This window comes from Nicotiana attenuata, unplaced genomic scaffold, assembly GCF_001879085.1.
Source record: "Nicotiana attenuata strain UT unplaced genomic scaffold, NIATTr2, whole genome shotgun sequence".
NCBI classification, from domain to species: Eukaryota; Viridiplantae; Streptophyta; class Magnoliopsida; order Solanales; family Solanaceae; genus Nicotiana; species Nicotiana attenuata.
The window spans coordinates 449,539-521,627 of NW_017670572.1; the positions used below are offsets into that span (position 1 = coordinate 449,539).

The following is a 72,089-nucleotide window of genomic DNA, read 5'->3' on the forward strand; positions in this document are numbered from 1 at the left end:
ATCCCTTGTCTTGTATAGATAACTTGTTTGATCAGTTACAAGGAGTCATTGATGTTTAGTCTGGTTATCATCAGCTTAGAATAAGAAAGGAAGATATTTCGATGCTTGACTCTAGTACTCGGTACAAACATTATGAGTTACTTGTGATGTCCTTTATTATGGACAATGCTCCAACTGCATTGATGTATATAATGGATATAGTGTTTAAAGTTATTTTTGGAAGAAAAAAAATTTCATAGTTTTTACTTACTATATTCTGATATATTCTCGTACCCGAGAAGAGCACGAGAGTTACTTGAAAAGTATGTTAAAGACTTGCAGGAAAAATCAACTTTTTACCAAGTTCTTTAATTGTGAATTTTAGTAGATTCGATAGTATTCATAGGACACATGGTATCTAATAATGAAAAGATTGTAGATTCTAAGAAGATAGAAGCAATTCATAAATGGCCGAGACCCATTTATCCTACAGAGATTGCTTTTGGCTTCATATTTTACTCTTGGCATTTGAGTAGGATTTCTCTAGAATAGCACCACCACTCAGCAAGTTGACATAGAAAATTGCCAAATTTCAATGGATAGAGGAATGTACAACGAGATTCCAGAAGCCTGAGGCATGTTTGACAATCACACCAATGTTAGCCTTATTCTAATAGGCTCTAGAGGATTCACGATGTTATGTGATACTTCGAGGATATGATTAGGATATTTTCTCAAGCAAAATGGCCGTGTGATAGCCCATGCTTCAAGGAAATTAAAGAAGCTCAAGTTGTATTATGCCACTCATGATTTGGAGATGGTCATAGTGGTATTTCCTTTTAAGATTTAAAGACACTATTTATACGAAGAAACCTATGAGATGTATACCTACCACAAGAGCCTGAAGTACATTTAGAACCAACAGATATATATATATATATATATATATATATATATATATATATGAATTTTGGCAATGCTGATTGAGGGAACTACTGAGGATATTATTGTACTATTTTATACTGTTCGGGAAAGATAAATATTATGGATTATGCAAGAAAAAAACTATGGATAATTTGGCGCATATAGCTCCTGTAAAGATACTTCTGGACAAAGATATGCATAAACTAGAGGGTACACGTATTATATACAATGTGGAAAAAAAATTCGAAGATATTATTGGCTATTGGTCAAGCTTGATGTAAAGTGCATAAAGGCTAGTCAATACGTGAATGAGCAATTGTTTAAGTACCGAAACTAGTTTCGAACTGGTAAAAGCAATGATATGATTGTTGATAGTGATGGTATTCTTTGACTAGGTAATTAGCTATGTGTAGCGAGCATTATGGGTTGAGAAAGGCTACTCGTGATGGAGCTCACAACTCTAGATAGAATGTATATCTCAGGTCTATAAGATGCACCATGACTAGAAAAAAAAATTTGATTGGTTGGAAAAGGAAGAAGAAAAAAAATTCATTAACTTTGTTTCTAACTATTTGACATATCAGCATGTCAAGGCAAGCACTTGCGACTCACAGGCCCACTACAACAACTCAATATTCTGAAGTGGAAATACAATAGGATTACAATACATTATATGACTAAATTACCCAAACCACTAGGGGTATGATTATATGTGGGAAAAGTCGTAAATTGGCTTACAAATTAGGCACGTTTCTTGTTAGTCAAAACCTCTTATAGTGAGGCAAAATATGCACAGATATACATGAACAGAAAATTATCTGACTCAATAGAGCTCTATTGTCCATCTTCTCTGATAGAGGATCACAATTCACTTCATGATTTGAAAATATTTTCAAGAAACATTGGGTACACGAGTAGATCTTAGTACTAAGTTTTATCGCACGCAAACGCAAAGTCCGAGCGTACTATATAGATCTTGGAGGATATGTTGAGAGATTGTATTCTTGAGTTTCGAGGTAGTTAGGACGCCTATCTACCTTTAGCTGAATTTGCTTACAATAATAACTTCCAGTTCAGTATTCAGATGGCACCATATGAAGCATTGTATGGTAGAAGAAGTCGTTCTCCTATCGGTTGGTCTGAGTTGGTGAGAATAACTTATTGTGACCCAACTTAGTACAAGAAGATGTTGACAAGGTCCAGATGATCAGGCAGAGATTGCTCACAACTCAAAGCAGACAAAGGTCTTATGGAAGAAGAGATCTAGTGTTTACAATTGGGAACAGAGTGTTCCTATGAGTCTCTCCTATGAAGGGCGTGATGCAATTTGGAAAAAAAGAGGTAAGTTGACCTCGAATTTGTAGGTCCGTATGAGATACTTGACCGAGAGGGAGCTGTGATCGTTTGGCACTTCTTCCTAATTTATCTTTTATTTTGTCCAATGTTTCATGTCTCTATGCTTAGAAAATATACATCAGACTCCTCTCAAGTGCTTGAAGCACCGACTATACCGCCGGATGAGAAGTCATCTTAAAGGAGGTGCCTATGGCTATTATTGATTGACAACTAAGAAAGCTAAGGTCACAAGAAATTGTGTTCGTTAAAGTCTTGTGGAGAAATCATACCGTTGAAGAAGCTACATAGAAAGGGGAAAATGCTATGAGAGTCAAATATCCTTATTTATTTTAATCTGCATACGTACCTGAGCTAAATTCGGGGACCGAATTTCATAAGGTGGGGAGAATGTAATACTTCATATTCAAGTTGGGGTATTTTGGTCTTTTAATATTACTTAAAAAAATAAAAAAAGGGAAAAACCTAACCAATTAAATGGGAAAATCCCACTGTAAAGTGTACGGCAAAACAGAAGGGTTTAGGGCGTGAGAAACGAAGCCAAGAGCTTCTGGTGGAAACAAAAGCAATTACCAAGTTGTAAACACTCTCTCAAATACACCAACTAAAATATTGACAATGAAAAGAAAGAGGGAATAACATTGGGTCTGCAAATTTGCAGCGCGAAATAGAAAGGAAAAACACACACACACACACAAATTTAAAGTTGTAGCAAGTCTCTTTTGGCTCGAGCACTGTAAGTTCTTCTCTACAGGTTTGCTGCCCTCGTTCTTTGGTTTGTGAAATTTCTATTGGGTACTGAATTTTCTATAATAAAAACTATTATAGGCGGAGGTTCTATTTAGTATAGACTTATGCACCTATAAGATATCATGTACTATTGTTACAAACTGGATGAATATATTATATAAAAGGTTGAAATTGATAGATTATGGATCAATTTGAGTGAAAGATTGGTGAAAGAAAGCTACATCCGTAAGGACATAGTGTAGTTATTAGCTTAAACGAGCCTTAGAAATTGTAAAAGTAATCTGGAATCATATGCCTTCTACAGTAACCTTGCCTTGGGCTAAGAAATTTATATATGACTTAAGGAACTTGATTAAGGTGTAGAAGTGTTCTCGGATAGAGTAGGAAAATCCTATTAACAAGAAATCGGAAGGGCTGGTTATTGTGAATTGGTATGTTGACGGTTCATAAAATTGATACATAGATTGATTTTAATACAATTTAGGTGATTGAAGAAGTCGAATGGACTGCTTGTGGTGACACATTCGCTATTCCGGCACGAGTACTATGAGTAGTAATCTTACCACAATTTGTGTTTTCATAACCTGTATGGTTTATACCTTATTTTGAAAATAAAATGTGTTACAGAATGTTTGAAATTGCATGTGGGACAAGTCCTTTACTTGATATGGTATTGAATAGTTTACTTGAGATGATTGTCGTTATTAACAATATTCTCACTATTACTAGACATGTTTTACTGTTATTTGAGATATGATTACCGTTACCGAAATTGAATTACATGATTTGATAAGAATTGAAATGCCCTATACTATTTTAAAAATGCTTCCATGTGAATAATTACTGTTTACAAAGAAAAGTATAAATGGGAGGAGACTTTAAAGGATCCCGTAGCTAACGGCGGGTTCGTTAGATCTGGTGCACCTTGTATTTACAGATTACCGATTACAGTTATAGCCCTCGCTAGTGGGAAGGTAGAACTAGCATACAGTTACAGTTTTCCCTCGAGTAGGGACCTACAGTTATATTTGACTCCTTTTACGAAGGGGTCCACACAGTGATACGGATTACACGATTCTTTATTGGAAACCTCCCAAACATAAAGATTTTCTATGAGATAGTGCTTGCCGAGTTTATTACCGAATTGTTCAATTGATTTTGTTACCCGAAACACAAGATGAGACTGATTATTGTTTATTGTTTCTGAAAGGGCATTCTTATGATATTTTCTGTATAATATACTAGCATGTTTTCTGACTTGTCCCCAATTAAAAACGGTTGTGGTTAAGTGTTATTACTCACTGAGCTAGCGACTCACTCCCCACTATTTTTCTTACAGAGACAGCAGTTTACGCGACGAGGATTTCGTTAATTAAAGTATACGAGTTGATAGTTCCTGGTGAGCCCCGCACTTGTTCGCGTGGGTGAAGAGTTTATTTATTTGTTATCGTCTTTCTTATTTACTCATAGAGTCGCTCCATGGTCATTCTTTTAGTGTCATGAGTATTCTTTCGTTATTATAGACCTGTGATGAGTATTGCACTTTCTTATCGAATTTGGAGATAAATTAGTATTTATGGCTGTTAGTGGGTGGATTATAATGGTTGAGACTTGTTTTGGTTAACTGATAAAGTTATTGTTGGTTGGATTGATATTAGGATGTTTGGTTGTTGAGTTTACGACAGGAAGTTTTTTGGATAGTCCAAAAATAGGGGAAACTCTGTCCTTTTTTATGTAAAATATCAATGAGGCTTACTTAGGGGCACTTGCTCTAAGCGCCGGTCATGATCCTAAATTGGATCGTGACACTTACAAACCCAAGTAAAATTAAATCTAGATTAGTCGGTGCATTAATGCAAGTATAAAACACTGAGTGGAATTTTTTTTTTAAAAAAAAAAACTTTGAAGCTAAATTAATTTATTTTAAAATAAAAATTTCAAAAGATACAATAAAAAGGATTTTTCTCATATCACAATGGAGGAATAATGTATTTGTAAAATATAAGTAATAGTTAACTTAATTTGAATATCTGAAAAATAAAACGTGGCAACATTTGGAACAGAGAACTACATATCGGATATAATATGCTTTCAAAAAATTGAATATTCTACTGGAAAATTTCTTAATATGATAATTTTTCCCATTTTTCCTGGCGCTAGGTGTCCGCCTTTCAGATATAACATATTCAACGGTGAAACTAATATTACCCATACATTTTTATAAAAATGAGAAAGACAAAATAATGTAGATCCAAAATACAACTTTATAAAATGAATATTTCATTATATCACGTTCCTTGTCAAATGAATGACCTGTAGATTTGCCAGCTGTTATTAATTATTATACTATAAAATAAATGAACTTATTCAATTATGATATTTTCCGAAACAACTAAACTAAGTTAGTTATAAAGTTTATTTTATTCAATAACGGACAGCTAATGGTCAAACCATATCGTCGGTAGGCTAACTTAAAGGAAAAGGGAAAGATAGAAAATTAACGAAAACGGAAAATATTAGAGTTCCCAAATGATCTTTTGCCTCGCATATAGTTACTTATTTTAGAAAAAACAGTGGTGGATGCACATTATTAATAAAAATTACTTTAATTCAAATTATATATACCGTTACAAACTTTTACAGAAATGTATAATCATACTAGTTTACAATACACACTGTTGCAATGAATTAGTCGGTACAGAGATATTCTATGACATGACCGACTTAAAATCTTAGATTTGCATTGTGAAGGGAATACAATTTGGTAAACGCCATCATTTGCTACCTGATATTCATGTCGTTTTAAGGCGGCCTTTTGTTTTTGTGTTTTCAAAAAAATGAGATGTTTGCATTTAGCATTTCATTGCCAACATCTGGTTGTGAACTGTTATATTGTGCAAACTGGATGTATGAGTTGCAAAAATTATTGAATAATTAATTTAAATAGTTGCTCGCATAAAATAGCAAGCAGATGTATAATATAATTCAGAGAGACCACCCCAAAAAGTCAGCTATTAAGGTGAGGAGCCTAAAGTTTTATAAACATTAGATCGGCACACTGTCTCAGATCCCATACTTTGTAATGGATCATAACAATAACTATATATAATATAATCGTGTATAATTAATATATAATTTATGTATAACGATTAGGACTTATAAATATTTTTGAATGGGGTGGTGAAGGGAGAGCTCCAATTTGTAGGAAAAACTCCCCACTCCCATTTTGCGTATTACTGCGTTTATCCGAGTAATTCACAAAAGGCTAAAATCTTTCTTTTTGCTATCTGGAGCATCTTCGGGATTAGGTATTGTTCCCCAATGATTTGTTAGGACCGAAAAAGTCAGGTGTCATGCTGAAGCTAGTAAAGTAACACTTGAACGATGATAAATCAGACAACAAAAGAGAAATATACCAAAATAGACACATATATTTAACGTGGTTCGGTCAATTGACCTATGTCCACGGCGGAGATGAGCAATCCACTATATAAAAGAGAGTACAAAATATCGAGAGAACAACCTCACGAAGAGGCAAACACAAGTGACACACTAACACTTGTTCTGTAAATTTCTCCCCCTAAACACGACTATCAAGCCCCTTATGACTACATTATGGATGCTACTGAATGAGAAGGACGGATCTTCAATTTACAGAACTCCAAATATTTTCCTACAAGAAAAGGGACTACCAAATATGGAAAAATTATATTTTCCTTCTAGGAAAAGAAAAACCCAATTATGGTAAATATGTTGTTCTTTCCTTCATTGGATAGAAAAATCAATTATGGTAAGAAAATCTGGACAAACACCTACAATTCTCCCCCTTGGCCTAAATTTTCTGACAAAATAAACTTGATCCACCTTCTTCATATAGCCTTCAACAGGTCGCATCTCTAAATCTCCACCACAAAGTTTGTCTCAACTTGCGTACCACACCGATCAAATTTCTCAGACAAAAATCACGATTATCGTCAAATATGTTGCGGCTAGAACTGAACTCTTCAAGATGAACCTGTCTTGAACCTCGCTCTTATACCACTTGTTAGGACCGAAAAAATCAGGTGTCATGTGGAATTTAATAAAGCGACACTTGAACGACGATAAATCAGACAACAGAAGAGAAATCTACCAAAAGAGACACAAACATTTAACGTGGTTCGGTCAATTGACCTACGTCCACGGCGGAGATGAGCAATCCACTATATAAAAAAGAGTACACAATATCGAGAGAAAACCCTCACGAATAGGCAAACACAAGTGATACACTAAGGCTTGTCCCGTAAAGTTCTCCCCCGTAACACGACTCTCAAGCCCTTATGGCGATGCTACTGAATGAGAAGGACGGGTCTTCAATTTATAGAACTCCAAACATTTTCTTACAAGACAAGGGACTAGCCAAATATGAAAGAATAATATTTTCCTTCTAGGAAAAGAAAAACACAATTATAATAAATATATTGTCCTTTCCTTCATGGGATAGAAAAACCAGTTATGGTAAGAAATCTGGACAAACACCTAATATGATCTACTACCAAGTACTTCCTGGCGTAGCGAAATTCCTTGTAGGGTAAATTCGATCTAATCTGAAAGAAAGACTTTTATGAATGTTATACTCATAACTCTTAATTCTTTGATAACAGAGACCCCTTTGATAGTTCAACCGTTATTCCCCATCTAACTCAACTTCTCTTAATAGATCTCTTCTTGTTCCTCAATCCTCAAAGAATACGATGTTGTATTCTATGACTACCATTCTACTATATGTTTAATCAAAAAATAGGAATTTCGGTCAAAGCTTGCTATTATAAGAACTCGGGTTACTGATAATCAAATAAAAATAAGAATAATTGATATAAACGATAGCTGGATAGAAAGCAAAGTAAATCAGTGTATTCCAATAGTATTTCGTGTCCTTACAAAATTTATTCCTCACCTTTTATAGCTATTTCTAAGTAATACGTTTCTTTTCTCCCATAATGGAGTTATTACGGGCAATTAATGACATTTAATGTAACGTTATAATTGGCAATCGTAACTGTTCAGTACAGATTCTATAACGTTTCCCGTAATTAATGCTCATTAACTACCAATAATACATATCTATACTTTTTTTGATATCTAGGTTCATTCCTCCTATGCTTCTTTACATTATCAAGAGGTTCGAGCACCCATTCCTTCTAGTTTTCTTAGATCTTTGCCCGTGTCTGTAAAAGCTCATGCCTCTCAACTATTCTCTGCCAACTGTTATTCTTTTACTGACCCACGTGTCATGACATATCATCACATAATTAATTCAATATACTAACTCGATTTTTCCCAATACAGATAGTCCCACCCACTTGCCATTTATTCAACAATAGAATATTTGGGAAGTGGATCTCATTAAAGCAGGAATTTTTGCCGCCATTATACCTTTTCCAGAACTGACGCTTCATATGTCACTTTCATTTAATGCTCGTGACACGTGGCATCTTCTGATTGGATATGCAATTCTTTAGCGTCTTTTAGGGCTTTATTGCGGCTTCATCAATTACGAAGTGACAGTTTCCATCATGACGTTTCCATCATTACACCTTTTTCTTGACGGTTGCTTCTGAGTATAAATATAGCTTTTGTTTTTGTCTTTCTCATAAAAAGTTACCTATCTTAGAATATTCATTCTTGTTTTCTTCCTCGTACAGCCATGTCTTCTTCAAACCCTAATCCCCGAAGAGTCCCTATTGTTGATGAACTTTCTCTTGCTCCTGTTAGAAGCAGAAGAGGGGGAAGATTGCATAGTTTAGGGTCTTCATCTATACGAGGTGTTTCTTTACCTCCAGCGAGTTCCACCCCTCCTTCTAGAACTAGGGGTTCTCTTTCACATAGATCTTCTTCTAGGAATAAAGACTCTAGTGAACCAGTTCGTGAACCTTTAGTAGATGAAATTGTCCCTTCTGAACTATCTTTTTTACTCTGATAGAGAATCGATTAGGAATCAAGTTTCTTCTATGTCTTCTTTGGATCGTGCTGATGTTTACCCTTCTCAGATTACCGAAGGTTTAATCTTTGTTGTCCGTAGGGATTACCATTGGAGAGCTGACTTCCCTATCATAATTCCTAATGCAAACCAAAGAATTACATCTTACATGACCGGATTTTCTTTTGTGTATACATATCCCTATACACTGAAGTTTAAACCCCCCATTGATCCTGTTATCATTGAGTTCTACCGTTTATTCAACGTTTGTCTAGGACAAATTGGCCCCATTGTGTGGAGGGTTGTTGCTTGTCTAAGGCACTTAGCAAGGTTGACTAATTTGCCTTTTACTTTCTTTCATTTGATCCACCTCTACTCCCCTAAGCTTTTCCGACATAGGATCTTTACTTTAGTGGCGAGGAGTAGGAGAGTGCTAGTTAGCCCTGAGGATGACAAGGACCGTGGCTGGTATGCCAGATTTGTTGCTGCTCCTATTGTAGGTTTAGTAGGTGAAGAAAATGTACCATTCCCTGAAAAGTGGAATTTTTCACATAGTTTTACTTTTGCAACTTTCTTTCTTTTTTCCTTTTTCCTTTTGAAGGGGTTTGTTTTCCCGCTACTGTTTAACTTTCTCTTTTGTCAGCAACCATGTGAACTGTTGACGAGATTCCTAATTTCTGTGGTTGGGTAGAGAAATATTTATTGACTGTTGCGCCGATGGAAGGAAGATCTTGGAAAAATCTTTCACACAGGTTTGGTTGGAAGGTTAAACTCATAGTAAATACTTTACCCCCTTTCTTTTTATATTTTTGTTCATCTTTTCTTTAGAAATTATTTGACCCTTCTTTTTACCAGGGTTCCCCATACGTGGTGTAAGTGTTGATGCAATCGCGGCTTCCAGAGCTGTCACACCTCCTTTTTTACACACCTACCCCGAAGGATAAATGTATAAGGGAGTTTTTCCATTTAAAGTGACATTATTCGAAATGGGATTATTTATTTATTTTTAGAGTCGCCACTTGGGATAGGATTGGCTTTTGGTGTCCCAAGTCACCGTTTTAGCTTAAATCCCATATCGAGGAAAATGGTCGACTTCCCAATTGGAGTCTGCGAACCAGAAATTCTGAATAAGGAATTCTGTTGACCCGAGGGAAGGTGTTAGGCACCCCCGGATTCCGTGGTTCTAGCACGGTCGCTTAAATTATTATAAATGGCTAAAATCTGAATTTTCTTACATATTCCAACCTATAATACAATCTGAAGATTGTTTACCGCTTTTGGTAAATTTTTAAGAAAGTGAACGTCGTTTAAAAACGTGTTTTTGGATCACGTCACATGAAATGCACCCGGATCCTCGACACATTCTTATTCAACGTTTTTGGATTTGAATTTGGGTTGTATGAAATGCACACCCGTATTTAAGAAGGTAAAATTATTAAAAAGCGCGCCTAAAACGACTAACGGGTTATTATCTTTGCGGGGGGGCGTGAAATTCGCTAAACGGCACGCCCCAAATTCTAAGTATTTTAATTGCATTTAATGAGGGCCTCGCAATTTATGCATTTTTGTTTGGCGAGGCTCATCTCATTGTTTTATTTAAAGGCTAACCTAAAGAAAACTACGATTTTCTAATTTTTTTTGTCTCTAAAAAAGGCCTAATTAATTTGCATTTATAAATTCGGGCCTCGAGTTCAAGTCCGAATTCAAACAAAAGGGAGGAACCTCTTAATTTTAATCTGCTGCCTAACTCGAAAACCTAAATTTATATTGCAAATTAATCCCCCGTATTCCTAATGTAATTTTAATGAATTTTTAGCTTCCAGCGGTTTTGGGCCTTGGAAGATTGGCCCAGGAAGAAGGAAAATACAACTTATGTTGAAACTTGCCCAGCTTTTGGGCTTTTTATCATGACACTAGGCCCAGATTTGTTCATAAAAGGGCTGGATAGTTTAGGCCTGTGATGAGCCCACAAGCATTTGGATCGATGCACTCTGATTTATGCATTAAACAACTGACTTTGTGACAAGTTAGACTCAAGGACCTATTGATATCCAAAATAAACTGGATTATGCAAGGATGTAATTACTGATGTTCGAATGAAACCTATTGGACTGCTGAATTAGACCGAATTACAATCTCCAGTTCAATTACGATGCTTCAAATGACAACCTTTAACCAAGTATGATGCAGTTGTTAAGTATCAAAGCTAACGATGACTATAAGAGCAATCCAATTTTATCTCAATTTTATCTGTCCAATCTATGTTATTGACCCTACTAAACTAAACTGAACTTCCATTTGATGATAGATCTGCTAATTTTACCAAGCTACTGGTCATTTGATTCTGCCTAATGCTCGTAGACTTCAAGGAGTTAACACCAGAACAATTAACAACTATGTTGAGGCCTTAAGCTTAACTAAATTACTGAGGAACGTTTATCAGGCCTGGACCAAACATGAATAAGAGCCTATATGCTGATGTTTACAACCAGTTTCAGTTTTAGTAAATAATTATCATAGGAAATCAAACTACACTACACTGAGGATACTACTCCAGAATGAATAAATTCAAATTCAAAGTTAACAGTCCAATATCGTCCAAAGTCCAGGTTATTACAAATCAAACCTGCATTACATCAGACAACGTACACACTAACTAACATATATCTAACTATCAACATACAACACATATCGTGAAGCAGAGAATATGAACATGCTGATCTCATTTCTGTTTCAACAGCTACATCAAGGTAGTTTTGAGATGTGTACCTGAAGTATGAAATAACAAGAGAGAAGAGAGAGAGGTCAGCAACAGCAAACGTAACAGCAGTAGCAAGTTAGACTCAAATCAGCAGGGATCGACTTGTAGGCAACAGGAGGATTTAATATGGAAAACCAAGGCAATTTCAGACCCAAAATGACACCACAAGCCCAAAAATCAAGCCAGCAATTAACACTTCCAGCAAATAACCAATCAACCAACTCGAATCAACCAAATTCAACTCGAAGGAACTAAAGAGCTTCTGAACTTCGATCACTGAACAAATAAGAACAAATCTGCTGTTTTGGATTCAAACGAGCTAGAACAAAGAGATTTTAATGGTAATTAGGTTTTTTTTTGTAGTTTTCTACTGTCTTTTTTTTTTTGTGGGGTTTTTTTTTTTTTGAATTCTGAATTTCAAACTTCAGATCTATCAGGCTTGGAGAACATTTTTGGGGGAATTTTTTGAGCTCCAATCTTGGGGAATTTTTCAGATCTGTCCAAACTTGTGAATGAAGGCAGAGTGCGCGCCCTTTATAGGCAAACTTGAGGGTTCTCTCTTATTTTCAACTTTACACCCCTAGTCCCTCTTTTATTTTTCAGTTTTAACCAAATAATCCTTTATTTTCTGACTTCTTTCTCAAGTTACTACATTAGGTTTCTTGAAATTCTACTTTTAACCCCATCTAGAAGACTCTAGGAGTTTCCAAATCAGTTATTATAAGATTCCTTGACTTAATTTACCTATATTGCCCCTGCATTGATCCTAATATTACTAACTATGTTAAACTAAACCCAACCCCTTTTACCCTGGTCAAAATTAACTAAGGAGTTAGAATGATCAGCTATAACCAAACCAATTCGAGCAGCACTTAGAAATTAATTCTAATTTACCAGGCTAAATTTGTCATTAAACTAACAAGACAATAAACTAACAACTAATCATCAAATAGAACTGAAATTACACTATCCAAATGTAAAATATTAGCAAACAGGGCATCCTAGGGTTAAAATTAAATAGGCAATTAAATCAGATAACAGGAACGAAATTACACTGTAATCGAACAAATCAGAACCCCAAATCAATCCTAAAACAAAACGAAAGAAATATTGAGGATGAATCGGAAGGAAAACAAGGCAGAAAACTACACATTAAAGAAAAAAAAATCTACAAATAATGAAGGAAAAACGGTTTAAGAACAAACTCACTGATTAAACTTGCAACTCTGCTTGATGTTCTGATTCACGTGAAATTGATGCTAATCGCTTATTCTCCATTAAAAACGAACGAACAGCATCAACTTGTAATTAACTTCTAATCTCGAAGAACAAAGTCTTGAGTCGACTGATTTGAACCGTTAAAACTTGAACCTGGATCCAAAACTTGAGTAATTTTGGACAAGTTCGAAGGAAATCAGTGACATATTAGGCGTGAGGGAGGCACAGGGGTCATGAGGTGTTATTTTGAAGTGGTTTGGAAGGTGGCGCCGCCGTACACGGCGGAGGTGTCCGTGGCGGCGCTAGGGTTTGGGGTTTTTGGGGAATTCCAGCACAATTTGAACGAAATTGAGGGTAGTATGGGCATGGGGAAGGTGAGAGGGGTCTCTGGTGAAATTTTGGGAGTGATTGTCCAATCGCCGCCGGCGGAGGCGATTTCCGGCCGGCGGCAGACGGTGGCATGCGGCGGAACTAGGGTTTCCGGTGAGGGGTTTGAGAGATGAGAGGGTAGGGGGGTCCTGAGGGGGGTAGGATCGTTTGGACATATATATAGTTTTTGATCTAGGCTTCTCGTCCGTTGGATTAAGAAACCTAGACTCCTAGGATCGATTAGGGCCTAAACTACGTCGTTTTGGGGTTATGGGGACCTGGACCGGGTTGTGACGCGGGTCTTGGGCTGGGTTAACGGATTTGAGGGGTTCCTGGTTGAGGGATTTTGATTTGGGCTTGAATCACATTTGGCCCAAAACGTGGGTCTTTAATAAGACCTCTATTTTTGCATTTTTCTTTTTCTTATTATTATTATTTTGTACTTTATTATTATTATTCTTTTTTTGTTAAATGAAAAAATTAAAAATAACAAAGACCTAATTTAACTCTAGAATTAAACTAATTAATTTTCTAAAATTAACTAAATCCTAAGCAAAAATGCAAAAGAACTATTTTTGCTATTTTCTCTTATTTTTGCAATGTCAATTAACTAGTGAAACTAAAAATATAAAATCGAATTCTAAATGCAAATGCACTATTTTTTGTATTTTTTTAGGAATTATGGCAACTAAAATGCACATAAAAATGCAAACAAGGCACAAAATTATGCAATTAATTCAAATAATAAAGAAAAATCCTAATTCTTAGGAATTTATATGAGTAATTTAAGCGTGGCAAAATTCACGTGCTCACAAGAGTTTCTTTGGAAAGAGCTCAAGAAATAATCTTGAGTTCTTCATTGAAAAGGAAGGCTGATGCGACCCAAGATTCTGAGGAGGAAGAGGAACAGGATGGAAGTTCCTTGGTTAAAAGGCCGGAGGCCAGAAGACGCGCATTTTCAGACGATGAAGCGGCTACTTCCCGTTCTGTTCCCGTGACCGAGCCTGTTGAAGCCACCTTGGTGAGTTCTGACGATGATACTTCTGCCGCAACTCATGACTTTGATGAACAGCTTTTTTCTCGTGGGTTTGATAGTGAGAATTTGGATTAGGTTTCTGATGAAGTACCCCTTGCCTCTTTTACCATGTCTGTCCCTGTTGTGCGTTCTTTGCCAGTTGTTACTGCTACTGTTTCTGCTCCGCCCCAAGCTGTTATGACTTCTTCTACAGTCCCCACTACTATCATTCCTCGTACTGAGGTTGGTTCTTCAAGTGGAAGTGGAGGGATGAAGCAGATTACCATTGAGGTTCCTACCGATGGTAATCTTTTAAAAAAGTCAGGTCGGGCAGAAGTATGGTTGAAACCCTTGATTGGTCCAGTCGAAAAGACCAAGCTAGAAAGTCATAGTTCTTTGACTTGGATGAATGATATAGTGCAATCGTCACTGAAGGTATTCGCTTCCTTTTACGCTTTATTCAATTCTCCTTTTACTGAGGTTCTTACTCCTTTCTTCTTTGTTAGATTAATCTCATTGGTACAAAGATGATGAAGAGGGTTCCTCATACGGAGCAGTTAATGCATGACTATCAAATTGAAGCAGACAATTGGAAAGAACAATATGAAAGTCTTCAGCTGGAGATGGAAGTGTTAGAAGAAAACAAGTGTACCTTAGAGCAACAGTTGAAGGTCTTGATTTCAGAGTTAGTGGTTGAAAAAGCTTCTACCAATCAGGCTGGCAAGGATAAAAATCTCCTTGAGGCATCATTTTCTGAGCAACTCTCCAAAGCCAGTGAAGAGATTAGAGGATTGAAGACCTTGCTGAACGAAAAAGAAGTTTAGGCAGGTGAACTTGTTCAAACACTCACCCAGACCCAAGAAGATCTTCGTGTGTCTTCTGATAAGGTCAGATTTTTGGAAAGTTCACTTGCCCCTTTGTGATCTTCTTATGATGCTGCGTTGGCCGAGAAGGAAGAGCTCAAGAATGAAGTTGACGAATGGGAAATAGATTATGAGGCTCTTGAGGACAAAACTGCTATTGAAGTGAGTTGGGCTATTTTAAACACACGCTATGATACCCTTGTGGAGGCTAGCCAAGACGGTTTTAATTTGAATGCTGAGTTAGCTAAGATAAAGGAAACCATTGAGATTACTCAGCAAGGCCAAAGTTTTCCTTCTCCCATGGCTGATGCTCCTGAGTATGTTGAAGCTAATATAGATGCGGTGGATATCCCAACTCCTTCAAATCAAATCGAGCCTTCTGTTGCTGATGATGCTGCTTTAGACTTTTCTTCCGCTCCACAGTGAAAGTTTATGAAGTTTGACTCCTTTTTTTCTTGGTGGAATTTGTGGTTTTACCCCTAGTCCCGTTTGGGGGTTAAGCTTTTGGTAATGACAAGTCCCCAGGTCTTTTCGGGGCATTTTGTAAAAAATGACAATCAGTTTATGTCTAAGTTCATACTTAGTCTAAACTTAAAATTATAAAGTTTTCGTTTCAACTTAATTATTTTGAGCTTCTGTTTTACTCTTTTTGCCTTGTTTTTTCTTATATATAAGTCCAAGGTCTTGCCTTTTAATTCGTGGGTTTCTGTCTTACCCTTTTTGCATTTTTTTAACGCTTTATTAACTTCATGGATCTTTGAATCAAACATGAATTTATAAAAGAGGGCCCTTTTATATGCGACACTTAATGAAGAAGACGTCTCAACTTCATAATGGTGTAAATATACGAAAAAAGAAATAGGAACACACATGTTTCTTTAAATAACTTTGATAAAGTTTTCATTTGAACTTTGTCAAGTTCAAATAACATCTTACATGTATTTAAATATCTTCTATTACTTTTCCGTAACTGTTTTCTTTACAACATATTTGCAAATAAGAAAATCCAAGGGTTTCTTTATGACCCATGGCTAAATACTGCCTTTAACCTAAACATCGTACAATTTTGAAATCTATATGAAGGTTTTTTGGTTGGCTTGTGTTATTAGCTCGTGACTTTGCTCTGAACTTGATAATTGATGAGTCGACTTTTAGGCTTGACTTGAACTTTAGTTGTTTTCAGTCTTCTTCGCCTTCTTTATACATATATCATATGTATATTATATAGTCCCAAGTGTTTGAGCGTTGAAGTATGAAATCTCGAGCACCTGATTATTCCTTCCATGCGATCCTTTTCCTGAAAAGGAAAAACATACGGGACTCGGAGGTACGATTTTAGATGAAGACTGCTTAACCCATTTAAATTTCCATCAGAATAGTTGTAACTCTAGACCGGGAATTATGTTCTTTTCGCGTGTCTTTCAGGTCGTAATTCATCATTTAGTGCGGGCTAGCTTTTTACCTATCATCTAAAATCGTTAGTAAAATTTTAATAATTTAAAAATAAAAATTGTTAATGGGGATACCTGCCCGTGGGTATTTCTATTCCTTATAAATAGTATCTCTTCAGATGAACAGCATTCCAATTTGAAGGTAGAATCTTGCCATCCAATGTTTCCAACTGGTATGCTCCTTTTCCTGCGATACCATGAATCTTATAATGTCCTTCCCAAGTTGGACTTAACTTTCCTGCATTAGCTGCCCTCATGGGTTGGAAAACTTTTTTGAGTACGAAGTCCCCAATCCTGAAGTATCTGAGACGAGCTTTCCGATTGTAGTACCGCTCCATAACTTGTTTTTGCGCTGCCATCCTTATTGATGCAACTTCCCTCTTTTCTTCAAGTAAAACCAGGTTTACTCGTATCTCTTCTTCGTTTGATTCCTCAGTAGCTTGTGTGTATCTCATACTTGGTTCCTCTATCTCGACTGGAATTAAAGCTTCAGCTCCGTATACAAGTGAGAATGGTGTTTCCCCCGTACTTGTTTTTGCTGTTGTTCGATAAGCCCACAAGACCCCAGGTAACACCTCTGGCCAATTGCCTTTAGATTCCTCCAATATTTTCTTCAAGTTGTTGATAATGACTTTATTTGTTGATTCAGCTTGCCCATTAGCCACCGGATGGTAAGGCGTTGAGGTAATCCTTTTAATTTGCCAACTTTGAAAAAAAATTGTGATTTGCGTGCCTACAAATTGCGAGCCATTATCACATATGATTTCCTTTGGTACCCCAAATCGGCATATGATGTTTCGCTAGATGAAATCCCTGACCTCTTTTTCTCGTACATGTTTAAAAGCTCCTGCTTCTACCCACTTAGTAAAATAATTAGTGAGTACTAATAAAAATCTTACCTTGCCTTTGGCTTGTGGTAATGGACCCACGATATCCATCCCTCACTTCATAAAAGGCCATGGTGCAATGGCCGGATGTAATAATTCAGCAGGTCGATGCATGTTGTTACCGTATCTTTGACACTTGTCACATTTAGCCAGAAAATTTTCCGCATCTTCTTCCATTTTTGGCCAATAATGGCCGGCTCTAATCATGGTTGTCACTAAAGATCTTCCTCCCGCGTGATTTCCACAATGTCGCTCGTGTATTTCTCTCATCACATACTCTATTTGAGAAGGCCCGAGGCATCTTGCTAATGGACCACCGAACATTTTACAATAAAGATTGTTTTTCTTTAAACAATATCGAGCAGCTTTTTTGCGAAGTGCTTGCGCCTTTTTCTTGTCTTCACGTAAAATTTCATACTGCAAAAAATTGACAATCTCGTTTCCCCAATCCCAAGTTAGATTATTGAAATTTACCTCGTTTTTGTCTTGATCAAGTACTCGAATGAAATAAATGGATCACATAAGAGTTTTCGTCATTTATTACTTCTGCAGCAGACGCAAGATTAGCTAAGGCGTCTACCTTGGCATTTTCCTCTCTTGGTATCTGCACGACTTTTCAAGTTTGAAATTGCCTGACCAAATCCCGTGCATTTTCAAGGTATTGCTGCATCCTTGTCTCTCTGGTTATATAAGTCCCCAGCATTTGTGTGATGACCCAAAAGGTAATCACTTATTTTTAAATTAAATTTCGCATTTCGAGGCCTTAAAAACCTCTTTCAGCATCACCTCGAATTATGTGCGCAGTCTGGGCGCGTAGCCGGAAAGTCTATATGTGAAAATTTGTGAAAAATGATAAATTTTGGCTATAAAATGAATTAATTTGACTTCGGTCAACGTTTTGGGTAAACAGATCCGGACCCGTGATTTGACGGTCCCGGAGGGTCCGTAGGAAAATATAGGACTTGGGCGTATGCCCGGAATCGAATTCCGAGGTCCCAAGCCCGAGAAATGAATTTTTAAAGAAAATTATTTTCTAAAATTGTTTAAAGGATTTGGAAATGAATTTGGATTAGAACATGTTGGTATCGGGCCCGTATTTTGGTTCCGGCGCCTGGTACAGGTCCTATATGTGATTTAAGATAATTCTATAAAGTTTGGTAAGAAACGGAATCCGTTTGACGGGATTCAAACCTTAAATGCAAAATTTGATGTTTTAAGACGTTTTGAAATATTTCCTTGATTTTGAGATTTAATTCGCTGTTTAAGGGGTTAACTTGTTGAATTGCTGAACTGCTGGTATCTGGTTTCCTTCTCTGCGACCGCATCCTTTCCTCCGCGATCACGTAGTGAGTTCTCTGAGGGGGGCCTAAGTTGTTCTTCGCGATCGCATTACTTTACTCGTGATCGCGGAAGTCAGCCTCTTCCTCCTTTGCGTTCGCAATTACTCTTCCCCGTTCGCATAGTAGAAAGGGAGCAGGTGGTTCATCGACCTTTTACTCTTCGCATTCGCGTGGCTTCGACCGCGAACGCATAAGCTTGCCTTGTCCTCTTCTACGATCGCAATCCTTCTATTGCGTTCGCATAGGCCAGTTCGAGGACCCTTCACTTTTCCTCTTCTGCGATCGCATTCTTCATGTCGCGATCGCGCGGGCCATTTCTAGAGCCTTTCACTTTTACTCTTCGCGATCGCAAATGATTTCTTGCAATCGCAATAAACAACATCTAGGCAGAGAATTTAAAACCCAAAACCGAGGGTTTAGACCATAACTCATATTTTGGATTTGGGAGCTCGGGAGATCACGATTTTTGAGGGGATTTTCACCTGGGCGACTTGGGTATGTGATTCTTACTCGGTTTAGACTAATTTCCATGAATCTTCACTTAAATTCATCCTTTAATTTCGGAATTTTGATAGAAATTGGGGGAAAAGTTCTTAGACCTAGAGATTTAGTTTTGATTGGGTTTTAGTCATCCGATTGAGGGATTTTTGTATGAATAGACTCGTGTGGGTGTGAGAATTCTGGAAATATAAATTTTACCCGATTCCGAGACGTGGGCTCGAGGGGCATTTTGGTCATTTTACATAATTCGGCATATTTGCTTAGAATTTAATTGTAGAATCAGCTTCTTGAAGTATTATTTACATTATGAAATGGAATTGAATAGATTTGGGCCATTTGGAGTCGGATACTCGTGGCAAAGGTGTAGTTTCGAGTTGATTTTGAGCCGGTTCGAGGTAAGTGGCTTGCCTAACCTTGTGTGGGGGACCTTCCCGTTAGGATATGATATATTTGATAACTAAAATGCCTTGTACGTGAGGTGACGAGCGCCTACTTGAGCAATTGTTGGAAATCCGGTTTTTCGTTAAAAATAGCCTTAAATTGTGTTCTTCCTTTTTCTTACTTACACTTTTTGGAAATTAAACCTGCTGTAGCCTAGAGAAGCATGTCTACTTGTCTAAATTGCTCTATTTGCCTTAACTGCCTTAATTGTATTACGTGCACCATGCTAGGCTAGGATTTACCTGCTTCACTTTGATATGAAATTGATTGGATTGAATTCTTGTTGTTGCTGTATGTTTACTTTGGGACTACAGAACGGTATTCCGGGAGATCCCCCTGCACTTTTAATTTGGGACTACGGGACGACATTCCGGGAGATCCCCTGTACGTATTTATGATCTGGACTGAGGTGCGGATACCAAGAGATCTCTGGCACGTATATTGAGGATACCAAGAGATCCTCGGGATACTAAGAGATCCCTAGCATATATTGAGGATACCAAGAGATCCTCAGGATATCGAGAGATCCCTAGCATATATTGAGGATACCAAGAGATCCTCGGGATACCAAGAAATCCCTATCATATATTGAGGACACCAAGAGATCCTCGGGATACCAAGAGATCCCTAGTATATTTTGAGGATACCAAGAGATCCTCGGGATACCAAGAGATCCCCGGTTATCATCCCTGCTATGAGTGGTAGTTCCTTGTGGTTTGCCTTTACCTCTGTTTCCGTTATTGTACTTTTATTATCCTGTATAGAATCTTGCTGTAGATTCTCAATTGCACTGCTTACCTTATCCTGTCACTTTAATATTTATTTAATCTCAGTAGGGCCCTGACCTTCCTCGCCACTACCCAACCGAGGTTAGGCTTGGCACTTCTGCGTATGTTTTTCATGTGCAGATCCAGGTACTATCGCTCAGTCTTATCATCCTTGAGGCGAGATGCTTCTGTAGAGACTTCAAGGTATATCTGCCACGTCCGCAGACCGAGGAGATCTCTTTCTATTCTTGCTGTTTAGTATTAGCCCTTCTGTATTTTCAGTTCTTGTTAGACATTCTGGAGTTAGAGCTGTGTAGTACTTCTTAGCTTGTGATTCATGGGTTTCCGGGTCTTGGATTTATATGTTGGTTTGAGGGTTAAATATGGTGTATTCCGAGCGGCACATTTAAACACTAGTTATTTCTTATTTCTATTTTAAATTGTTTTACTTTCGCAAATTTTGATTTCTTTTTCGCAATTTAGGCTTATCTAGTCGTAGAGACTAGGTGCCGTCATGATGGTTCACGGAGGGCGAACCGGGGTCGTGACACGTATGGCCCCGCCTGAGTTGAAAGAGCTGAAGGAGCAGTTGCAAGACTTGCTCGAGAAGGGTTTCATTAGAACCAGTGTTTCTCCTTGGGGTGCACCGGTGTTGTTTCTTAAGAAGAAGGATGGATCGATGATGATGTGTATTGATTAACGGCAATTAGATAAGGTTACAATCAAGAATAGGTATCCGCTGCCGAGGATTGATGATTTGTTTGATCAGCTTCAGGGTGCCAAGGTATTTTTCAAATATTGACTTGAGATCTGGCTACCATCAGTTGAGGATTAGGGCATCTGATGTTCCCAAGATAGCTTTCCGCACTCGGTATGGGCATTATGAGTTCTTGGTGATGTCATTCGGGTAGACAAATGCCCCAGCAGCTTTTATGGATTTGGTGAACCGAGTGTTCAGGCCTTATCTGGATTCGTTCATGATAGTCTTCATTGATGATATTTTTATATATTCCCGCAGCCGGAAGGAGCACGAGCAGCACCTTTGAGTGGTTCTTCAGACTCTGAGGGACAGTCAATTGTACGCCAAGTTTTTGAAGTGTGAATTCTGGTTGAGTTCAGTTGCATTCCTGGTCATGTTGTGTCAGCAGAGGGTATTCAGGTTGATCCGAAGAAGATTGAGGCAGTCAAGAACAGGCCTAGACCAGCATCAGCTACAGAGATCCGGACTTTCTTGGGTTCGGCAGGCTACTATCGTCGGTTTGTAGAGGGGTTTTCATCTATCACAGCCTAGATGACCAGGTTGACCCAGAACGGTGCCCAGTTCAGATGTTCGGATGAGTGTGAGGCGAGCTTTCAGATGTTCAAGACAGCTTTGACTACGGCACCAGTGTCGGTTTTGCCTACAGGTTCAGGGCCATATAAGTTTATTGTGATGCATCTCGTATTAGGCTTGGTGCAGTGTTGATGTAGGATGGCAAGGTCATTGCTTATGCTTCACGACGGTTGAAGATTCATGAGAAGAACTATCCGGTTCATGATTTGGAGTTAGCAGCCATTGTTCACGCATTGAGATTTGGAGGCATTATCTGTATGGCGTGGCATGTGAGGTGTTCACGGATCACAAGAGTTTGCAGTATTTGTTCAAGCAAAAGGAGTTGAATTTGAGGCAGAAGAGGTGGTTGGAGCTGTTGAAAGACTATGATATCACCATCTTATATCATCCGGGAAAGGCCAATGTGGTGGATGATGCTTTGAGTAGGAAGTTAGCCAGTATGGCAGTCTAGCTTATACTCCAATCAGTGAGAGATCGCTTGCCTTGGATGGTCAGGCTTTGGCCAGTAAGTTCGTGAGATGGATGTTTCTGAGCCCAACCGTGTATTAGCTTGCACAGTCGCTCGTTCTTCATTATTGGAGCGTATCCGAGATCGGCGGTATGATGATCCCCATTTGTGTGTCCTTAGAGACACGATGCAGCACGGAGGTGCCAAGCAGGTTACCTTAGGCATTGATGGAGTTTTGAGATTGCAGGGTCGAGTTTGTGTGCCTAATGTGGATGTTCTACGAGAGTTGATTTTAGAGGAGGCCTATAGCTCCCGGTACTCTATTCATCCTGGCGCTGCTAAGATGTATCAGTATTTGCGGCAGCATTACTGGTGGAGAAGAATGAAGAGGGATATCGTTGCATATGTGGCTCGGTGTTTGAATTGCCAGTAGGTTAAGTACGAGCATCAGAGGCCCGGTGGTTCATTTAGAAGATTGAGATTCCTGAGTGGAAGTGGGAGTGTATCACTATGGACTTCGTTACTGGACTCCCACGGACTCAGAAGAAAATGGATGCAGTGTGAGTCATTGTTGATAGGCTGACCAAGTCAGCGCATTTCATTTCTGTGGCAGTCTCATATTCTTCCGAGAGGTTAGCTGAGACCTATATCGGGGAGATTGTTTGCCTTCATGGTGTGCCCGTGTCTATTATTTCGGATCGAGGTACGCAGTTTACCTCTCATTTCTGGAGAGCAGTTCAGCGAGAGGTGGGCACACGGGTTGAGTTGAACACAACATTTCATCCTCAGACGGACGGGCAGTCCGAGCGGACTATTCAGATTTTGGAGGATATGCTCCAAGCTTGTGTCATTGACTTTGGAGGCTCGTGGGATTAGTTTTTGCCTTTAACAGAGTTTGCCTACAATAACAGCTACCAGTCGAGTATCCAGATGGCTCCTTATGAGGCTTTGTATGGTAGGCGGGGCGGTCGCCGGTTGGATGGTTTGAGCCGGGAGAGGCTCGATTGTTGGGTACGGATCTTGTTCAGGATGCCTCGGACAAGGTCAGGATTATTCAGGATAGGCTTCGTACAGCTCCGTCCAAGCAAAAGAGTTATGCCGACCGCAAGGTTCGTGATTTGGCATTCATGGTCGGTGAGCGGGTATTGCTTCGAGTGTTGCCTATGAAGGGCGTGATGAGATTTGGGAAGAAGGGTAATCTTAGCCCTAGGTTCATTGGCCCGTTTGAGATTCTTGATCGAGTGGGAGAGGTGGCTTATAGACTTGCATTGCCGCCTAGCTTATCAGCGTGCATCCAGTGTTTCATGTGTCCATGCTTCGGAAATATCACAGCGATCCATCCCACGTGTTAGATTTCAGCACTATCCGTTGGACAAGGACTTGTCATACGAGGAGGAGCCGGTAGCTATTCTAGACCGGCAGGTTCGTCAGTTGAGGTCGAAGAGTTTTCCTTCTGTTCGTGTTCAGCGGAGAGGTCAGCCTGCTGAGGCATCGACCTGGGAGTCCGAGTACGATATACGGAGCCGGTATCCCCACCTTCTCCCTGACTCAGGTACTTCCTTCTTCTGTCCGTTCGAGGACGAACGGGTTTTTTAGAAGTGGAGGATGTGATGACCCAAAAGGTCATCACTTATTTTTAAATTAAATTTCGCGTTTCGAGGCCTTAAAAACCTCTTTCACCATCACCTCGAATTGTGTGCACAGTCCGGGCGCGTAGCCGGAAAGTCTATATGTGAAAATCTGTGAAAAATAATAAATTTTGGCAATAAAATGAATTAATTTGACTTCAGTCAACGCTTTGGGTAAACGGACCCGGACCCGTGATTTGACGGTCCCGGAGGGTCCGTAGGAAAATATTGGACTTGGGCGTATGCCCGGAATCGAATTCCGAGGTCCCAAGCCCGAGAAATAAATTTTTAAAGAAAATTGTTTTCTGAAATTGTTTAAAGGATTTGGAAATGAATTTGGATTAGAACATGTTGGTATCGGGCCCGTATTTTGGTTTTGGCTCCCGGTGTAGGTCCTATATGTGATTTTAGATAATTCTATGAAGTTTGGTAAGAAACGGAATCCGTTTGACGGGATTCGGACTTTAAATGCAAAATTTGATGTTTTAAGAAGTTTTGAAATATTTCATTGATTTTGAGGTTTAATTCGTTGTTTAAGGGGTTTATTTGGCGATTTGATTGCATGGATAAGTTCATATGATGTTTTTTAGTTAGTACGTGTGTTTGGTTTGGAGCCCCGAGGGCTCGGATGTGTTTCGAATGTCTTTCGGAAGGTTTTAAACTCTTAAAAAGTTGAAGGTTTTCAGTTACTGGTATTCTGATATTTTCTTCTTCGCGTTCGCGGGAGGACCCTCGCGAGCGCGATGAGTTAATTGTGCTGAAGGAAAATTCCCTCTAGGCGAACGTGAGACCCAGGTCGCGAACGGGAAGCTTTGGGGGGGTCTACCCTTCGCGAACGCGGGCCTGGTATCGCGAACGCGAAGGCTTGTGGCCTGGTCAGGGGGAAGGGAAAATTATACCTACACGAACGCGACCACTTGGACGCGAACGCGAGCCATCTTCCGCAAACGCGAAGGTCTGTCAAACTTAACTCATCGCGAACACGATGAGCTTATCGCGAACGCGATGACCAAATCCGCCCAGCTATTTTAAAAGTCCTTAAACAGAATGCATTGCGGGATTTAACCCATTTTTCATAAACTTCTTCTTCCCCACACCTCTTGGGCGATTTTTGAAGAACTTCATCACCATAACCTCTTGGGTAAGTAATCTTTGACTTGTTTTCTTCCATTTTTATCAACACCCACTAGATTTCTAGGCCTAAAACATGTGAATAAGGGTAGAAAATTAGGGATTTGGGTAGAGTTAGGGCTTTTTTATTATTTGGGAATTTGACCTCGTTTTGGGATCGGATTTCAAAACAAATTATATATTCGGGCTCATGGGTGAATGGGTGATCGGGTTTTGGTCCGAACCTCGTGTTTTGACCAAGTGGGCCCGGGGTCAATTTTTGGATTTTTGGAAAGAATGATTGGAAAGTTATAATTAAGCATTGGAATTGGATTGTTTGGCATTTATTGATGTTATTAAGTCGATTATGTCTAGATACGATTGATTTGGAGTCAAATTCGAAAGGGAAAGCGGTGTTTGAGGCTTTTTTTGGCCGTGGAAGTTCGAGGTAAGTGTTTGGTCTAACCTTAGCTTGAGGGATTAGGAGTCGTGTCTTATTTGCTACGTGTTAATTGTGGAGTACGACATATAGGCATGGTGACGAGTATCTATACGTCGGTGTCAAGCATGCCCGTGAGTCTTGTATTTTAATTGTTATGACTTCGTTGTGGTTTATTGTGCCTCACATGTTACTATCATTATTGTTCCCTTGCCGGGATGTTGTTATATTGCTCTTGTTCCCTTGCCGGGATGTTGTTATATGGCTCTTGTTCCCTTGCCGGGATGTTGTTATATTGCTCTTGTCCCCTTGCCGGGATGTTGTTATATTGCTCTTGTTCCCTTGTCGGGATTCTTTGTGGTTGTTGTTGATTTGTAACTGGGATTGGGTGGCACGCCTGCCATGAGATATATGAAATGGGAGCGGGTGGCACGCCTGCCACGAGATATATGAAATGGGAGCGGGTGGCACGCCTGCCACGAGATATATGAAATGGGAACGGGTGGCACGCCTGCCACGAGATATATGAAATGGTAGCGGGTGGCACGCCTGCCACGAGATATATGAAATGGGAGCGGGTTGCACGCCTGCAATGAAATACATGAAATGGGAGCGGGTTGCACGCCTGCAACAAGATGTGAAATGAAAGTGAATTCTGCCTTTGTTTTCCTTATCCTTATTAGTAGTTGGATTTTTGTTCGTTTATAATTCTCTTGATATTCTGTTTTACCTGTTATTCCCCAAAGCATGCTTTCCCCCTCCCATCTTTACTTGTTTATTTCTACTTTACTTTCCGTTGTATATTATATAACTACACAGGTTTATTTGGTAGTCTGGTCCTAGCCTCATCACTACTTCGCCGAGGTTAGGCTAGGCACTTACCAGCACATGGGGTCGGTTGTGCTGATACTACACTTTGCACTCTTTTGAGCAGATCTCAGTGTTGTGGATTTCGGACCGCAGTGAGGGTGCTGCTTCTGGTCCATCAGGCGACCCAAGGTAGTCCTGCAGGCGTCCGTAGGCCTTGGCGTCTCCTTCTAGCTATTATTCCTGTTTCTTTCTTGTATTTCCAGAGACAGTGTTGTATTATTTCTTTTAGACCTTTATTTGTAGGAATCTTAGACAGTCTGTGAAGTTGTGACACCAATCTTGGGTAGTTTTGTCATGGAATGGTATTAGCAGTATTATTAAACTTGAAATTTAAGTCTTCCGCTTGTTAAATTTTGTTGATTATTAACTGTTGGATTATAGCTGTTAACGAATTTAAAAGTGGGTAAAGGTAATCTGTTCAGTAATTGGCTTGCCTAGCTCACATTAGTAGGCGCCATCACGACTCCCGAGGGTGGGAAATCCGGGTTGTGACAATTTGGTTAACTACGAGCTGTGAATCACTTTTGATTATGACCTGTTCTATACCAAGCTCTCGTGCCAGTTCTAAACCTGCAATCACAGCCTCATATTCTGCCTCATTGTTAGTAATAAGGTGACATTTTATAGCTTGTCGTATGGTTTCTCCCGTGGGTGGTACCAAAATAATGCCTAGACTTGCCCCTTTTACATTCGATGAACCATCAGCAAATAAGGTCCAAGTACTTGGATTAGACCCGTTAAATACTTACAATTCTTTTTCTGCTTCTAGTTGTATTCCTTGACTAAAATCTGCTAAAACTTGTGACTTTATTGCAGTTCTAGGTTGATATGTAATGTCATATTCACTCAGTTCTATGGCCCATTTGGCTAATCTACCTGATAACTCTTGTTTATAGAATATATTACGTAAGTAGGCACTTACTACAGATATGGGATGACATTGAAAATAAGGTCTTAACTTTGTAGATGCCATAATTAACGCAAGTGAAAGTTTTTCTAGATGAGGATACCGAGTCTCAGCATCTAATAATGACTTGCTAACATAATAAATTAGAGATTGTTTACCTTGGTCTTCTCGAACTAACACCGCACTTATCGCCACTTCTGAAACAGCAAGGTAAATAAATAATTTTCCCCATCTTTTGGTTTTGCGAGTAATGGTGGATTTGACAAATATACTTTCAAATTTTTAAGCGCCTGTTGACATTCTTCAGTCCATTCAAATTGATCTTGCTTTTTTAAGGCTGAAAAGAACCTAAAGCATTTTTCTGATGATTTGGAACTAAACCTTCCCAAAGCAACTATTCTTCCTGTCAATCTCTGTACTTCTTTTTTACTCGTCAGTGTATCCGGAATTTCCTCAATAGCTTTGATCTATGCCGGATTTACTTCAATTCCACGGTTATAAACAAGAAATCCCAAGAACTTACCTGACGAAACTCCAAATGCACATTTCTAAGGATTTAATTTCATGTTAAATTTATAAAGAATCTGAAATGTATCAGGCAGGTGTTGATTATGATCCCCTGCTTGTTGTGACTTGACCAGCATATCATCTATATAGACTTCCATGGTTTTCCCTAGATGTTCTTGAAACATTTTTGTCACCTGCCTTTGATATGTGGCTCCAGCATTCTTGAGACCAAATGGCATTACTTTGTAACAGTAAGTCCCCCTATCTATTAAAATGAAGTTTTTTTCCTCATCTATAGGATCCATTTTTATCTGATTATACCCTGAATATGCATCTAAAAACTAAACAATTCATGCCCTGCAGTAGCATCGATTAGTTGATCTATATGCGGTAATGGAAAAGAATCTTTAGGACAAGATTTATTTAAGTTAGTGTAATCCACACAAACTCGCCACTTATCGTTCTTTTTCGGTACTACTACAGTATTAGCTAACCAATTTGGATATTTTACCTCGCGGATGGACCCAATTTTTAAAAGTTTTTGCACCTCATCTTGAATCGCCTGGTTTTTGAAAGATCCTTGCTTTCTTTTCTTTTGTTTGACAGGAGAGTACGATGGATCTTCGTTTAATTTGTGGGTCATCACTTCCGGAGGTATACCTGTCATATCAGAATGGGACCAGGCAAAATAATCTACGTTAGTTTTTAAAAATTCAGTCAACTTACCTTTCATTTCTTGACTTAAGTTGGTCCCGATGTAGACTTTCCTCTCAGGCCAAGATGAAAATAGTACTACAGCTTCCAATTCCTCAATTGTTGTTTTGATGTTTTTATTTTCCTCTGGTTCTTGGATGGTATCAGGCCTCGAGTCTACATCTGTTCGCCCGTGCTTAGTTGAGGCTTGTGTTGCAACATCCTCAACTGAATTCTGTGATTGCTATTTTTCTTCACTTTTGCGCTTGAATCCGCTACGGAATTAATTCTCCTAGACGCTTGTTGATCACCACGGATTTGTTGTATTCCCCATCGTGAAGAGAATTTAATAACTTGATGCGAAGTCGATGGAACAGCTTCCATCTCATGAATTCATGGTCTACCAAGAAGCATGTTATAATCCATGTCCATTTCTACCACTTGAAATTTGGTATTTTTAACTACTCCTTTAGCGAATGTGGTGAGTGTTATCTCGCCTTTTGTTACGACGCTCAAGTTGTCAAAATCGGACAATGTTTGAGCCTTGGGTATCAACTTATCATCAACTTGCATCTCATTTACCACTCTTAATAGAATGATATTCACGGAACTACCTAGATCAATCAAAACCTGTTTCACATCAGTGTCATGTACAAGTAAAGATATTACCAGTGCATCATTATGTGGGGTTAGCACGCCATCCGCGTCTGCATCATCGAATGTAATATTATCTTCTTCCAAAACTTGTCGAACTCGCTTCCCGTGTGTGACCGTTATTCTTGACACCTTCCTCGCTTTTTACGCTTGAAACTACTACGGAACTAATGCTCCTAGACGTTTGTTGATCACCACGGATTTGGTGTATTCCCCATCCTGAAGGGAATTTAATAACTTGATGCAAAGTCGAACAACTTTCATCTCATGAATCCATGGTCTACCAAGAATCATGTTATAAGCCATGTCCATTTCTACCACTTGAAATTTGGTATCTTTAACTACTCCTTCAGCGAATGTGGTGAGTGTTATCTCGCATTTTTTTACGACGCTCAAAATCGGACAATGTTTGAGCCTTGGGTATCAACTTATCATCAGCTTGCATCTCATTTACCACTCTTAATAGAATGATATTCATGGAACTACCTGGATCAATCAAAACTCTTTTCACATTAGTGTCATGTACAGGTAAAGATATGACCAGTGCGTCATTATGTGGGGTTAGCACGCCATCCGCGTCTGTATCATCGAATGTAATATTAACTTCTTCCAAAACTTGTCAAACTCGCTTCCCGTGTGTGACCGTTATTCTTGACACCTTCCTCGCTACTATTACGTTATTGATCTCTTCTCCTCCACTTACGACATTAACCGTCCTTTTTGGTGAAGGGGGTTTTGGAGGCTCCTGTCTGTTTTTCATATATGCCTACTTTCCTTTTTCACTAAATAATTCAATTAAATGTTCTACTTTACCTTGCAGTAATCTACAGTCCGCTGTTTTGTGACCGTGATCATGGTGAAACTGGCACCAAAAATCAAGATTTCGCCTGTTCAGGTTCGATCTCATTTCTTTTGGCCAGCGTACCTTGTCGCTCATGTTCCTTAAAACAGCCACCAATTCGGATGTGCTTACACTAAAACTGTAATCGCCGATCTTCGCCTTGGAGCTCCTATCATCACCACGTGTCTCTCGCGTGTTTCGTTCTTTCCCGAACCTTGATGATGAACCTGACTCCCTATCTCTTGATCTATGATCGTACCTTAGGTTTTCCTGTTTTGAACGTGAATCTCTTCCTGCTGGTCCCATGTAAGGTTTGTACTTGTTCTTATCGGACCTTTTCTCAGTTTCAGCTCGCCTTGAACTTACCTTTTCATCCCTTCGAGAGTGAATGATGGTATCATCTTCTATCCGCAGCTTCGTGATATATCTGTTGTAAACATCATTCCAAGTTGTAGCTAGAAATTCTCGTAGACTTACCTTGAGTCTCCTCGTGGCTTCTGAACTTTTTTCATTTAGATTGCTGGCAAATGCCATAGCTGCCCAGTTATCTGGTACACATGGCAACATCATCCTTTCACACTGGAACCTGTCTACGAATTCTCTAAGCAGCTCGGTATCTCCTTGCTTTATTTTAAAAATGTCCTCCATTCTTTTCTCAATTTTTTGAGCTCCCGAGTGTGCTTTGATGAATGAATCTGCAAGTTCAGCAAAAGAATCTATAGAATTTTCTGGTAAAAGAGAATACCATGTTAATGCTCCCTTAGTGAGTGTTCTCCGAATTTTTTGACCAATACTGATTCAATTTCCTGCTTGGTCAAGTTGTTGCCTTTTACACCGGTTGTGAATGCAGTTACCTGATCCCGTGGATTAGTTGTTCCATCATGTTTTGGAATATCGGGCATCTTAAATTACTTCGGAATTGATAGAGGAGCAGCACTTGGCTTCCAAGGTTGTTGTGAGTATTTGTCCATATCTATTCTCTTGATTACGGGCGGTACTCCAGGTATTTGCTCTATGTGGTCGCTCTGTTCCTTGAGTTATTTCTGCAAAGTTAGTACTAAATTTTGTAAATCAGAATTAATTGGGTTACCTGACCCTCCATCACGAGATTCGCTAAGAGTTCCTCCACTGCCCGAGTTAACGAGTCCCGAGCGAGGATTTTCTAAGGTGTTGTTGTTTGGAGTTTATGTTGGCGGCACAACTGGTAACTGGTTAGCGAAGGCCTCAAGAGCATTGCTAACCTTTTGAGCGATTAACTTTTTTAAAGCTTCGTTGATAGCCTCATCATTTTCAAACTGATTATTTGCATCTGATTGAGATCCATCAGGAGTTCCTTCTCGAGATTGTCGAGGAGAATTTCGAGGGGAAAGGATCGGGGTTCCATCACCTTGTTGATTCTTTTGGAATTGACGGTCTCCTTGATTGTTGTCATTGACATTTGACATGATTGATTTGAAAGAAAGTTAATTTAGGAAGTAATAGATTATCAGATTCCCGGTAACGGAACCAAATTGTTTAACCAAAAAATAGGAATTTCGGTCAAAGCTTGCTATTAGAAGAACTCGGGTTATGATAATCAAATAAAAATAAGAATAATTGATATAAACGATAGCTGGATAGAAAGCAAAATAAATCAGTGTATTCCAATAGTATTTCGTGTCCTTACAAATGTTTATTCCTCACCTTTTATAGATATTTCTAAGTAATACGTTTCTTTCCTCCCATAATGGAGTTATTATGGGCAATTAATGACATTTAATGTAACGTTATAATTGGCAATCGTAACTGTTCAGTACAGATTCTATAACGTTTCCCGTAATTAATGCTCATTAACTTCCAATAATACGTATCTATACTTTTTTGCTATCTAGGTTCATTCCTCTGATGCTTCTTCAAATTATCAAGAGGTTCGAGCACCCATTCCTTCTGGTTTTCTTAGATCTTTGCATGTGTCTGTTGATAATAGGTGAATTTAACTATAATTAGGCCCTAAAGAATCACCTTCTTGTATAGTTTTGATGATAAAAGTGATAACAAAATGCTCTGATTAGTGCTTTTCATGCTTTGCAGGTGATATATGACAAGAGAAGGCTATGGAGTACTTTTGGGATCAAATATGGAGAAAAGAGGCCAATCGTAAAATTTTGCCAAATGAACCAAGCGAAGCAGCTCAAGCCATGGCCATTGGTATAGTTCCTCACGATGAGTGCCTGATAAATCTGACGCGAGTGCTGAAACGGTGCATCGAGACTAACTTGGTCCTGAACTGGGAGAAGTGCCACTTCATGGTACAAGAAGGCATAGTCTTGGGGCACCGGGTGTCAAGCCAGGGAATTGAGGTGGATCGTGCGAAAGTGGATGTAATAGCAAAGCTGCCTCCCCCAACCTCAGTCAAAGCAATCAGAAGCTTCCTTGGGCATGCCGGTTTTTACCGGAGGTTCATAAAAGACTTCTCCAAAATTGCCAACCCTCTATGTAAGTTGTTAGAAAAAGATCACCCGTTCTTGTTTTCTGATGATTGTAGGGTAGCATTTGAGGAGTTGAAAAAGAGACTGGTCACAGCACCCATCATTGTTGCCCCCAGCTGGGAGCAACCGTTCGAACTAATGTGTGATGCCAGTGACTATGCAGTGGGGGCGGTGCTGGGCCAGCGGAAGGACAAACTGATGCACCCAATCTACTATACTAGTAGAACGCTGAGTGGAGCCCAGTTGAACTATACTGTGACTGAAAAGGAGATGTTAGCTATAGTGTTCGCGTTTGACAAGTTCCGAGCCTACCTGATAGGGTCCAAGGTAATTGTATATACTGACCATGCAGCTCTCAGGTACTTAATAGAAAAGAAAGAATCTAAGCCGCGCCTGATTCGTTGGGTGTTGCTATTGCAAGAGTTCGATCTTGAGATTCGTGACCGTAAGGGCACTGAGAATCAAGTCGCTGATCATCTATCACGACTTCAGGGAGCTGAAAATGTAGTTGAGGTTAAGGAAATCCTGGAAACTTTTCCAGACGAGCAGCTGCTCGCCACCACTCATCAGGAAGCGCCATGAAATGCAGACTTTGCTATTTACCTGGCCAGTGGTATAGTTCCTCACGACCTCTCATCGGTCCAAAGGAAAAGGTTTTATCGTGAAAGACGCCAGTATTACTGGGACGAGCCTTATCTGTTTAAAATATGCCTTGATAATATGATCCGGAGATGCGTCCCCGAGATAGAGCAATTTTCTGTTTCGCAGGCTTGTCACACATCGGCGTATGGTGGACACTTTGGAGGAGTTAGGACAGCGGCAAAGGTGCTAGAGGCTGGATTCTTCTGGCCAACATTGTTTAAAGATGCGCACCTATGGGTGAAGGGCTGCAATGAATGTTAGAGGACCGGGAACATTTCCCGACGCCACGAGATGCCCATGAACCCAATTCAAGAGGTGGAGGTGTTTGACATCTGGGGATTGACTTCATAGGTCCCTTCGTCAGCTCCTATGGCAATAAGTACATACTTGTTGCTGTAGAATGTGTCCAAATGGATGGAAGCTGTTGCATTACCCACCAACGATGCAAAGCTGCTAGTGGGATATTTGAAGAAGAACATATTCACCCGCTTCGGGACACCACGAGCAATTATCAGTGATGGAGGCACTCACTTCTGCAACAGAGCCTTTGAAAAGTTGCTTGCTAAGTATGATGTGCGTCATAAGGTAGCTACTCCTTACCACCCGCAGACTAGTGGACAGGTTGAAGTGTCCAATAGAGAAATCAAGAGTGTGTTAACCAAAACTGTGAACGCCACAAGAACTGATTGGGCGAAAAAGCTAGATGATGCACTCTGGGCTTACAGAACTGCCTTCAAAACTCCAATTGGTATGTCACCATACAAGTTGGTGTTTGGGAAGGCCTGCCACCTGCCAGTAGAACTTGAACATAAAGCGTGGTGGGCATTGAAGAAGCTAAACTTAGACATGGAAGATGCGGGCACAACAAGAATCACTGAACTGCATGAGCTCGAGGAGTTCATATATCTTGCTTTCGAGAGCACAAAGTTGTACAAGGAGAGAATGAAGAGGCTGCACGACCAGAACATTGTTGAGAGAAATTTCAAACCCGGGGACATGGTATTGCTATACAAGTCAAGACTCCGTCTGTTCCCAGGTAAACTTAAGTCACGATAGTCTGGACCATTTCGAGTAGTTGAAGTTTTCCCTTCAGGAGTTGTTGAAATTGCCACTGAGAATGACTCTCGTACATTTAGAGTCAATGGTCAGCGATTGAAACTTTATGTGGGCATGAGCGGGCCAAAGGAAGTGTTTGAGTTACATCTGACTGAACCACAGAGGTCGAGCGAGCCTTAATTGCGCTCATCTGAGTCGTGCCGCGACGTTAAATCAGGCGCTGCGTGGGAGGCAACCCACGAAATTATTGTAAGTGTAACACATTATAAAAAAAAACGCTGAATCAGAATAGGGCCCAGACCGCGGTTCCACCCCGACCGCGGTCAAACCGCGGTGGGAACCCATCTCTTAATCTTATCTACCGCAGTTCAACCGCGACCGCGGCAGACCCAGACGGGCCCAGGTATGAAAGAATTTTTTTTTTTTATTCCCCCCCTTTTTTCTAATTAACATAAACCCTCCCCCACCCCAACCCTTATTTCCCATCTGAAGCAAACACCCCACCCCAAACAAACGCTCTCCTCTTCACTCTCAAATCACCCCCCACTCAAAACCTCCATTATCACCTTCTCCAAAGCTCCATCCCAAAACTACCCATCCCTTCCCTTCTTCCATCAAGTAAGTTTCTCTTCTCCCTTTTCTATTTCTTCGTCTCAATTAGTGTAATTTAGTTTTGTTGTAGATTAAGTAAACCCTAGTTAGGAATAGTGTTAATTTTTTTAAATTTTTGCTTTCTTTTATGTTTTCTTTCTTTGTAATTGCTTCTTGTGGACTTGTGTGATGCTTAAATGGGTAGGTCTTCATTGTGCTTCAATTGTGGGGGTTGTTTAGATGATTTGGAAGCCTAGAAATAGTTTTTTTGTGATGTAGTTTGGTGGAAGGCCCTCTTGGCCGAAAATTTGGGGCTTGTTGTACTATTTTGAGGCATTTTGTGCCTAACCTCTTGTGAATGATGGTGTTGTATTAGGTTGTGATGGTGTTGTATTGGGTGTATGATGATGTTGTATTAGGTTGTGATGGTGTTGTATTGGGTGAATGACGGTGTTGTATTTGGCGAATGATTGTGCTGTAATTGACGTAAACCACTGGAGGGGGTCAGTGTAGGGTGTTGTATGCCGAATATTGTGAGTTAGTACTGTTGTGAGAGCCAGTGTAGGGGTTGTAACTTTCAACACCCTGCTAGTTGTGATAGTTTGAAAGGCAGAAATAAATGGGAGGCTAAGGTTGATGCCATCGGGTGGCGAAGTCTGAGTACCCATCCGACTGGCACTACTTAGGATGCATTTGATGTTCTTCTGAATTCTTTGCAGGTAATATGGCTCATAAGAAGCAAAAGAGATCGGCGGGCACATCCCAACAGCCCACATATGATGACTCCAGGTTCGAATCAGAATTGGCGGAGGACGACTTTCATGCCAAGGCCTCAAAGAGCTTCATCCCTGAGATTCAGATTGACAGGGCAGCCATCCAGGCGGAGAAGGAAGAGATGTATGAAGAGATCCGGAGGAGGGAAATGGAGTTCTTATTTGACGAACCTACACCGGTGAACAGGATGATTGTAAGAGAGTTCTACGCCAACTGCCCGGCACAAATGGTGCGGAAGGTGATTGTGAGGGGCACGGTGGTTGATGCCTCAGTTGCAACTATTCGCCAGGTGTTGCGGCTGCCTGGATTTACTGGTGACACCGACTATTACCAGGCCGCTCCAGGAGTCACTTGGGAGACTATGACTGATGTACTCTGCACAGGGGGCAACCCACCTGGATACGTGACCATATCACCCCGAACTCCAATTCTTTCACCCATTTGGCCAAGTGTTGGCTCACTGTTATCGCCAGCAGGTTCTTGCCCTCAGGCAATACGACTGACGTGAACTTCCAAAGAGCCCTCTTGACATGGTGCTTCGTCACAAAGAAAGATTTTGATGCGGCAAAACTAATTGGTGATGAAATGATCATACGGTCCCCGCTGCGGTCAAAGGGATTCTACTTCCCTTCCTTGGTAACTACATTGTGCCTGATGAGGAATGTCCCCACTAATCCTACTGATGGAGAGTTGCCATAGAAAGCGGCTTTCAAAGCTTCGGGCATCAGAGTGGGCAGGGGTGCACGCACCACCATTCAGATCGATGATGAGGATGATGACCCAGTGGCCATGGCACCATCAAGGAGATCCTATGATAGTGCCGGACCCTCTCGGCAGCCCCACGCTGGAACAGGCTTATCCAGATCACAGTCCACCCGCTCTATGCTGCGTACTATGGAGGAAGAGGTCGCGGATCTTCGCACCTCGGTAGAGGGCTTACACACACGTATGGATGCCATGTCGCAGCGGCAGTCCAGATCTCAGAGCCGGTTTATGGCCTGGTTCCGCGCTTTGAGGAAAGCTTGTCATGTCGACCCCAGCACCGTCTCAGACTCCGATTGATGCTCAAGGAAGTCTTCTTACCCTTCTGTTCTTTATTTTTGATATGACATGGGGACATGCCATATTTTTAAGTGTGGGGTGGGAGACTTACTCTGGTAGTGTATTGTAGTGTATATAGACATTGAGTATGTTGTAATATTAGATTGATGTTGTTGTGTATAATTGACTGTACTCACATTAGAAGTAATTGACTTGGCCCAACGACGGACACTTGTCGACAAGTCTCTTGAGGGTCATAGTCGAATCTAAACAAAAAAAAAATTGTAGAGGACACTTCCTAAGGACGGACCACTTGGACAGTACTCTTGAGGGAAGTAGTCCATGTAGTTTCTTTGTTTTTTTTTTAGGTAGTGTAGTAATTCTCCCTTGGTTTTTCTTTTGACCACGGTTCTTTTCCAAGGGCTTTTCTTGAACCGGGTTAGGTAGATTTTTCTTTTGTAGTTTTAGGACCAAGATGGGTGAAGGCTAGAATGCAGCCCTAGATGTACACACCTGAGAATAACAAAAACGAACTGAGGGTGCGACGTCTAGTCTCGTTTGTAGACTCATACTTTGATGCCTTAATTTTGCACATCTTGTCTTGCTTGAACGCTCGTATGAGTGTGTTGATAAACTGATTCGGAATGAGTTACATGCCAAGTGTGTGTGAGTTATTACTTGCATTCTGTGCTTGCATGTGATACCTAGAACTTGCCCTGTGTGTTTGCAAAGCGAAATAGAAGTTGTTTGGTTTTAGAGATGATTGAGGCACTTCTTTGTATAGCCTATATAATTGTGAATCCACCTGTATATATTGCCATAGTTAACCCCTTTTGAGCCTGAAGCCTATTCTTTGATTACCCTATAATGACCTATATCCTTGTGTTTGAATAAATTGATTATTTGAACCTGTACCTTTTAGAAGCACTTGAATTATTAAAGAACATACAAAAGTCAAAGTGTAGGGTAGTAGGGGAGTGGAAAAAAGGGGAATCAGGAAAGAAATGCTTGAATGGTGCAATGGCAGCTAAAAAAAGAGAGAGATGAAGAAAAGAAAGAAAAAAAAAAAAAAGAAAAGAAAAGAGAAAAAGGCCAGTGCACCTAAAGAAAAGTGGGGGGCAAATATGAAACAAAATGTGGAAGAACGATTGGGCTGAACATGAAAATTGAAACAAAAGGAAGTTTGTATTAAAAGTGCTTAGGGAGGTTAGTCACTATATCCAAATATATCCTACCCGTCCCTTAGCCGACATTACAACCAAATAAAGATCTTTTGATCTTTGACTGAACAGCTCGATTAGTATAGTATTACACGAGGGGCAAGCCTATGGTGTATCTGTATGGCATGTGAATGTTCTTTGCTGAGAGTGAGTGAATTCTGTCTATCTATGGTTCCTTGTTGCTTAATTTATTGTGTGTGGAACTTCTCTCAGATTTGTGATGTGAGGGCATGTGACTCAGGAAGAAAAAGTGAGTTTTTACCACTGTTAGAGTAACTAGAGTAATCACGAGTGTGTCACGGCGTTAGAGTCTGCATCTGAGTGTGACTGTTGCAATGCTTAGGTTATTCGTTCATAATGGCGGGTATAGCATAAACTCGGGGCAATGCATCCAATGGTTAGGCCTAGAAGTGTGGTTTAACTTGCTCGAGGACGAGCAAAGGTTTAAGTGTGGGGTGTTGATAATAGGTGAATTTAACTATAATTAGGTCCTAAAGAACCACCTTCTTGTATAGTTTTGATGATAAAAGTGATAACAAAATGCTCTGATTAGTGCTTTTCATGCTTTGCAGGTGATATATGACAAGAGAAGGCTATGGAGTACTTTTGGGATCAAATATGGAGAAAAAGAGGCCAATCGTAAAATTTTGCCAAATGAACCAAGCGAAACAGCTCAAGCCAAGCCTGAAGAAGGACTGCCGCGGTTCCACCGCGACCGCGGCAGAACCGCGGTAGAAGATGGTCGCGGATAAGTTGAGATTCAGAGAAGGTGTGTGGCCGCGGTTTGACCGCGATCGCGGCAGAACCACGGCAGAGGCGGAAGAGTTCAGGGACTTAAGTGCAAAACACGGAATTTTTAGCCCAAAATCCTATTTTAAATACTAGACTTCGCCCAAAGGAGGAAGAATTGGATTGGAGAATATTTTAGCAAGGAAAACAATTGTGAGAGATCACCCAAAACATCTTTCTTCTTTTCTTTGATTTTTATTGCAAGTTTTATGATGAATATTGTTTTAGTTTGTTTACCCATAGTTATGAGTAGCTAAATCCTTTGTCTAAGGTTTTGATGGAACCTATTGGGGGATGAACTTCTTGTTTATGTGAATACAAATTGCTAGTTCCAATCTCTATTTGTTCAACTATGTGTTTGTTGTAGTTAATTGACAGGATCCTCAATTAGCTGTGCCTATTTAGTGTGCATAACTCGGGAGAGAGTGCATATTTAGGTAATTGTTGAACAACACCACTCCCAAAGTATATAGGGATCAATAACCGAGGGTTTAAAGGCGGGATTAGGGATAACGAAGCCTTGGGTGTAATCTAAAGTGAATTGTGTTAAATAAAGCAAGCTAGTGTATCTCGGGAGAGTGCAACTAGTAAATTACTGTGATTACTCGGGAGAGATTTACGGTAAGAAGAGCGTTCATGATTAATAGAGATGTGTTGGTAAATTTGTATGAAGCATAAACAGAAGGAATTCCATCAATAGGGGAAATCATTACCTTAGCACTTTCTCATTATTGTTTACAGCTTAGCATCTTTAATTTGTAGCTATTAGTTACTGTTGATCTTAGTTATTAAAAACACCATCAACTGTGATTCTCAACGTTTGGGGAATTGATTCTAAAGAGTTTAGTAGGTCTAAAGACAGTGATTGATAGGTTAATTCTCTGTGGATTCGACTCTGGGCACAATACTCAGATTATATTTGCAACGACCGCATTGTCCTTTTTATAAGGCATAGTTGGACGTGATCAATTAAGCCTCTTTTCTCAAAAAAAAAAAAAAAAAGAATACCTTTTTTTCAAAAAAAAAATTCAAAAATGTGTTTGTCTACAAAATTTTGCAAGTTTTTGGAATTTATTCAGAAATGAGTTTTTCAAAAACCAAAAAGTGATTGTGACCACTTTTTCAAAATTTTCAGAAAATATTTTTTCCCCACTCACAAAAATACAACATTTTTCAAGTGAAATGCATGTCCAAACATAATTTCAAATTCCAAATACCATTTTTCAACTTAACTCCAAATACTATTTTTTTTTTCTTCAAAAATTACAATTTTTATGTCCAAATGCCTACTTAATTTTCCCTGGTAAATAAAAAATTTTAATTATCAAAAATAATATTTGGTTGAAGTTTAAAAAAAAGATTAAGTTGAGGTTGAAAAAGAATATTTGGAAGAGACTTATCAAAGATGAAATAATTTACAATAAAAGATGAGAGGTGCAAAATTATTTAAATCTAACAGAGTTGGGGAAATGAACCACAAATAAAAAAAGACAGAGATATCAGAGACTTGATAAGAATTGAACCAGGGGAACATTATTTGTTCCTCTATAGTTGTGAATATCTCAGAAAATAGTAACAAAGTCATAATATCATCAAATATGTGTGTTGCATCACAAAGACACTTTATAAGAGCACTCAAATTGCTAGCATCACCATCTAATTTCACCTCATTTAATTGAACTAGCAGGGCAGTAAAAGCTTGTTCAGTAGGCAATACAAACAACAACAATGCCTCAATCTAAAGAAATATAGAATCAACTTTATTAGTCTTCGCTTTCCATGCTGCTCCATTTAAACTCGTCTCAATCCAAATATTAAGCAGATAATATAATATAGAACAGTATGACATAGCCACCAAGCCAAGCTGCTCTTGTAGTTTGTAGCATATTAGTCCATCTCTTGTTTCTGTTTATTCAAGAAAGAGCTCAAGGCAAGTGTTAAAGCAGATGATGACCCGATAAAAGCTGCCTGCAGCAAGAGCTGTGCCTGTCATAGAAACCATGTTATCATTTTCTTTAATTGGATTAAAGCAATGTATTTTTAGCTTTTAATCTGAGTCCAGAAATTACCTCTGCCTTATCAATGGAGATTACTTGCTCTTCAATGTCATACAAGGGTGCATTTAGTTCTTTGAGTAAGCCAAAACTTGATGTAGAACACATAGGCCTGACTACCAAATCGTCCGAAACAATAAACAAGGAAGGTGACAGTGTTAATCTGCCAAAATCACTTGTGCCACCACTTGTGCACCTGGGGTCTAAAAGGCTATGATTGTCGAGTCCCACAGAAATCGGAAGCAACTGATTCTGGCATTTATGTCTTGGTGCAACGCTGGGGTTGAGTAATCTGTGCTGACAATAATGAAACCATTTTGACTCCAAATCCGTCACACTTTTGTACAAGTTGTCTATGCATCCAAGTCCAGAAATCCCATTTTGAACATGGATCACTGATCCAATAGGAAAAGTGAGGAAACTGAAGAGAAAATCGACGAATGAATCATTTGCTTCAGCATACAATATCTTGTTTCTAGACTTGTTTAATATTAGCTTCAGGTTTATTTTCCAGGAGTTTCCGGTGTACTGGAATTCATTAGGAACCAATGGTGAAATTCCTGGCTCAGGCATGATATTGTTGTCAACTATACTAGCTTTCTTGTTCAAAAACACCTCTGTCAAGGGAGATTTTGAGATCAATGAACAAGCGAGCAGTCTTAATATCTGGACAGAGAAAAACGAGTAAAATGCACATTAGATAACATCAAAAAGAAGAAGAGGGAATTCCTAGCACGAAACTGCATAAGAGTTTGTAATACATTACCTGAGTTGCAATTTATTTCCTGAATCAATTTCCTCCTTAGTTTTTTTTCCCGTTCTATAAGATTGAACATCTTAAACTGTTTTTTTGTACCTTGTTATTCAAAGATTACCCCTCATCTGAAGGTACTTTGAGATAATTTAGTATCAAAAATTTGCAATATGTGCTTGTTCTTCTCAAAGGGATGGTGCATATATTACAGAAAACATTCATTCTTAAACTGACATACCATGTTTCCACATTCTGCTGTGCTACATCTGCTATGCCTATTTCTTATATCATCTCTTTAAGTTAGCTACTTCAGTCAAATAATATGATCAAGAACCCAAGCTAATTACTCTAGATAACAACAGCAAACAACAACTAGGTCATTGGCTACGTGAATCTTCACCGACCATGTCGCTCCATTTAAGTTCATCTTAGTCCAATATTATGCAAAATAAAAATAAAAAGTACCGGAAGTTCTCTATATTTTCTACTGACTTGACTAAAAGGCTCCTAGAAATCATAAGACCTAAAATAAACATACTAAAACTTAATCCCAACTAATTGGCATGTCTATATAGATACTTTTCTTTCATTGTGCGCTATTTTTAGCTAGGTCTGCACGGATTCATTACTCTAGCCTGCTTATTCAAAATCTAGCAATAATAGAAACTAACAATAATAGAAAAATCAAGATTCTTACCTCCTCCTTGCCAACTTCCACAGACATCTCTTTTATCTGATTCATGTTGCTGTAGCCAAGCTCAGAAAGCAGTTTTACAAGAGAACTTGGAGAACCAGGCAACACTCTTAAATCATCACTGATTATAAACTCTATTCCTCTCCTCAGAAAAGCACCATAACAATCACTTGTTGGATTTCTTATTTCTGAAAATATCTCCTTAGTTGTCCTCCCTCCACAATAACAATTAACATTGAGCAACCAGTTCTTTAATGAGCAATCTTTATTAGAACATTTGAAGTACTTGTTGGAAACAGAATCATCTATGTTCACTTTCAACTTGAAGCAATCTTCATTGCATGGATTTCTTGGATTTAAAAGGACTGACTTACAGTTTTCTGAATAAAGATGTTTTACACGAAGATTTTCAACACTTTGGTATAAATTGTTCAAACAAGTAGAAGTTGGACTTATCTTTGACATTGGCTGGCTGTTGGTTAATCTGATTATTGTTCCAATTGGAAAAGTGAGAAAACTGAATAATATATCCACAAAATCCCTGTTGGATTCAGCTGCAATGACTCTATTTTTCTTGTCATCTATCAAAAGCTTCAGGGAAACTCTGGATTCTTGATCATTAGCAGCCATTTTGTACGGAATCGCTAACAAATAAAAGCCTTTTTCTTGAAGAAAAAATCGAGTGGTCATATGTTTTAACTTGCAAATGGAAGTGAAGGGTCGTAGGGATATTATATAAAAGGTGTGCTTCTTTCTTATCATAGAAGGAAGAATTTATGTAAATTGAGGTTTCTTTGGTTTTTATTTGTGTCACTAACAAATGGAGTCAAGACAGATGGCGGCATCAAGATACCCTGATTCTTAAGAAAGAATGAAAGCTAAAGAGAAAAGCTAAAGGGAAAAGACAACATTTGGTTCCAGTCTGATTTTTATTCTTAACTAGTATCTACAAACGTGCGTTGCACGTTAATAATAACACGTGATGATTTAAATATCTATTTATATGAAGAAATAATAAAATTTAATTAATTAGAGAAATTTTTTATGTATAATAATACAATAATCATCTAAATGCTGAAAAATATTATTACATTAGCATAATACATAAATTTAAAATAAAAGGACATCATCAAGACTTACACAAACGATCAATTTTGTCATGTCAGTTAGATAATTATATATTATAGTTTAAACGCATTTAATGTGATAGTATCTTAACAAATACTTTTTTGTGGACAATATTTTTTATGTATGTTTCCTCCTAATGCGTTGGTTGCTCTACCTTAACCAAAACTCTTGTTGTCGATCTTGATATCCCTCTTGAAAGTGCAACATACAGTTGTTCGTGCAAGAAAACACATTGCGGTAAATATAGTCCAATATTTAGGATGTTTGTCCTTATGCTTTATTTATTAGTGCAAAACATAACCATACTAAATATTATTTTCACACAAACTTAAAAGGATATTGCTTAGTTTCGGAAGACGAAAGTTCAATTCAGGGATTAGAATATATTTAGAAGCACATTAACCAGTATCATAATTTTTGCATCTATGACATTATTGTCAAAACTTCTATGTACCATATGTGTGCTATTACATAAGCTATTCGGCGTATCTAAGTTTTTCAGTAGCATGACAGGCATATTTTTTCTTCAAAATTAACCTATATACAATGAAAGATCAATTTTAACTTAGTCTATTATATATATGGTGACACTAACATACATAAGAAATAAGAAACTTGACAACAAAATGTATGGTAAAAGACCATTTGGTATTAAAGTATTTAAGTATCTTCTAGGTTGTAATTATTGTTATCATTTTCTGTTGAGTCAAATACTGAAAAATATTTTGTTTTTACTATAAATTTTTGCAATCAACCTTTTATTTAGTTGATCAACATATTCATTTTTGCTAGCTAAGATATCTTTTTGATTCTATCATGCGATTTGTACAAAATCTAATGATAGAAATATTTCTCTTGTTAAATGCACTACTATTACTATTGAGATTGATAACCAAGTATTCAGGAATAACCAAATCATATTTTATTGGATGCTCTTCTTCGTTCGCGACACGAAGCAAGAAGACATTGAATACTGGATCTGTTCTTACTTGATATTTTTTGTCAGTTGAATTTTTTTCGTTAGAGTCGAGAAGTATAACTTTGGCAAGCTAGCTTTTACAGTCTCAACTTTTGTCGATTTTGGAACTACTGGTACTACTTGACAGAAATTACCTCCCAAACCATTAATTTTTCACCAACGGTTCATTAATATCCAATATATCTCTAGAACTCCGTAATTATTTCAATCGTTTGACACTTAGCCATAAGTGCTTCATCCCATATTATCAATTTTGCTTTCCTTATAAATTTAGCACCATTGCTCTGCTTTGATATATTTGTGATGGTTATTTACGTTGTTTGAAGAGGTATATCAAATCTAAAGTGGGTGGCCTCACAATAAAATCATTGTTGGTACACCACTTGCTATTATTGCTAACAGTGTCATGCCTCTTGATATGGTATTTGCAAGTAATTCATGACACTGAAATATTATTTCGATTCCGCCGAAGGGTATCTACAAAGAATAATCCTGTTATACCAGAGTCGACTCTTTATAATATAGTCTTGAAAGCTTATTCTTGTTTAGGATTTAGCTAATTGTGCTTCTTCAGACACTTGTATAGCATTTTGATTCTTAATAATATACTAACCTTTTAACTTTGTGTTCTAACGCTCTTTTTATGGAATAAATTTATATGCCCTAAGATTTTTTTAACTTGAACAAAAATTTTACTCATATGATGAATTTAAAAAATAAAAATTGAATTCTTGTGCTAAAAATTTAATTAAAAGATTTAATTACTTAATTTTAACATAAAAAATAATTTATGCTATGTTGATTCAGATCTTAATATTAGTTCATCTCTTGTTTTGAATATTTAATCTGAATTATAATTTTATCCACCATAAATTTTCAAAGAGTAAAAGATTGATATGACATTTCACTTTTAGATCTTTATGTTTGTAGAATCATTAGTGGTATTGACTCTTATTAACTATTTTTTTCTCTTTCTTACACATTTATATTCTTAAATATTTTCTTAGTTATTGTTTAATAATTGGGTATTATTTAATATTACACGAAAAATTGATTAAAAAAATGTTATTTGAGTAGAAAAATAGTTCAAATATAAAATAAAAATATGTTATCATGGGGATATTTTTTTCTCAATTTCAACTCTTTATGCAGTCCATTTAATATTACTTTATTTTTTCTTCGTATTGGACATTATTTAGTCGTACAACACGAAGAATTCTTATGACATTGATTTTATTAAACCTTCCTACATATTTTTAATAAGAATTTAATAGACAAACTTTTACTAATTTAAAATCTTACATATTAAAAATTAGCATAGAAGGTCAGACGAATACCAAATTAAAACATAATAAGAGATGAAGAATTAAAAAATAAAATAAAAATAAAAGGCACCAAGCAGGATGACTTTGAATCAATGCAACAAAACTATATGTTCTGGATATGTTTGGATTTTAAATGTACAAACATGTACAATGCGAATATAAAATCAGTTGCAATACTACTCACATAATAGTTATTAATTTGAATACTAAATATAAGGTAAAAAGAACATAAAGACGTAGAAACTTACCTAACATATGCTTTGAAGATTGGATTCCAGATATCCAAAAAATATCAGCGGAGTGGCTCAATTAACTCTTAGAAGTATATGTAATTACAGTGGGTCCTTCATTCAAATTAGGAACAAAAATATTGAAGAGAATAAATCAAAATTCACTATAGTTGTTACAACATCAAAGAAAATACCGTACAAGATTAATCTTTGAAAGAAAATTCACGTGTTGAGGGAAATTAAATTGCCTATAGTCTATAGAAAGACTAACATTCCAACATTCATAGGTACTGCTTGTTCATAGCGGGTATAAATTTGGAATTTAATCATGGTAGGAACTGATTAAAGATTCTCAATACTTTTACTTGTTCAAAATAAAGAAAACGCTTTATATACACAAACAACAGAAGCTTCGAATTGTTCTTCTCCTAGTCAGATTGGAATGGTTCAAGAATTTCAACATAAGTAAAAGTTCTTGTCCCTGTGAGATTGGACTGCCTTTAAAATTTCAATACAAGTAGAAAAGAATATCGCAAATAGCTAAGAAGTTCGAACTTAAGGGGTATTACTATCTAAAATCTAAAATTTTATCCAATTATGTCCTAAAACTAATAGGATTATAAGGCTAATATCTAGAATTCCGGTTATGTCTTTTTATTATGAGTTATTATGCCTTAATATTATAAGGTTAGTTTTGTTTTATCCAATTATGTCCTAAAACTAATAGGATTATAAGGCTAATATCTAGAATTCCGGTTACGTCCTTTTATTATGAGTTATTATGCCTTAATATTATAAGGTTAGTTTTGTAAACCGACATTGTATTCATGCTTTTATAATAATATAGATTTACTAGTTAGAACTTAGAAGTAGAGCCGTCAATATATGCTCAGCACGTTGGGTCAGCCCGTTGGGCCAGCAATGTTAGGCTAGAATTTTTAGAGTCCATTTAAAAATGAGGCTTTAAGCCCGGACCGAGTAAGCCCGTAACCTGTGAGGCTGTGCTGGGCGGGCCTGTGGGCCTAATAAAAATATTTATTTAAAATATATAAAATATAGATAGCATACTGCTTCTAGCGATGGAAAGTCAGAATTGGATCTTTATTTAGAGGAACCAAAGCTTCATCTTGACAAGTTTCAAGAGATGGATGTTGTCATGTACTGGAAGGACCATTCTAGAAAATATCCTGATCTTTCAGTGATAGCGCGTGATGTACTTAGTATTCTTATTACCACTGTAGCATCGGAATCAACATTTAGCATTGGTGGACGTGTTCCGACAAAGTAAGGTTGCATCAATCATGAAAATGTCCAAATATTTGTTACTACTCGAATTTGGCTGCAAGCTTTTCCCAATCTCAAAGTGGTAAATTTTTTTTATGTGAATTTAAATATTCTTAGTTTTTAAAATTTAATTGTTCTTAGTGTTCAACTAATTAATATTGCATATGAATTGTAGATGTAGATGAAGTGAAGATGTTAAGACAACCTTGTCATAAGCCGATCCAAATGTATTTGATGAAGATGATGTGATTTTTTTTTTTGGTTTCCCATCCGGTGTCCGGTACCCGCATTGGAGCCCGACTATATCCGAATTCGCGCCGCGTAGGGCCCCATTCGGGATGAAGCACTCCCTACCAAGGATTTTTCCATACCCAGGGCTCGAACTCGAGACCTCTGGTTAAGATGATGTGATGGATATCCCATAAGCGTCATGAATGTTCTCTGGAATAGTTTATTTTGATTTTAACTTTTAGTGAATGAAATATAGTCTTGTCTTATACTTTTGTGATATATTGGAACAATATAAAAAGTTATTGAGTTTTTCGAAATTTTTCCGATAAGATATTTTTAACTTTTAAATATTTATCTTTTTTTAGGTTAGAACTTAAAGAAAAAATATAAATTTATATTTTAAAAAATAATGGGCCGGCCCGTGGGGCCCATGGCCCACATATGGCTGGGGTTGGCTGTATTATAAGACCCATCAATATGGTGGGCTAGCCCAGTCCAACGCGTTAATTGTTAAAGCCTACGTGGGCTAGGTTGGGCTAACCCGGCCCGACCCATATTGATAGCCCTACTTAGAAGTAGAGTGATTTACCACTCTGCCAATTCCTAGGACTTCATTACTCATATGGTCACTCAACTATCTGAAATTATCTACTAAATTTATTTTTCTTTCGTTTGTAACAACAAAGTCACTTAACTATGCATATAGCACTTAGAAGGTCACTCAATTAGATTTCTAAAACTTTTGATCGTCAAATACTTATTTTACCCTCTAAATTATCAACTTTTGTATGCCTTTTATTTTCTTTCTTTTTAATATTATAATTTTTTCTCTTTTTAATTTATATTATGGACTTACCTATATATAGAATAAATAAATTTTATTTATAAATTAAAAAAATAAAAATAGTATTTAAGCATATATGATGCTGGAATAATAAAATATTGAGCATAGTAAAAAAAAGTAGTTAGAACAATTTTTTTGTAATAAAAAATATGATATTAAATACACAAAAATTTATTTACACAATTGAGAATGAAAGAAAATAAAATTTTAATAATATATATTTCATGCACGTAGCATAAAAATAATTATTTAAAATAAGGTATTTTATGATATACATTATATATTCTTGAATATTATGCTCAATTATATTATCATTCCGACATTATATATGCTAGAAAATTAACTTTCTATTTTTTATTTTATAAATAAATTTATTTGTTCTATAGGTAAGTTCATAATGTAGATTAAAAAGAGAAAAAAATCATAATATTAAAAAAGTTAAACAAAAAAGAGGAAGAAGTTAAAAGTTGATAATTTAGAGGATAAAAAAATGTATTTGATAATCAAAAGTTCGACTTTTCTGTTACAAACGAAAGAAATATGACTTTACTAGATAATTTTGAATAATTGAGTGACCATTTACGTAATAAACTCCCGTTCCTAGATATTAAACTCTTCATATGGAAGATTTTTTTATTTTAAAAAAAGGCATTACAATAGAAAAGAACGTGCTATTTTTGCAAGTGATAATTTAAGCTTGGTCAGGTGTCCTGTTGGGTAGTATTTTAGTAAAAATCTTCTCAATTGAATTATTATATTCATTTTCATATGAAAATGAAATGCAAGCACTTTGATAAAAAGAAAAATAAGACAATAACAATCCATTGATCAAACCAGATTATGGGACCACACTCAATCTACGAGGTTAAAGAGAATGGTCGTGGAAGTGAGACACACAAATCTAAAATGCCAAACACTAGAAAACCTATTATGATTTATGACTAGTTCTCTTAGTCACAACTCACAAAGTAAAATAGTTCTTTAATAAATCAAATTTGAAGGAACTGAAAATTAAATTATATATGAAGAAAATAAAGTGTTTAGTAGGATTGGTAGGGGCTGTGAAAAGAAAAAAAGACAAGTGGGGGCAAAGTGTCAAGACTCTCTTTTAAAGAGAGCTGCGTGAAATATGTGAAATCGGGGAAAATGACAAAAATAATCACTTATCTTTAGGAGTGGCAAACGGGCGGGTCGGGTCGGATATGGTTCGGGTCGAAAACGGGTAATGAAAAAGCGGATCAATTATCCGACCTGACCCATATTTAATACGGATAAAAAACGGGTTAACCGGCGGATAATATGGATAATCATATTATCCATGACTTCTTGCATATGATCACTTTTGGGAGAATTTTTAGTCTCCCTAACTTGAAGAACCCCCAATTTGAGGCTTTTACAAATGTAAAACTTAGACCCGTTGGTTATCCATGGTTACTCATTAGTTATCCATTTTCTAAATGGATAATATGGTTCTTATCCATATTTGACCCGTTTTTAAAAAGTTCATTATCCAACCCATTTTTTAGTGGATAATATGGGTGGTTAACTGTTTTCTTTTAACCATTTTGCCATCACACATCGCATCGGAGCGGGGTGGATGAAGTGGAGGCTCGCTTCCGATATTCTATGTGATAAGAATGTGCCATTAAGACTTAAGGGTAAGTTTTATCGAGTGGTGGTTCGACCCGCTATGCTGTATGGGGCTGAGTGTTGGCCAGTCAAGAACTCCCACGTGCAGAAGATGAGAGTAGCAGAGATGCGGATGTTGAGATGGATGTGTGGGTGTACCAGGCGAGATAGAATTAGGAATAAAGCTATCCGGGACAGAGTGGGAGTAGCCTCCGTGGAGGACAAGATGCGGGAGTCGCGGCTGAGATGGTTCGGACATGTTAGGAGAAGAAGCATTGATGCCCCTGTCAGGAGGTGTGAGAGGTTGGCCATGGAGAGTTTGAGGAGGGGTCGAGATAGGCCTAAGAAGTACTGGGGAGAAGTGATTAGGCAGGACATGGCGCTGCTTCAGCTTACTGAGGACATGACACTTGATAGGAGGGTGTGGAGGTCGAGGATTAAGGTAGAAGGTTAGTAGGTAGTTTATAGTGTTCACGGATAGGTTTAGTAGCATGCATTTCCCTTCATATTCTTTGCTTTTTATTACGGCATGTGGCTTTGTTCGCCTCAGGTATTGTATTCCGTGTTGCTATTATTGGATACTGTTTTCCTTCCTTGCTTCCCTCTTTTTCTTCTTGCCCTTACTGAGCCGAGGGTCTATTGGAAACAACCTCTCTACCTGCATTAGGTAGGGGTAAGGTCTGCGTACAGACTATCCTCCCCATACCCCATATGTTGGGATCAAAATGGGTTTGTTGTTGTTGTTGTTGTTTACTTATCTTTTAGGTATGTTCAAAATAGTCTCTCAAATATATACTTTATCACTTTTGATCCTTTAAGTTTATCAAAAGTGTTTGCATTTCTCGTTTCTAGTATCAAACATTTCGTTGCTAAAAAATGTTTCTCTTGAGCGGAATATGTTTCTCTCACTGCACATGTAGCCTTACTTGCGTCGTCCATAGAAAAGAGAGTGTGGATTCCTCGCAGAAGGCATTAATGGACCAGAAAACTGCATCATATGGAGGAAATCACCAAAGGAAGAAAGGATCTCAGCCAAAAGGAACAAAGGACAACATGCAAATGTCGAGCGAAGCAGCAATTGAAGGAATCACAGACCAAAGCAATGGAACAGTAGATCTACAGAGTGCTGAGAAATTAACCCCAAATCAAAGTGCAAATAGTAATCGAAGGATGACATGGGCAGAGGAGGTGGAAGCATCAGTTTAGGTGACAACGAAGAGCTCAATTTGGGATAATTTCGACATTACCAAGGTCTCAAACGCAGGGTTCAAACTTGACTTTGTTGAACCAGAAAAGCATGGTGAGTTACCTGTTTGTGAAATTGACATAGAGGACATAAGCACTGAAATAACATACTGGAAAAATGCAGTGGTATGCTATGTATTGGGGGGCACATCCTCCATTCACGGTATTGAATGGATATATACAAAGGCAGTGGGCAAAGCATGGCATTAATAAAGTAGTGATGCTAAGAAATGGTATTGTATTAGTACGATTTGATACAGAATTGGGTAAGAATGAGGTAATGCAAGGAGGTATATACCACTTTGACAACAAGCCATTCACTGTAAAGGCTTGGAGTCCGGATATGGAATTCACTAGAGAAGAGCTATACACAGTAACAATATGGGTGAAACTGCCAGGTTTGGACTTCAAATATTGGAGCCCTAAGGGACTTAGTAAAATTGGGAGTTTGATTGGGAAGCTGCTGATGGTGGACCAAAATACTGAGAAAAAGATGGGGCTTAACTTTGCTAGACTATTGATTGAAGTATATATTGATATGAGCCTACCTGAGAAGGTGTATTTCAGGAATGAGAAGGGAAGCCTAGTGGAACAGAGAGTACACTATGACTGGAAACCTACTATATGCAAATATTGCCACAAGTTTGGCCATGAGGAAGTAAGATATTGGAAGAAGAACAAACCCCAGCAAAAGTCTCCAAAGAAGCTAGAAGAAGAGAGGCACAATGTAGCAGAAGAACCAAAGACATAATGAAGCACAGTAGCAGCAAATGAGAACTTGAAAGCAACTGAAGTTTCAAAGGAAGCTGGAACAAGTAAAGGGGTTGAACAAACCCGGAGAACCAACCCACAACCTGGTAAAGGTGCATGGATTACTCCCCTGAAACCCAAGCAAGAAACAACTAAACCATGGAGGAAAAGATCAGAACAAAAATGCATTCCAAGTACTAGAATGCGCAGGAAATAGCAATGGAGGACAGGGAGCCCGTAAAGTTAGAAATGAGGGAGGGAGTACTATACCTCTCTCAGGCCATGGATAGCATGTTATGTTGGAATGTAAGGGGCCTAAATGGCCCAAATAAGCAAAGAGAGGTTCAAATCCTTTGTAGGAAAGAGGAAGTAGGAATGGTAGAAACAAAAATAAAAAAAATAGGATTGAGCAGGTTGCAGGCAAATTGTTTGGAGGTTGGAAGTTTGTCACCAATATTGAGAACCATTATAATGGGAGGATTTGGTTAACTTGGAGGCCAGATCTCTTTCAGGTTAACCAAATCGCAAGTAATGCACAAGCAATAACTTGTAGGGTGACAACCAAGAATATAACATTTACTTTAACAATGGTATATGCAAATAATGTCAAAGAGGATAGGAGAGCATTATGTCACTATCTTAATGATATAAATAGCAGCTGCAATGGACCATGGATCACTATGGGAGATTTTAATGCAGCGGTGAACATGGATGACAGGATTGAGGGCAACCCAGTCATAGTGAATAAAGTCATGGAGTTTCAAGACTGTGTGGAGTCTTGTGGATTGTTGGAATTGCCTCCTAAAGGAAGAGGATACACATGGAGTGACAGTCATAGGGGACAAAGGGTGCTCTCTAAGATAGATTGGTCCTTTATCAATAATGAATGGCTACTCCAGATGCCTGCATACACAGCCAACTACATGCCAGCAGGCATTAGTGACCACTCTCCAATCAAAGTGGAAATACTTAATGCACCTGGAAGGATTAGCAAACCCTTAACGTATTGTAGCATCTGTTGAAACTCACCCTAAGTTTTTGGAGGTAGTGACAACAACTTGGCAGAATGTAGAGACAGGATGTGCTATGCTACAAGTAGTTAAGAAGCTGAAGTCATTAAAGAGGAATCTAAAGGAGCTCAACAAGCAGTACTTCAGAAACAGTCTAACCGAAGTTGAGGAGGATAGAACTAAACTAGAGCAAATACAGAAAGCATTGCAGGCTAATTCCATGGATCAAAACTTGCAAGCATAGGAGAAGGAACAGTATCAGAAGTTTAAAAGATCATTATATCTAGCAGAAGGATTCTTGCAACAAAGAAGCAAAGCAACATGGAATCAGCTGGGAGATGATAATTCTAAGTACTTCGTCTCTGTTATTAAACATAGGAGATTACAACAGTACATTACACAACTGAAAGATGCTTCAGATGTAATACACACAGAGCCAAAAGACATAGCAAGAATGTTTGTGGAGTTTTACCAAGAATTACTGGGCAGCAAAACAGCAACTAGAACTAAAGCTTTTAAGAGTTTCTTGAGCAATGGATGTCGCGCCCCCTTTTTCCTCGCGGAGTCCGGGTTTTGACATTCATTGGGAACAACTCGTTTCCTTTTGAGAATTGGGTATTTGAAGAGTCTCCACCTAACGGATTAAGGTGCGTTAGGGTACCTAGAGCAATTAACTCATGTAACTAGTTTGCATTACCAGAGATTACGGTAAGGGCTCGAAATAACCTTGAGGGGAAGGTGTTAGGCACCCCTCGCGGTCCACAACGGTGTGTCCGATCGAACTCAGTTATGTAAATTAGTCATTTAACAGGCAAGCAGTCTAAGCACACATTTGTAAATAAAGGAAGTCTATGTAGTCTAAGCACACATATGTAATCAAGGCAGTTTAGACAGTCTAAGCACACATATGTAAATTAAGGAAGGGAAGTCCTAAGTTGTTTAGCCTATAGGATCACATCTATACAATACCCGGTAAGCCTTCCTCAAATAGAGGGGTTACACGTGGCATTAGCGCACAGGACATCATATCCTTTCACTACCCATTACCCTCCCCTTAGTGGTTACATAAGCGAGTTTAATTTAACGAACTCTAAGCGTGCTTTACCCGTCCCTTCCTTGTGGTCCTGGAGGTGTTTAGGACCTCTAATTATAGGCAGTTCTAGACTTTCTTAAGGTGTCTAAAGGGTAAAATCTAAGCGACAACAAAGAACAGATAGGATTATCAAATAGAGAATCAGTTAAGGGGCTCATATTTACCTCCACACATAAGCAAATAAGTAGCACGTCTCAAACAGCTGATCTTAAAGAACTTCAGAAGGCCCTAGAACATGATATCTAGATGAGCATCATAAACATAGAATATGCAGCATTTGTTTTAAACGAAACGAAACTGATTTTAAGGCCTGTTAAACCTGGACAATTTTACAAACAAGCAGAGCATAATTTCACAGTTATTTAGAATATTAGTTACCTAAGGCTTGCCTAGGCGCAGGTCTGTATGCCATCATAACTCTGGGAACTATTTAAAACAATTTGAAGTTATTCAGTCCTATAGACATGCTGATCTAGGCGATTAATGTTACAAAATTGATTTCATGTATGTTTATACTAGAACATGATATTTATGTGTTGGACTGTTTTAAAACCTTTTCATTCATTTAAGCGACGTAGATACGATTTAGAGCAAATGCACACAGATTCCTAAGGCAGGATTTCTAATGCACAGAGAGAGATGGTCATTTAATTAAGCATGATTACAGCAGTAGTTTAGTGACGGGATTTCCAGGTGATAACACTTATGCAGAATCAGTGAAAGAAGTGATGAACTATAACATGTTTTCTAATATGCAAAGGTAATAAACGTGAGTATCCTAAGGTAGGATTTCTAATGCAAACAACACAAACCTAAGGCATGATTCCAATTTGCAGATAAGCACAACATAGTCCTAAAGCATGATTTCTATTGCGAATCATAATGTAAACCTAAAGCAGGATTTCTACCCGGTTTCCCATAAAAATCATATAGGAACCCTCCCCTTTTTACTAATCACCCCAATATCTGTTTACAAAGAATATTATTGCAGACCAGGATCAAATGAATTACATAAGTAAATGAATCTATACTATAGGGAGCCTAAATCAGGCCCAAGGTAAACCTGGGAATGCCAGGCCTTCAATACAGTCTCAGAAGCCAAAGATCTCACAGCCAATAGTGTGTCTTGGTGTGTCAGAGTTCCCTAAGGACCTCAAGGATCCCGGGCAGTGCTCACACCAAGACCTTTCTCACATAGAGGGTTGGTTATGTGCAGTGTGGAAGGGCCAGCCCTGGTGTGCCAGAGTTCAGAGGGATCTCAAGGATCCCTAAGCAGTACACACACCGGAGGGGCAGAACCTAATAGTCTAAGAGTAAAGTGAGAGTGATTGACATAGTTTTGAAAGACTTAGTAAAACAGTGTAGAGACAATTTTAGAAGTGAAAAGATTTAGAAATTGAAAAACAGTTTTAAAAAGATGCTAGGAGTGACCGGTTTTGAGAAGAGTAGAAGAAACAGTTTTGAAATCAGTTTTTGAGGAAAGCATATTCAGCAAACAACCAATTAATCATAGAATACCCAGATTCACAGACACTTAACAAGCAGATTTACAAACAGGGGTGAAGGGGATTGGGAACATATAAAGTTGAAACCACATAAACAGGGAAACATTTGAGACAACAAATGCACAGAACAAATAGGAATCCACTGAACAAGTCAGTCATGGTAATAGATAGTTAAAGCATAGAGAAAGAATGTAGCAGAATCATATTGAAGACAAGGGTGTGTTGGACAGGATTGGACATGCAATTAGGGCCAATCGAATGCATTAGGAGACTAGGTAACTAACATTGTCCACCAGTTGGGGGGGGGGTTATGCAGGGACTAAGTAAACAGGCTGGACAAGTATCAAAGAGCCAAGTGAAGTTTAGACATGCTGATTACACATTGAACAAGAGAAGGCAGAATTTAGACATGCTGAATAAAGCAGTAAACACGAAAACAAATTGAATAACATAGCCAATTGAACTAGTGCAGGAACGGAACACATGGAGTTTGAGTTTCAAAATTTAACTAGAGACATACCAGTTAAAAGAAGAAAGTGCAGAGTGTAAAACAGGTGTAGTTCCAATGTCTAGCCCTGACTTTCAGCCAGCTAGACCAATAATTATCACAAGCAGCAGAGAAAGAAGAGAGAGTTTGAGTATGAGTGTGTGTTCTGAACTTAGTGTTCGTCCCTTGAGAGGTAAAATAAGAGTGATTATATAGCAGTTCAAGAGTAGCACAAATAAGGTAAAAGAATCAGAAATTAGTCAATTAAGGGCAATCATAGGGTCGCAGAATCAATTAACATGAGGGAGTCTGGAATAGACCATTTAATTAGGGGTAATTGATTAACGGTAACAACAGGGGTTTAATTAAGGCAAAGGAGACCAGACCATACCAAATAAAGAATCAGTAAGAATCCCAAAGTTATACGGGCAAGTAATTAAGGTAGAGATGACCAATTAAAGTTACAAACAAGGAAACAAATAAAGTCTATGCATACAAATCTTTAACAGAGTAAAGCAATCAGCAAGACTTTTCAAATGGATACTGATTTCCGGAAAGAATTACTCGACTTCCATAAATAGAAATCAGACTAAGTAAAACCTCGCAGAAACATAGAACTTAGTCGGAAAAGCAGGTTCAAATCCTAACAGAGATTAATTAGGGCAAAACCACAAAATACTGGATTTAACAAAGAAAATATGTAAGTCAGAAAATACAGAGCAAATTAATACGATTGGTAACACGGAAAGACCCAAAATCGAAGGAAAGATTGGAAAGGATCAGTATATTACATAGGGTCAACTAGGGTTCGAGTACTCTTGCAAAAATCGGTCAAGAAGATGAAAAGAGAATCTATTAAACATTTAGAAGTCAGAAGACCTTTGAAAAACAACTCGTAATGAACCCTAGTCTTGGGGAAAAGCAAGAATAGTCGATTAAAAACCAGGAATTTTCAGAGAATAACATGTAATAGTGCTCGATTCATCTCAGATCTATACAGATCTGGAAATGATCGAAGGTAATAGACTAGGTTTTTTAGAAAACATAACAGAGATGAGAGCATAGGTTAAGAAACCATAGATTCGTAACAAAATAAAGAGAAATCTCTTACTCATGGTCGAACAATGGTCTGAGACAGGCTAACAAGCAAAGTTTCAAACCAAAACCTACTAGGTTCTCTGAGATCTTCTCAAGGATCCAAGAAATCAAGGAGCCATAGCGTGTAGAAGGCTAGGGCTGGTCGGAGAAGCCATGGAAACCTCATGGGGTGGAGGTATACGTCGGTGGCGGCGCTTGAGAACTAGGGTTTGAGAGTTTTGAGAGAAGAGGGAGATGATGACGGCGTGTGAGGGAGAGAATGAGAGGGTTTGGGGGGGGGTCGTTTAGGTTAATTATGGTAAGGTGGGTTGTGGACCGTTGATAAAAAATGATCAATGGTCAGGATTGGACGGGGGTATTGGGTTAGCATATCAGACTTGGGCCTAGGGAGATTGGGCCAAATTATTCAGTGATGGCTTCGCAGGCCATGAAATGATGTTCTCGGGCCATGAAGATGGTGCCTCCGAAACATGACGCCTTTGAATAATGATATGCAAATTTTGAGAGATCCTCAGGCCATGGCATGGTGTCTTTCGGCTATGAGGATGATGCCTTTAGACAATGACGCCTTTGGACAAGTTGGTGATATTTCAGCCCATAAGATGTAATAATATGATGCTAAAGTCAACAAGACAAGGCTTAGTCTTGTGAGGTTGAGGGCAGAGCTTAGCCCGAACGACGAGCAAATAGATAGTGCCAGAATAGAGCGACATTTATGCAAGGAGGGACAATGCTTAGTCCCATGAGAAGGTAGTGCTTAGCCTTATGCAAAACTGGAGACAGAGCTTAGTCTCATGCAAGATGCGGGACAGGGCTTAGTCCCATGCAGATGGAAGGCAAAGCTTAGCCTTATGCAGATATGGAGGCAGGACTTAGTCTCATGCAAGATTGGAGACGGGGCTTAGTCTCATGAAGGATGCGAGACATGGCTTAGTCCCATGCAGGTGGAAGGTAGAGCTTAGCCTTATGCAGATATGGAGGCAGGGCTTATCATGCAAAGATTGGAGACAGGGCTTAGTCTCATGCAAATGGAAGGCAGAGCTTAGCCTTATGCAGATATGGAGGCAGGGCTTAGCCTCATGCAAGATTGGAGACAGGGCCTAGTCTCATGCAGATGGAAGGCAGAGCTTAGCTTTATGCAGATATGGAGGCAGGGCTTAGCCTCATGCAAGATTGGAGACAGAGCTTAGTCTCATGCAGGATGCGGGACAGGGCTTAGTCCCATGCAAATATGGAGACAGAGCTTAGTCTTATGCAAGAGAAGGCAGTGTTTAGCCTTATGCAAAATGGAGGCATGGCTTAGCCTCATGCAAGATCCGGGACAGGGCTTAGTCCCATGAAAAGAACGAGTAGCAAGTATGAGTAGAATATTTCTTAGCTGGAGATATATTCGGTGTCTGGTGGCCCGATTGATAGTGATTCCGCTGCGTGTATATATTGGCGAATGCTACTGTTACGTCATATGTGCCTGCGCTCATAGGAAAATTATAAGTTTTGTAAGGGGAGGTTGGTTCGTGCCTTCGTCTGCTGGCCTTGCTCCTCCGTTCCGGAGGCCTTGTTTAAGTTTCCCTGGGTAACACCTGGCTGTTACGGAAATAGAGTTTTCGAAAATATACAATTGTTGATGAAAATAGAGTTATTTTAGAAACATAGTGAAATATGAAGTAATTTTAGATGAACTAGTGACTGTAACACATTTCAAAGACATTGCAGCTTTCTCGTGTTAGAATTTTGAGGGTCCTCCTCAAAATTCTGCCCCAGTTTGGTAGATGATCCTTCGGCCGTTTGCGAGTGACAACATTTGTTGAACCTTCTTCGGAATTTTGAGAATCCTTCTCAAAATTTTGCCCCAGTTTCTTAACCCATTTATGACTTTCTGGCATGCGATGGCATCGGCTGGACTTGTTCCGAAATTTTGAGGGTCCTCCTCAAAATTCTGCCCCAGTTTCTGGTTCTGGGGGGGGGGGGAGGCGGAAATGAAAATTTTATTATGATATGACCGAACCCATAGGGCTGCCTACCCTCTTAAACAGGAATCAAGTCAAGCGTAGTTCAATTACATCAGGTGAAGAAATGTAAGTAGTCTAAACATAGTATCTCTTGACTGCGTCTGAATTGATTGGTTTTGGCCAGACTTCTCCGTCCACTTTTGCAAGTATGGGTGCTCCTCCTGTTAGCACCCTGTGAACCATGTAGGGACCTTGCCAGTTGGGCGAGAATTTCCCTTTGGCTTCATCTTGATGTGGGAAGATCTTCTTCAGCACCAGCTGTCCTGGTACAAACTGTCTTGGTTTGACCATTTTGTTGAAAGCTCTGGACATTCTGTTTTGATAAAGCTGACCGTGACATACTGTATTCATTCGTTTTCCATCTATGAGGGCTAGTTGCTCATAGCGACTCCTTATCCATTCTGCATCGATGAGTTCGGCTTCTTGTATGATTCTTAAGGAAGGAATTTCTACACTCGGCGGAGATGACAACCTCGGTACCATAAACCAATAAGTAGGGAGTTGCCCTAGTTGACGTGCGGACTGTAGTGCGATACCCCAATAGGGCAAAGGGTAACTTCTCGTGCCATTGTTTGTGGTTTTCTACCATCTTCCTTAGTATCTTCTTGATGTTCCAGTTGGTGGCTTCTACGGCTCCGTTCATCTGAGGTCTATATGCTGTGGAGTTCTTGTGCTTGATTTTGAAAGTCTCACACATGGTCTTCATCAGATCACTGTTGAGATTGGAGGCATTGTCAGTGATGATTGATTCTAGAACTCCAAACCTGCAAACAATCCAGTCGCGGACAAAATCTACCACGACTTTCTTAGTTAGTGCCTTGTAGGATGCGGCCTCTAGCCATTTTGTGAAGTAGTCAATGGCCACTAAAATAAACCTGTGCCCGTTTGAAGCAGTGGGCTCAATCGGACCGATGACGTCCATTCCCCAGGCGGCGGATGGCCAAGGTGAGCTTGTTGCATTGAGCTCATTTGGTGGCACTTTTACCATATCGGCATGTACTTGACATTGGTAGCATTTTCGGACATATTGGATGCAATCTGTCTCCATGGTCATCCAAAAATAACCGGCCCTAAGTATCTTCTTGGCCAAGACAAAACCATTCATATGCGGGGCGCAGTCCCCAGCATGTATCTCTTCAAGTAGCTTAGAAGCTTCTTTTGCGTCGACACACCTTAGCAATCCCAAATCAGGGGTTCTTCTGTACAAGTTTCCTCCGCTGTGGAAGAAGTGATTGGACAACCTCCGAAGTGTGCGTTTCTGAGTATGGTTCGCATGCTCCTGGTATTCTCCTTTTGCCAAGTACTCTCTGATGTCGTGGAACCAAGGTTTTCCATCCGTCTCCTCCTCAACATGAGCGCTGTAAGCCGGTTGATTATGAATTCTCACTGGGATGGGATCAATGAAATTCTTGTCTAGATGTTGTATCATTGATGACAAAGTGGCCAGTGCATCTACAAACTCATTTTGAATTCTGGGCACATGTTTGAACTCTATTTTCATGAATCTTTTCATCAATTCCTGTACGTGGTGCAAATATGGTAGTATTTTGGTGTTCTTCGTAGCCCATTCTCCTTGAACTTGATGTACGAGAAGATCCGAATCTCCAATCACCAGTAACTCCTGTATATTCATATCGATGGCCAGATTGAGCCCCATGATGCAAGCCTCATATTCTGCCATATTGTTGGTGCATGGAAACCTGAGCTTCGCAGATACAGGGTAGTGTTGACCTGTTTCTGATACCATAACCGCTCCAATGCCCACTCTTTTGAAATTTGCAACTCCATCAAAGAACATCCTCCAACCGTCGTATGCTTCAGTAATGTCCTCTCCTACGAATGACACTTCTTCATCAGGAAAATACGTTTTCAAGGGTTCGTATTCTCCTCCCACAGGATTTTCAGCAAGATGGTCTGCCAATGCTTGTCCTTTGACCGCCTTCTGAGTTACATAGACAATATCGAACTCACTTAAAGTATCTACCATTTGGCTAATTTTCCTATCGGCATGGGCTTCTGAAAGATGTACTTTAGAGGGTCCATCCTGGATATGAGATATGTGGTATAGGAACAGAAGTAATGCCTCAATTTCTAAGCCGTCCAAGTCAAAGCACATCAATTGCGTTCTAACAGAGAATATCGTGCTTCGTAAGGTGTGAACTTCTTACTCAAGTAGTATATGGCTTTCTCCTTTCTCCCTGTCTCATCATGTTGTCCCAGAACACATCCGAAGGTTCCATCTAGCACTGCAAGGTAGAGTAGCAAGGGTCTATTTGGCTCTGGCGGGACCAAGACCGGTGGTGTGGACAGTTACTCCTTGATTTTGTCGAAAGCTTTCTGACAATCTTCGGTCCAACTTGTTTCAGCATCTTGAAGATGGGTTCACATATGACTGTGGACCGTGCTATGTTGCGACTAATGTAGTTGAGAAGTCCTAGGAAGCTCATCACGTTCTTCTTGCTCCTTGGTGGCGGTAACTCTTGAATAGCCTTAACTTTGGACGGGTCCAGCTCAATCCCTCGACAGCTGATAATGAATCCCAATAGCTTTCCTGCGGGAACCTCGAATGCATATTTTGCGGAGTTCAATTTTAAGTTGTACCTCCTTAACCTGTCAAAGAACTTTCTCAAGTCTGCTATGTGATCTGCGGTCCTCTTGGATTTGATAATGACGTCGTCAACATACATCTCTATTTCTTTGTGTATCATATCATGGAAGATGGTTGTCATGGCTCTTATGTAAGTAGCCCCAGCATTCTTTAGACCAAATGGCATGATCTTATAGCAGTACACCCCCCATGGTGTGATAAAAACTGTTTTCTCTGCATCTTCTTCATCCATCCAGATCTGGTGATAACCCGTGAAGCAATCTACAAAGGATTGGAGTTCATGCTTGGCGCAATTGTCGATCAGGATGTGTATATTTGGCAATGGGAAGTCGTCCTTAGGACTTGCTCTGTTTAAATCTCGATAGTCAACACATACTTTTACTTTCCCATCTTTCTTCAAAACTGGTACAATGTTGGCTAACCAGGTTGGGTATTCAACCACCCTGAGAACTTTGGCTTTGATCTGCTTAGTAACTTCCTCCTTGATTTTCAGGCTCATATCTGGTTTGAATTTTTTGAGTTTCTGCTTCACTGGCGGACATATTAGATTGGTGGGCAACTTGTGAGCCACCATGGATGTGCTCAGACCGGGCATGTCACCATATGACCATGCAAATATATCCTCATATTCCTTCAAGAAACGGACGTACTCCTCTTTCTCTGGCGGTAATAAGTGAATGCTTATGCGAGTCTCTTTGACGGTTTCGGCGTTTCCCGAATTTACTGCTTCGGTTTCGTCCAGGTTGGACTTAGGCTTATTCTCAAAGTTCTCAACTTCTCTGACAACCTCCTCAGGTATTTCATCTTCTTCCTCCGAGTCAATATCCTTATATTGTGTTGTCTTATTGCATGTCACAGTCACCGGTTCATCAGGAAAAGTAATAATAACGCCAGGGACTCGGCGCGCCCGGGATGGTGTGGTGGTCCAGTTCCTGAGAACAGCTCCCTCCACAGTCTGAATGGTGAGGCCTTCTTCCCCCCCTCCTCGATTATTGCACTGTAATCCATATTCTCGTCCTCTAGGAACAGATTTCTCAGCCCAGCTAATGCTTCTTCTTCTGCAGTTCCCCATATTGTATCAGCCTGGTGAAAAGTCTGACCCAGGTGTGGCACTGGTTGCTCGAGAGGGTAATAAGTTCCACGCCATGGAGGCGACCAATCATCATACTCCTGCCATGTATACTGGTATCCGAGCCAGAAGGTAGTACCATGACGTTTCAGCTGTATTGGTTTGGTAATGCCCTGGAGATTCTTCCCAAGCCCTTCGTCGGGTTCATACCTAGACCATGCTAATATGCTTTCTATTTTGTTACTCCACCATTTGTCTTTCTCGACGGCATTTGCATGTTCGATGTGATGATAAGTTTCCCCTCCTAGACTTCTTCTGTTCCCGATAACCGAGATGGTTTGCCTGGTGTAAATGGGGTTACTCCCATCTCCGTGAATGATCACCTCCTGGTGGTTTCATTTGAACTTCACGGCCTGGTGTAGTGTGGAAGCCACAGCCCCAGCGGCATGTATCCAAGGTCGGCCCAACAGAAGATTGTATGAAGCTGTTATGTCAAGCACTTGGAATTCAACGTCGAACCAAGTTGGCCCCATCTGCAGACAAAAATTAATCTCCCCAATCGTGGCCCTTTGAGACCCATCAAAGGCCTTCACGTTCTGGAAATGGTCGATTAAACCAAAATTTTCAGAGAAAAACATGTAATAGTGCTCGATTCATCTTAGATCTATACAGATCTGGAAATGATCGAAAGTAATAGACTAGGTTTTTTAGAAAACATAACAGAGATGAGAGCATAGGTTTAGAAACTATAGATTCGTAACAAAATAAAGAGAAATCTCTTACTCATGGTTGAACAATGGCCTGAGACAGGCTAACAAGCAAAGTTTCAAACCAGAACCTACTAGGTTATTTGAGATCTTCTCAAGGATCCAAGAAATCAAGGAGCCATAGCGTGTAGAAGGCCAGGGCTGGTCGGAGAAGCCATGGAAACCTCATGGGGTGGAGGTATACGCTGGTGACGTCGCTTGAGAACTAGGGTTTAATTGAGAGAGTTTTGAGAGAAGTGGGAGATGATGACGGCATGTGAGGGATAGAATGAGAGGGTTTTGGGGGGGGGGGGGTCGTTCAGGTTAATTATGGTAAGGTGGGTTGTGGACCGTTAATAAAAAATGATCAACGGTCAGGATTAGACGGGGGTATTGGGTCGAGCATATCAGACTTGGGCCTAGGGAGATTGGCCAAATTAAAAGGGGTTTTGGGCTGGTCTCTCTTGGGTTAAATCTGAAAATAAGGGGCTATTTATTAAATACCCAAGTAATTAAATAAAAATTTATTTATAAAATAATTAATAAATTTTAAAACAAATTTTCATGCATAAAAATGTTTCAAAACAATTATTCAATATTTTGAAACTATAATGGACCAATTTCTGGTAAAATAATGAAGTAATGTATGCATGGGCTATAATTGCAAAGTTGTTGCAATTATAACCAAAAAGTGTAAATCTGACCATTTGTGAAATAATTGAACTTAATATGACTATAAATAGCAATATTAAGTCATGAAATACTATAAAATCATTTGTGATGCAATTTTATAATTATTTATGTAAATAAAATACTAGGATAAATTAATTTCAAAAATATAGAAATTATGGAAAATATCAATTGATGCTAATGCATAGTTTTGAAGGTATATATGCACTTAAAAAGTATTATAGCAAAAAATCGGGTATCAATAATGGACATGTATTGACATTTGAACAATAGATGGAGATACTTCAACCATACTCTGACAAAGATGTGAAGAAGGCTATGTTTAGCATATATAGCAATAAGAGCCCTGTGCCAGATGGATATGGGAGTGATTTTTTCAAGAAGGCTTGGAGCATTGTAGGGAGAGATGTCACTACTGCTGTACTACAATTTTTAACCAATGGAAAGCTGTTGAAGCAGATCAATACAACAAATATCACTTTGATTCTAAAGGTGTCTAATCCTGAATATGCAAGCCAATTCAGACCAATATCCTGTTATAATACCTTGTACAAATGCATCTCTAAAGTCCTATGTGAAAGATTGAAACAAGCTCTGACTCACTTGGTGGCAGAAAATCAAGCAACCTTTGTGACAGGTAGATCTCTAGTACACAATGTGCTAATCTGTCATGATCTCATGAGACACTATAACAGGAAAACAACACCTAGATGTTTAATGAAAATAGATTTGAGGAAGGCATATCATATGGTGAGCTGGGAGTTCATAAAAGAAACACTAACAGGCTATGGGTTTCCAATCACTTTCATTCAGTTGGTCATGGCATGTGTTAGCTCAACAATATTTTCTGTGAAAATCAACGGACAAGATTATGGATATTTTGAAGGTAAAAGAGGACTGAGGCAGGGAGACCCCATGTCACCTATTCTGTTTGTACTTGTAACGGAATACCTCTCAAGAACACTAAAGAAGATGAGTGAACTCCCAGATTTCAAATACCACCCTATGTGCAAGTCCCTTAAGCTCACTCACCTAATATTTGCTGATGATTTAATGATCTGCTACAAAGGTGACACTAGATCGATAGCAAGGGTAATGGAAACACTAGAGCATTTTAGTAGAGTTACTGGACTAGTGACCAATGTGGACAAATCTAATATTTTCTTGGCTGGAATAGATGAAGCAACTCATGTACATATACTAGTAAGTACAGGATTCTCTGTAGTTACTTTATCAATCAGGTACCTTGGCTTGCCACTATCATCAAAGAAATGGGCAAAATGGATTGCCATCAACTAATATGTGCAATCACACATATGATAACAAATGCCTACTCAAGGAAGATGTCATATGCAACAGAATATAAATGCTGTGCTGTTCTCTTTATATAACTTTGGGGGGGGGGGCTGTTTTCATTTTAGGTCAGAGTGTGCTTAAAGAGGTGGATCAAAAGTGTCGAAAATATCTCTGTGGGATTCAGAAGAACATAGGAAGGTGGCTCTAGTTGCATGGGAGTGTCACGACCTAAGTTCGCCCTCCGTAAACTGTCGTGACGGCACCTAGTCTCTTCGACTAGGTAAGCTAACAATTTGCGAAAAAAGGAACAAAATGTGGAAAAACAAATAAAAACTGAAGATAAACAATTATAGAAGTGTTTAAGATGCCGCTCGACATATACCAATACAAGATCTCAAAAACTGAACAATTCCCAAAATCCGGAATCCCATGAATCACAAGCTAAAAGATACATAAAAGCTCTAACTCCAGAAATGTCTATCAACAAGGAAAAATACAGAAGGGCTAAACGAGTACAGAGAATAGAAAGGGACTCCTCGGTCTGCGGATGCGGCAGATATACCTCGAAGTATCTACAAAAGCTCCTCGCCTCAAGGGTGATAAGACTGAGTGAGAGTACCTGGATCTGCACATGAAAAACATGCGCAGAAGGGGCATGAGTATACCACAGCGGTACTCAGTAAATGCCAAGCCTAACCTCGATCGGGTAGTGACGAGGAAGGTTAGGGGCCTATTGAGGTTAAATGAAATACAAGGTATAACAATATCGAATAAGACAGTATAGTAAGTGCAACAGTAAGAAGTAACACCGGATAGAAAGAATAACAACAACTATAACAGAGATAAAAAAATCACGGAAAGGAAATACAGCTCACACAGAGATAACAACCGGGGATCTTCCAGGATACCGTCCTATAGTCCCAAATATAAATATCCAGTGGATCTCCCGGGATACTGTCCGGTAGTCCAACTCATAGTGCGCGGGGATCTACCGGAATCCCGATCCGTAGTCCCAAATGTAAATACTCAGTACTGGGGGAATCTACCGGGTGCAGTTCCGTAGTTCCAATGTAAAAGTGCAGGGGGATCTCCCAGAATACAATTCCGTTGTCCCAAAGTAAACATACAGGGGGATCTCCCGGGATACCGTCCCGTAGTCCCAAAGTAAACACACAGCAACAACACGAAGAATACACAATTCAAATCAAATTCCATACCAAGGTAAAACAGGTATTTCTAACCTAGCATGCTGCACATAATTCAAATAAGGCAGTGGAGTAAATAAGCAATTAAGTCAATTAGGCACGCTTCCCTAAGCTACAACAGGCTTAAATTGCAAGTAGTATAAACAGGAAAAGAAATACAATTCTAGTACTTAACGAATACTGGATTTTTCAACAATTAGCACAAGTACGCACTTGTCACCTCATGTACAAGACATTTCAAACATCAATAATACCAAATCCTTAGGGGAGTTTCCCTCACACAAGGTTAGACAAGCCACTTACCTCGAACCGGCTCAAAATCAACCCGAAACCATGTTCTTGCCATGAGTATTCGACTCCAAATGGCCCAAATCTATTCAATTCAATTGCATAATGTAAATAACACTTCAAGTAACTGATTCTACAAATAAATTCTAAGCTAATACGCGAAATTAGGTGAAATGACCAAAATGCCCTCCGGGCCCACGTCTCGGAATCGGGTAAAATTTATATTTTCAGAATCCTCATACTCTCACGAGTCTAACCATACCAAAATTATCCTAATCCGATGTCAAATTCCCAATCAAAACTCGAAATTTAGGTCTAAGAACTTTCTTCAAAATTTTCCCCAATTTTCATCTCAAATCTGAAATTAAACGATAAAACTAACAATAGATTAATGGAATATAACTAGAAAGGGATAAAGAATCGTTACCCACTGATTTCCTCTTCAAAAATCTCCCAAAATCACCCTCTCCCTAGCTCCAAATCAATTTTCTAACTTTTGAAACTAAACCCTCGAAATTCTGATTTTCTGCCCAGTAAATCCGCATCTGTGACTCTGGGACCACACCTGCGCTCCCGCTTCTGCGGAACATAAGTTGCATCTGCGACGTTTCATTAAAGCTAAATTTTCGCACCTGCGGCTCCTTTACCGCACCTGCGGTCTCGCAGGTGCGTTGACCATTTCGCACCTGCAGTTTGCTAGAGCCTAGCCAACCTCGCTTCTACGATCACATAGCCGCTTCTGCGGTGCCGCACCTGCGGTCCCACACACGCAGGTGCGGTTATGACAGGAAACACAGCTTCAGCTGCTAACTTCAAATGCCTAACTCTCCGACAACCATCCGAAATCATCCCGAGGCCCCCAGGACCTCAACCAAAAGTACGAACAAGTCATATACCACTATCCAAACTTATACCAACCCTTAAAACACCTAAAACAACATCGAAACATCGAATCATCATCGAATTCAAGCCTAAGAATTCCAAAATCTTCTGAATTTACGCTTTCGATCAAAAAGTTTATCAAACCTCGTCCGAATGACTTGAAATTTTGCACACACGTCACATTCAACACTACGGAGCTACTCCAACTTTCGAAATTCTATTCCGACCCCGATATAAAAAATCTCACTATCGAACCGGAAACTTCAAAATTTCAACTTTCAGCATTTCAAGCCTAATTAAGCTACGGACCTCCAAAACACAATCCGAACACGCTCCTAAACCCGAAATCACCCAACGGAGCTAACGGAACCAATGAAATTCCATTCCGAGGCCGTCTTCACACTGTTCCGACTACAGTCCAAATTCTAAAACTTAAACACTCATTTAGGGACTAAGTGTCCCAAAACTCTCCGAAACTCCAAATAAATCCTTCCGACAACTCACAATAGCAGAAACAAATATGGGGAATGCAGTTAATAGGGGATCAAGGCGTAAATTCTTAAAACGACCGGCCGGGTCATTACAGGGAGAAAGTGTGTGTGCCAAAAAAGTATGGAGGCCTCAACATAAAGAATTATAGGATATGGAATATTGCTGCAATAGGAAAACTATTATGGCAGCTGGCAAAGGAGGATATTTTATGGGTTAGGTGGATTCATGGAGTATATATGAGGACTGAAAGTAACATATGGCAACATAAAGCTCCAGCTGACTGTAGCTGGTATTGGAAGAAGCTACATTCTCTCAAAGGCCTTATGGAGAGTTGGTATCAGAATAGGGAATACACACTAACTCCCAATGGTGCTTATTCAATGACAAAGAGCTACAACATGTTACTAGGGGAGCAGGTGAGAATGCAGGAATCCGGCTCAGTATGGACAACAATGATGCAACCCAAGCATCTGTTTATCATCTGGTTAGCCAATCAAGATAGGTTGCTAACAAAGAAAAGGCTTCTCAGGATAAAAATCCCAGTGGCTAATGGATCATGCAGCTTATGTGATCAAGGAAGATTAGAAACTCAGGCACATCTATTTGCTGAATGTTCATGGATTACAGCACCTAGGAATGGAGTGTCTATATGGCTAGGAATACAGCTCCAGGAAAAGGGCATCAGAGAGAGCCTACATTGGATACAAAGAAGGAACTGGAAACAAGTTCAAAAAGAAATGGTCGCAGCAGTGTGGGGAGCTATGATATACCACACATGGCAAGCTAGGAATTGGAGAATCTTTAGGAATATAACTATAAATAGAGAGTTCACAATAGCAAAGATACAACAAGAAGTTAAGATTAGACTAGATAGCATGAGGAATACATGTAGAGCCCGTAAATGTCAATATTTGTTTACCTGGATATGAAATTAGAAGAGATCTGATGAGGCCTAGCAAACACTAGGTGCTCTCTAGGTGTAAAAATTTTGTTGTTAATGATAATTTCACAGTTATTACCAAAAAAAATTTGATTGTTGGATTTAATGAGATCCCTGAAGAGAAAAGGATTTAATGAGAACCGGAATTTAGAGGTACATTTTTGCAACTTCTACTATTTTCCGTCTATTTCTAGTGTCTAGTGCAGTATTTTTAGATGGATATCTGGTATTTTGTCTATTTTTTGGTGTAGCTTTTGGTATTAAATATTTTGTAATTTGATGAAAATTTTTTCTGTATTTTTTGGTTAATTTTTTTTCATAATTCTGTTAAATATAATTAAGACTATGTAAAACCTACCCAAATATAAGGGACCATATTTATATTTAAAAAAAATTCGTCTGAAAATTGTTTTGCATGTTGAAAAGAAAATCGCTATATTGACATTTGCCAAGTATTCTCCACATGTGAATCGGCAGAATTCCACACGCCGTGCCAGCAGAGCTCTAGACCCCACAGCATATGAAGATAGTTTTTCCCTACATATCTTACAATACGACTGTCTTATTTCTTCTTCATTAAGGCAGATTGGTTATATATCATCTTAGGGGAGGTTATGTTAAAATTTACAATTTGAAGTGTGATCCTTCAATCACTGAGTTTTGAATTCGTTAGGAGCTATGGAGGAGCCACTGTTGACAGGTTAGTCTTTTTCCCATCATCATTAAAGCTTAAAACTTGAATCTTTATTGTCAATTCCTATACCCTTTTCTTGTTTCTCCCATTTTTATAGCTTACTTGCTTAAAGCTTGAATCTTTATTGTCCATTTCTATACCCTTTTCTTGTTTCTCCCATTTTCTATAGCTCAATTGCTTAAAGCTTGAATCTTTTCTGTAAAAAGTTTATACCCTTTTATTGCTTGTCCCATTTTGCATAGCTTTAGTGCTTATAGCTGGAACCTTTTCATTCAACTTTTATGCCCTTTCCTTGCTTTAACAATTTTGATAGCTTAATTGCTTAAAGCTTGTTTTTTCTGTCAATATTCGTTGCTTTTCCCTTTTTGCAAACTTTAATTGCTGAATACTTTAGTCTTTTCTGTCAATTTTTGTACCCTTTTCTTGCTTTTACCATTTTGCGTGGCCTAAATGCCTAAAACTTGAATTTCTGCAAGATTTTTATATACCCTTTTATTGCTTTTCACATTTTGTAAACCTGCTTCGCTTAAAGCGTGAATCTTTTCTGTGAATTTTTATCACCTTTTCTTGCTTTTCCCTTTTGCATAGCTTAATTGCTTATACCTGATCATTTTTTGTGTGGCAATTTTTACACCTTTTCTTGATTTTCCTTTTTGCATAGCTTAAGTTTGGATTAATGTGACTTTTAAAAATAGGGAAAGCAGCAAGCGAAACAGGTCAAAGAGGGAGTGAGAGATGGAATTATTATGAGAATGTGGGAAGGGCGGGGTCTGCGATTCCTACGAATTCTTTGGCCGGATCAGAAGTCAGCGTCGATGAGATTAGGTCTGCTGCTTCTATGTCAGTTCCTTACTCTCCTTCTCTCCATGCCCCCTTGATCAGCTCTCCCCAATCCCAATCTCAGCCACAATCTTACGGTAAGTTGCCCGCGGACATATTCTCTCATACTGGCTTATTTTGTGTTGAGCTTTATATACTCCCTCTAGTTTATTTTATTAGGTGGTGTGTGACGGGACATAGAGTTTAATGAAAACAAAAGACTCTTGGCACATTCCAGAAGTATTGAAGTACCATTAGAACCTATGGTGTAAAACATGCCATGACATTTTTGTGGCTATAAAGTACTTCATTAAGTTGAATAATTTTTAATGCGAAATATGTCATTCTTTTCCAAACAAACTAAGAAGGAAAGAGTGACATATACAAAATGAAATAGATGACTGCTGAGCACAAAAGGTCTTTGCCTCAGTTTACGTTATTACCATTTTAGTTCATTTGCTTGGTTTGATTAAAATGTAAAACAATTTTTAATTGTTTTATAGCCTTGGGGATTCTCAGTTTATTGAACGTCGATGAAGGGGCTAATAGACCTACCTTTAGATTTGAGTTAGGAGCTTCTAATATAGCTTGAAAGCCTACTTTTTTTTGCTCTCTTTATAAACTCATACCCCATATTTTGTTGCTTCTTGTTATTACCAGAAATCTCTGGTCTTATGGCTTGCATTAAGTTTCAACACCATGTCTTTTACGAATTTTCTATCGTTAAATACATTAAAGCTATCTGGCTAAATTCTTACTGCCTGTTTTTGGCGGATGATACTATGTTGATGCCTTTACGACTAAAGAGAATGTTTGTGCCCTTTTGTTTTTCCTTGGTAAAGTTCACAACTGTGATTAGGTCACTTGCGTGTTTTTTTTTGGCTCTAGAGTATGCGTATGACTTCCCTGCTGTTTCATCACTATGTCTTATTTAAATTGTGTTAGAAAATAAATTATGTTCTCTTTTGTTGCAGAGCAAGGGATTGTTTATCAGGGTGGGTACTATGGAGCTGCAGGTGAAACTGCCGGTGACCTAAGGAGGTAATTACGCAGCATTCTTCCCAACGATGTCTTGCTTGGGTTACATTGGTTATATTAAGTATATTTGAGATCATTACCATTAGGGTTGCACTACTTTCCTCTTCTGCTGGTTTTCGTACACCAATTAGTGTTCTGAAACAAGTAATGAAAAAGACTAGGAGCTTACATTATGGTTATTGTTGCAACAGCTTGATTAACTAAGTTTTTTGGCAGGCAAGTGTTGGACGAGGTAGAAGTACGAGAGTTGCTTATCGATCATGTTGGCCATCGCTGCTGTTGGGGAAGTCGTCCAGCTCGGACCTGGAAGATTCATGCAATTGAAGATTGCAATGTCTATGTGGGGACGCTAGAAACTTTCACGGAAGAGAGAGATACAATTAT

General features: G+C 38.9%; 5 protein-coding genes across 6 annotated transcripts in view; 4 read left to right on the plus strand and 1 right to left on the minus strand.

The window, feature by feature from the left end:
• Window positions 1-40,138: 40,138 nt before the first annotated feature.
• Window positions 40,139-42,838, minus strand: LOC109241118. Its single transcript, XM_019407839.1, has 3 exons — window positions 42,095-42,838; window positions 40,659-41,309; window positions 40,139-40,575 (listed from the first exon to the last, which is right to left on the minus strand). The coding sequence occupies exons 1-3, from the start codon at window positions 42,779-42,781 to the stop codon at window positions 40,477-40,479; spliced, it is 1,437 nt and encodes a 478-aa protein (XP_019263384.1). The 5' UTR covers window positions 42,782-42,838; the 3' UTR covers window positions 40,139-40,476.
• An 8,266-nt stretch (window positions 42,839-51,104) lies between these two features.
• LOC109241110 lies at window positions 51,105-51,737 on the plus strand. Its single transcript, XM_019407830.1, has one exon. It carries the CDS (start codon window positions 51,105-51,107, stop codon window positions 51,735-51,737), a length of 633 nt encoding a protein of 210 aa, XP_019263375.1.
• Window positions 51,738-52,323: 586 nt separating this feature from the next.
• Window positions 52,324-52,990, plus strand: LOC109241111. The gene is made up of 2 exons (XM_019407831.1): window positions 52,324-52,669; window positions 52,749-52,990. The coding sequence occupies exons 1-2, from the start codon at window positions 52,324-52,326 to the stop codon at window positions 52,988-52,990; spliced, it is 588 nt and encodes a 195-aa protein (XP_019263376.1).
• A 15,460-nt stretch (window positions 52,991-68,450) lies between these two features.
• On the plus strand, window positions 68,451-69,143 carry LOC109241112. The gene has a single exon (XM_019407832.1). It carries the CDS (start codon window positions 68,451-68,453, stop codon window positions 69,141-69,143), a length of 693 nt encoding a protein of 230 aa, XP_019263377.1.
• Window positions 69,144-69,646: 503 nt separating this feature from the next.
• LOC109241119 (protein SSUH2 homolog) overlaps window positions 69,647-72,089 on the plus strand; it is a 4,413-nt gene continuing 1,970 nt past the window's right edge. The window contains exons 1-4 of one of the 2 annotated variants that reach the window (XM_019407840.1): window positions 69,648-69,854; window positions 70,544-70,765; window positions 71,642-71,708; window positions 71,922-72,089. The exon at window positions 71,922-72,089 is cut by the window's right edge and continues 164 nt beyond it. In XM_019407840.1, coding sequence (XP_019263385.1) covers window positions 69,833-69,854; window positions 70,544-70,765; window positions 71,642-71,708; window positions 71,922-72,089 — 479 coding nt within the window. In that variant the 5' untranslated portion in view covers window positions 69,648-69,832. Of the gene's footprint in view, window positions 69,855-70,543; window positions 70,766-71,641; window positions 71,709-71,921 lie in introns of both variants that reach the window. The other variant, XM_019407841.1, reaches the window with a different exon arrangement.

Coding starts and splice junctions, on each gene's coding strand:
- LOC109241118 (XM_019407839.1), bottom strand. CDS start 42,781: ATGACCACTCGATTTTTTCTTCAAGAAAAAGGCTTTTATTTGTTAGCG. Junction 41,310..42,094: donor TGGAAGTTGGCAAGGAGGAG/GTAAGAATCTTG, acceptor TTCTCTGTCCAG/ATATTAAGACTGCTCGCTTG. Junction 40,576..40,658: donor TCTCCATTGATAAGGCAGAG/GTAATTTCTGGA, acceptor TTTCTATGACAG/GCACAGCTCTTGCTGCAGGC.
- LOC109241110 (XM_019407830.1), top strand. CDS start 51,105: ATGCAGTGGTATGCTATGTATTGGGGGGCACATCCTCCATTCACGGTA.
- LOC109241111 (XM_019407831.1), top strand. CDS start 52,324: ATGGTATATGCAAATAATGTCAAAGAGGATAGGAGAGCATTATGTCAC. Junction 52,670..52,748: donor AGCCAACTACATGCCAGCAG/GCATTAGTGACC, acceptor AACGTATTGTAG/CATCTGTTGAAACTCACCCT.
- LOC109241112 (XM_019407832.1), top strand. CDS start 68,451: ATGAGGACTGAAAGTAACATATGGCAACATAAAGCTCCAGCTGACTGT.